Here is a 72,089-nt window from a genome sequence, read left to right on the forward strand (position 1 = left end):
CTCTCTCTCTCTCTCTCTCTCTCTCTGCCCCTCCTCTGCTCACTCACACACTCTCTCTCAAAAATAAGTAAACTTAAATATTAAAAGCATTAAAAATTTCATGAACCCAAGTCATAGGTCGGTAAGGCCATCAGCTTTCCACCTTTATGAGAAAAGACAGTAGGGGAGGGGTCCTTTCTTTCCATTTCTAAAGGGTGCAGGGTTCAGTATCAGAAAACCAGGACTCTTTTTTTTTTTTTAATGTTTATTTATTTTTGAGAGAGAGAGAGAGAGAGAGACAAAGTGGAGTTGGGGAGGTGCAGAGAGAGAGGGAGACACAGAATCCGAAGCAGGCTCCGGGCTGTCAGCACAGAGCCCGACACGGGGCTGGAACTCACAAACCGTGAGATCATGACCTGAGCTGAGATCTGACACCCAACTGACTGAGCCACCCAGGTGCCCCTGGAAAACCAGGACTCTTAAGCTCGAAGATGGTTTATGTTCCCCACAGACCTGAGGGCCTAGGACCACTCCAGCTATACAAGGTGCCCGGTGGCCACAGGCCCAGGGGTGCTGGCAGTCCTGAGAGTAGAGATATGGTTCTAGCTCCCCGGGGCTACAGCAACCACCACCGTGAGGCCAGAAAGCGTGGCTGAGGGGTGCTTGCGATTACCAGAACAGCGCCTTCTCTCAGCCTGATGTGTGGCCCAGCATGGCGACCATGGGACTTGCTCTTGACCATCCGTTTGACAAATACTGATTACTGAGGGTCTATTCCACGTCAAGCACTGTTCCGAGGGCTCAGGATAGGTGTGGCTGAGGTCAAAATGGAGTGGCGTGGGCCTCAGCAGCTACGGCTTATAGAGGACATCTTTTTTTTCTTTGTGCTTTTTTATATATCAAAGGGGTTTGCGTTGCCTTTAAAGTCAGGGGAAAGGCTATTAAAGTAAGTTATTAGAGATCATTTTTGAATAAATGTCCACAAGGAAAATAAACGTGCATAGGAAATACCAGGTAATTCCAGATCGGCAATAACAGTGGACTTTGGACTCCCAGGAGGCCTTAGGGGGTGTGGTCAGAAAACCAACACCAGAGGATTCTCGAGGGCTTGATTCTGAGCTGCTATTGTTGGAGAAACCCTGTCCTTGAGAATGTCCTTCCCCGGGGGAGGGGGGTGGCTATGTCTGCGGTCCCGAACAACGGAATGTTAAAGGTTCCGAAGATGGATCAGGCCAAAGGTGCAGAAGGGACCCCTGAGGAAGGCGAGCACTGTGTCCAACTGACCACCATCTTATCATGGCCTATAGCACCCAGGCTGTTACCACCTAGGAGGCACTCAACGCGTTACCTGAACACATAGCTGTTGGGCAAAGCTTCGTGGATATGGTGACCTGGTCGCTGGAGCCTTGAGAGAAGCCTCTGCTCATTGCATCTCTTCAGCTTGCCTTTGTTTCTCCCTCGGTGACGGCCGGAGCCAGTAGGTGCTCTCTGACCACTGCTAACTTTGCTCTCGTCATCTTCACCATGTGACCTTGGGTTTTCAGCCTTCCCACGGCGGTCCTTGGTTTAACTTTGTCCTCATGTCGTTTAAACCTGCTCTTTCTTCATCAACTTCTGCTTTAAAAGGCCATGTCCTCTTCTGTCCTCACAAAGATGCGAACGCAGTTTTCTAAAATTCTCTTCTGGTTCCCGCAGTACATTGTTTTCAGAAATACTAGGCCCTTCCTCGAGATTTCAGGATAACGGTGCGTCTCCTTTATATGAAGTATTCTAGAGCTTACCCGGCAACGAAGAGTGATCTGTCCGGGTCTACGGACTGCCAAAAGATGCAGTGTGGCTTTCTCTGGACACCCCTCACTGCCCATCTGGATGCTGGTGGAATCCATTCCTCGGGTCTTCAACTGAAAGAGAGTATAATGTGCACAGCTAGGTGCAATTTCTAATATCCAGAAAGTAGTTACTCCTTTAGTCCGGCTTCGTAAGGTCGAGTCAGAATGTTCTCCTGCATCTAGTATCTGGTCTGTCGACATTCTGAACATGTGAAATGTGCGCGCGTGCGCGCGCACACACACACACACACACCCATAGTCCCCAGAATGTACTGTTACCAGAACTCTTCCTGTATCCGTCATCCCCAAAGGTACCCCATGTGCTGGACTAAACTCTCCCAGGGCACAACTGCCATAAGACTATGCCCACCCACCCGCTGCCATCATGTATACATGTACACAACTTTCCACTTATTGTTTTCTGGGAATATATTTATTAAACTGGCACTTGCAGTGTCTAAATAAATGCAGAAAGCGAGAGCTTACTGTTAGTAAGCTTGGGAAGAAAAGAATGAGGTTCTGTCCTGAAGCAAAGAACCTGAGTAATTGAAGAATGGATTTTTGACGTTTTGGGCAAGCCAGACCTTAGGCCTCTAAGCCAAAGGACAAAAATCTAGAGAGAAATAAAATGTCCAGCTTCCTTCTTCGGCATTATAGGCCTACATCACTTGACGTCATGGAGTAGGTCCTGTGCCCAACTTTGAGTCTCAAGTCGGCCATATAAGACTTAGAATTACCCTAAATTTCCTCCAAATTCAGGCGGTGGATTTTCCAATTGTCTTCACTTATGGTGGGATTATGAACGCTTACTGTTTTGTGCATCCTGAATACGTACGTTAGTAGAAAGTTAAAAGGCTATATTAGGTATTGGTAAGCAAATTCCATTTCAAACGAGAAACTCTGAGGTATTTATGACATCTGCATTCATTCAACTAATATTTATTGTGTACAGATCATGTGCCTGGCACAATGGTAGACACTGAGAGTGAAAACCCAGCCCCTGCCCTCTTGAAGGTTAGAGTCTAGAAGGTGTTTCAGACTCCGAGGAATCGTAATACAATATGATCAATTCTTCACGATGAAATGCAAGGAGGTTCTTCTACCCTACCCTTCACTCTGGTCCATGAACCAGGCATCGTGGGAGAAAACCCTGCGATGAGGCGCTGGGGCTCAGTATTGAAGGGTCTTGAATGTTGTGTTAATAAGTTTGGATTTGGATGGGGAGTCACTGAGGAACGTGGTGCAAGGGAGTGAGTGGCCGGTTTGAAGCTGGGATTTAGGACGTCGCTCCAGTAGCCAAGGGGTTGACTGAGACGGGAGAGGAATGGAGCAGAAAGGCCACTCCAAGAAGCTGGCCCAGTCGTTCAGTGCAGAGGGCAGCGCTGAGCCCTTGAATTCAGTGTGAGAGCAGCGGAAACAGAGGGGAGCCAGACAAGTTCAAGAATCTGGTGATCAGCTGCACGTGGCAGTGAGGAGCGGCAGCACCGGGGATGACACAAAGGGACTAGGTCCCTGGAAGATGGGGGTGTCAGCGCCCAAGCAGGAAAGCCAGGAGCACAAGCAGGACTGGGAGGAGATGGATAGTGTGGCTTTGGACTTGAGAGGAAAGCACCCACCTCTCTACTCTTTCCTTCACACACTCATTCACTGTGTGAACTCCATTCTGAAGTTCCAACACATGAGGCGTTGAAAAGTTCTACAAAGAAAAGCCCAAATAAACCACTTGAAGAAGATATTGATGAGATAATTAACCAATGTAATCATGCTAACTCATCACTTAATTTCATATGCTCTGGGGTCAAATGCGGTTAAGCTGGTGCTTTTCATCGTGGAAATGTCTGTCGTTCACTCCAAATGAAGCAATGAACTTGCTTTGTGCTCCCAAAGGATATGTATTACTTGTGATTTTCTGTCTGGAGCCAGTCGGGGCAGAAATATAGGGACCTTTGCCCAAATCACGAACAGTGTCAAATGTCAAGGCAGAAACAAGGCTCCAGAAATCTGATCATTTCGATTTACACATGAAAAAACAGTTGCTAATTTAAAGGGGGAGGATAAGAATAAACTTGCCTCTGCTTTAGATTTATTATAATCTGGTTCTATTCTCCAGTATTTGGGTTTCTGGTAAAATTCCTCTCCGATTTGCCCATCCCTTAGGTCCGTGGGTATAATAAAAGAGAAGTCACAGACTAGTTCTGATTAATTTCCATCATGAGAATCAACTCTTGATTTTCAGGGAGAGAGTAGAGAAGGAATGACATGGGCAATTAAAATCCACAGATAGCACAAACATCCAATTTAACCAACAATTTCAAATCCTCCTCCACTGATTTTTTTTTTTTTTTTCCCACTAGAGATGCCAAGTAGCAAGGCTCAGCCCAACTTCTGGGGCGAGATCTAACAAAATGTGAACGAACTCATCAGAAGGCAAGTAGGTGGGCGCAAGAAGAACAATGAGAAGTTGGGGGTTGCTGGCCTTTCTGCAATGGAAAACCGGCCACTCTTTCTCACCCTGTTGGTTTTCTTTAGAAGAATCACAATATCGGCACTGTCGGTTTCACGTGGGGGATGCCAGGCTGAATTCTTAGAAAGGCCAGCTCGCTCTTTGCCCATCGCCGAAAGCAGCTCACAGGCAGAGCACGTAAGATGGGTTTTTAGTGAGTATAGGCAGAATGAAGGGACAGAGCGGGGGCTCGCCTCCCAGAGCGGAGGCCCTTGTCACTTGCCTCAAGCTTTAAACGCCACCAGTTTAAGCTTCTGCTATGACACAGACCCAACCCAGGCTGCAACTGCCAGCATTTTAGACTTCCTTAGTCCTGGCCCTTTCTGAACGCCTTCATCCGGCCTCTCATCTGCTTGCCATTCAAGGCTGCACATTCTCTAACTAGAATCAGACCTTACTTCTCACTACTCTCCAAATCACATACATCAACCTCTGCCCACATTTACACACTGGTGCTGGAGGGTGTCTGCACTTCTCACCACCTCGTCTTTTCTCATGTCATTCCTTGAACCCCCAAATGTAGGTATTTTTCAAGGTCTCGCCCTTCCGCGAAAGCTTCCCTGTTTCCCCAAGTTCAAAGCGATCAGCACTGTGTTGGTATGTCTTTTATGACACTTAACCACATTATGCTTTCATTATATCACACTAGCTTATGTGCCCTATGACTGTAATGTTCTCAGAAATGTGGATCATGACCCACTAGTGAGTTTTGAAATCACTGTGTTGGGTCATGACCTGAATTTTTAAAAATTAAGTAGAAAAAAAATGGAACATTTTAGAGTGCATTACACATAAACATATTTCTCACTTTGGTTTATGACCAAAAAGCTTGAAAGTCACTGCCTCACATAGTTAAGACATTTTCAGCTTCTATGGAACAGAAAGCCTTGAACCAACCAGTTTAAATAACAAAGGATTTATTATCTTATATAATGAGATGTCTAAAAGTGGAGGCAGCTCTGGGTTGGTTTATCATCGACTTAACAACAATCGAGGACTCAGATTTTCGCCACCTCTGTCATCCTTCCAGCTACCTCCCCTCACGTCTGCAGGATGGCTGCAGGAGTTCTGTGCATCATAACAACATCCAGAGGTCAAAAAAGGGAGCTACTTATTCTTTGGATCTTTTTTTATCAGGAAAGAAATCTTTCTCAGAACCACCTTCCCCCCCATCATGCGCAGCAGGACTCCTTTAATTCCTCGTTGAGATAAACTGAAATAAAATGAATGCAGTGTCTAGCCAGGAGTGGCAAGGAAAACCAAAATTAGTTTAGATGACGATAAGAACACCTTCCCCGAGCACCTGTCCGGTCAGGAAGAAGGGGGAGATTGATGGATCTGAGGTAGGCAAGGAAAAGTATCTTCCAGCTCCATACAGAGTGCATTGGGGTAGGACCAGAGTCTCTTTCCCTTCACAGTCCCTGCCACGTGTACCGCTTCGCAAATCGAGACTGTCACCTCAATTTCCAGTGACAAATTAAACCAATCACTTTGCCCCAACGTATAAATATTCATGGGATGCACAGATCAAATATCCAACCTGAGATACTGGGAGGCATTCTGCAGGCATGAGTTGCCGACATAGAACTCACCAGGGGCCAGGATTTTTTTCAGTTTTCATTTTTCTACTGCCTTTCTAAACATGAAGGGCTAGATTAGCAACACTGTACATTGTAATACCATTTAAATAATAAAATACATATTTGTCACAATGCAGATGGCGAGTGAAGAGCTCACAGATGGAAATGTGGCTCCTAAGAAGAGACGGTAAATGTGTGACGGTGGGTGTGGGGAGATGGCTGCATCGGGCTGGAGAGACATTACGTCATCCCAGATATGGGCTTTTTTTGGGAACCTGGCAGCATTACTGCTGAATCATTCAGCTAGGCAAATTATTGGCATGTTCGTTGGACAAAGGTCCCTGTAATTAAGCCCTTGTACCGCCACACTCTTTGGCATCTTTCTGCTGATGTTACCATTTAAGGGCAGCCTTGAAAACATGTATACGTGAAATAACCATATCTACAAGAGTCAGTGGCTTTAGAGTATGGAGCCAGCACTCTTTGCCCTCTCTTGCACGCACACCTATGTGCATGCATACACGACACACACACATGCACGCACCCCTCATCAGAGAAACCACGGGTTCAGAAAAATTTGAACTGCAGGGACGCCTTTTGCCTCTGAGATTCCGAGAATCCTTCTCTTTGCTGCTGTTACAAATGCCAAGATGCTCCCGTCTGCCCAGTAGGGAAGACTAGCCTTGTGAGTGTCTTGAAATTCCTTGAAAGACGGCCATGGTTGTGGAGTCACAGGGCAAAACTTGTCTCACCTGCTAGAACTTAGGAGGCTGGAGGTGAATCTGGTTGTTCTAAGGGGGAGGCAATACACTTGCCTCTGCTACTAACTTATTACCTACGTGTGAGGCTGTGCTGGGTCTGCAGGCCTCAGGCCAGGTCCCGGCTCGGCCAGAGCTTGCTGGAAGCTCCACGCTCAGTTTCAGGGGCCTGGCTTAAGAAGGTCCTTGGCTAACCAGATGGTGTGCCGCCAGCCAGAACATGGGGTGTCCAGAGACTACGGGGCAAGAACGCAGTAGCAATAACTACCTTCGTTGAGGGCTTTCACAGACAAGTTTCCATTTGGTTTATTTTCTCTGCCAACCTGAGGAATGTACACGCATTTGAAAGAGGTTCTAGAGACCGTAGACCAGAGAGATGGACGTTGGTGCCCGGGAACATTTTTTTTTTTTTTTTTTTTTTTTTTTTTAATTCCCCAGGAACATTCTTACGTGGGTGATTTAACAGATGGCTTGGAACCTTGGCAAAGGAAGTGGCAATTACAGAGGGCCACATGGCCTCACCCTCGTTTCCTTTCTGTCGCATGACCCATAACTGACAATAAGAGCTAAAACATATAGACTGCTTCCTGTGTGCCTGGCTCGATGCTGTGTTTCAATGCATTGAAGCTTCTCAAAAACCATGTAGCGGATGCTATTATTATCTCAATGTCCAGATGAGGAAACTAAGCCTTAGAGAGAGAAGAACCTTTTTTCTGTTGGTGGCTGTTCCTCATTTTCCCCCTAGCCCTCCAAAAGGCCGTCTCATTCCCACTCTTTGGGACTCACTCGGATGCTCTGAGCAAGGCTTTCCCTGCCCACTCGTCACTCAAAGTAGTCCACCCCAACTTCAGGTCCACTGTCACACTCCCCCCGTTCATTGCCGTCGGAGGACATATTAGAGACTTGTTTACTTACTGATGGGCTTTTTTCTTTTCAGTCTCTACCATTCCCTCAGATATAAGCTTGTGAGGCAGAGACCCCATCCCTCCCGATTGCCCTATGGTAAGGTCGAGCAGGGTGGCTGGAATATAATAGGTACTAAAAATTTGAATGAGTGGATGAGTAGCATGTATGAGTGAATGAGTATGATTCGTCAAGGGGATTTGAACATGAGTTTGTCTAACGCCAGGGACCAAGTTTTCAGCCCCTGCTCCTGTGTTTACTCACTCATCCCTTCAATAGCGTTCATTAAATTATCAACAGGTGCCAGGTACTGAGGTAGGTGCTGGAGAATCGAGAGAGTAAGACAAGTCTCTGTCCTTGAAAATCTCATGTAAGAAAGGTGATGGTGGTAGTTTGGAGGGGTGAGGAAGTGGGTTTATAAAAAAGCACAAATAAAAATGTAATTTGATATGGCTTATAATAGAGTTAAGTACAAAATGACACAGCAAGAAAGAGAGGAGACCACATAAATGCCCCTGCCAAACTTGGAAGACTTCTACAGAGCAGGTGACTTTGAACCTGAACTTGAAAGAGGACTCCGGGGGTGTCTGGATGGCTCAGACGGTTAAGCGTCTGACTCTTGGTTTTGGCTCAGGTCGTGATCGCACAGTTCGTGAGTTGGAGCCCCGTGTCGGGCTCTGCACTGACGGTGTGGAGCCTGCTTGGGATTCTCCGTCTCCCCCTCCTGCACTCCCTCTCAAAATAAATAAATAAACTTAAAAAAGAAAACAAAAAAGAAAGAGGATTTCGGACTATTGGGGAGAAAAGAGCACGTGCAGAGGCAAAAAGGAGAGAACTCATGGATCTATCTGGGGAGTGGAACAGAACTTGTCCCCTACCCTACACTGTCGAGTCATATTTTGCCCATGGTGCCCAGCTGTTGGGAGGGTCACTGACCAATTGACCCCTTGGTGAAGCCATCAAGGAGGACAAGTGCACCTGGGGTGGGGGTGGGGGAGTGGGAGGGCACCAGGAGGTGCATCTGAGTGGTCTCAAAGGTGCCCTCTGACTCTTAAGAGTAACACGACCCCAAGGCCTGTCTCTCAGAGGAAGGCACCAGAAGGCAGAGCCAGAAACAGCCACATTCCTGACCCTAATACGGGGATTTCCTAACAAAAGGGCTAACTATAACCACTGTGTAGTTTTCAAAACCTCTTCTCAAACATGATCTCATTTGATCCTCCAACAGCCTGCTAGATCTGTTCTGAAGTTCAGTAACACCATTTATTATTTATTGGATCAACATTTATGGAGCATCAGGGCCCAGCCTGACCGGGGCAATGCAAGTGGGAACCGCACAGCTTCTGGCTCCAAAGCGGCCACATGCAAAGAGACACGACAGCACAGAGTAAAAGGTGTGACCCCACCCAGCATGGAGGGAAGAGAGTTAGCCGAGGGCCCGCAAGAGCAGAGAATACTGAGTCAGCCAGTCCTGGGCCCAAATTCTCGCCCTGCACCCACTTGCTTGTAAGACCTTGGGCAATGAAATAAGATCATTAAAAAGAAATTAAATGAAATAATACATGTGTACCCGTCAGGTTATAGTCTAGCCACTAAAACAATGACTCTTACGTAAACAATCGCTTTAACAAGATGGAAATTGATTTCTCTTTCACATCAACATCCAGCCAGAGACTGTGGCTCTGCTCCAGGAAGTCACCTGTCCCAGGCTCTTTCCACCTGGTTACTCTGCCAGTTGTAGGGGTTGACCTCACGCACCTGGTCCAATACGGCTCCTCATCACAAGTGATGCTGTGTTTCGATGCAGTTTGATACGAAGCTAAAACGGGGTCGCCAAGACCTGGTCCTTTCGGTGTGGCTTCTCCCCTCTCCTCTAGATGAGGGCTGTGCTCTCCTATCCGGGTGGTAGGGGGTTTGTGTGGCTCCAGACTTCATGGGCTGAGAGCTTTATGTCCACTGTGCCCCTTCTAGGAGCTGAATGTAAGTCTTGGACCTGACTCTCAGCAACCCGCACCAATCCTATTGGCCAAGGGTGTGGGAGAAGTTGGTGAGCCAAGGCGAATTAGGGCCCCCTCACAACGGCGTGGCTGAGAATGGGGGAGAGATGAGCCCACACACAAAACTCACCTTACCGCTTTACCAGGAGAAAGATGGATGGATGCAAGGTGGTGGGGAAAAAAAAATCCCTCACTCCTTCCTTCAACCAGTTATATGTACTTCTAGGGTATATAATCCATAGCAGTGGTCTTTGAACTCTACCCCAAAGGCCACAGTTTTGATTATGCCCCTAACAGGTGCATTTATTTTTTGTAAGTATACACCCGTGCGGGTGGCACCCCACTGTCCATGCTTCCTTCGATAGCATTCCCCGATAGGCACGTTTAGCATTCCCTAATAGATGACGTTTCGTAGGATCCTTTGCAGCTCGCAAAGTCATGTGACAAAATGCTAGGTAAATGCTAAATGCGGACAGTACAGTTTCCAGGAAGTGTCCTCACGGGAGGCACATGTGATTCTTCCTTTCTTTCTCCTTGCCACCTAGAACGTGAACAGGACGGCTTGGCCATGAGCAACAGCCTTGGATAGTGAAGTGGCAGCTGCCTGTTGAGAATGTTGGAGCAACCAGGAAAGACAGCTCACCAGCCGAGCGGCCTGCCTCCGGGGTCCATTTACCTGAGGGGCAAATCAACTTGTCTCCTGCTGAAGCTCCTGTCGTTTGGCTATGCTCTTCTTTCTTAATCTCAGCCCAAACTGATCCTACTGGACACAATTATGTACGTTATGATACATGTACCAAAGCAGATTCAAAAACAAAAAAAGTTCTGCATTTTGTACCCCATTGGATAGAGTCTCACACCCCTTTGGGCTGCATCCCTGCCCCCTTACTTTTGGTCTCCTCGGTCTTTGCCCTGCGGTGCTCCGTAAGGTTAGTGACGTGCGGGAAGCTGTCTGCTTCTTCTCCCGGAATACACTTTGCTCTTTGAGGCAGGGGTCCCGAAGCGAGTCCTCGGAACCAACCTAGCACAGTTGGGCCAGCATCCCTCCCAGGCCTTGCCTTTCGCTGCCTGCTGACTCTTCCGGGTCCGTTTCCATCATCTAGACTTTGTTTTTGCCTCGGGGAAAGAAAGCACGCCAGCCAGTCTGGTGGAATTGACAAGATGCGGTGTAACCTGAACCTAAAGAAGTAGGCAACTGTGACCGTCAGGGAAAGAAAGACGTGCGCTCGCAGCCCGTGCTGTTGCTAAGGTGCACCCACTCACTGACCAACTTCTCAGAGCACGGGCTCGCGCTAACTTGCTAACGTGGACTGGTTCTGTGGGGAAGGAGGGGGTGGGGGCAGGAGGCAGAGAGCTTTGTTTTTGGAGAGCTTCCTCCAGGCCCCAGACCTCCTCTGCCCCGGAAGGCAATGGCCAGGCGCCAGGACTGCCCTGCCACGGCAGAGACTGGCGGAATATACCCACTTCCATGACTCCAAGTCTGAGGCTCTGCGGACCCCCTTCACGGCCGTGGCTGGGAAAGCAGACCCTGCCTGGTGTGTGTACGATCCGGGTGAGTCCATGCTCCCTGCCACCACCCCCTGGAGGCATCGGTGTCCTGATTGTATCACGGCTTCGAAATTCCCTGACTCATGCCATCCTCAGATTTTTTTAAAAAGAGCTTATTCAAGGGGTGTAGGCTGCATGCTCCACCCGTTCCCACTCAACACAGCTATTTAATTACAGCACCCGTGTGTGTGTGTGTGTGTGTGTGTGTGTGTGTGTGTGTGTGAGTGAGGAGTCAGGGAAAGGAGGCGTTGGGGAGGGGCAGAGGGGCTCCTGGGCCAGAAAGAGAAGCTCTTGAAGGAGGCTTGAGCTGATCCCATTATGAAAGGGAAATACTGCTGCTCAAAGAAAGGCTGGCCCTTCACCCCAGAGCTGGGCAGGTCAGAAATGAGGCAGACTTCTGGGGCCGTGCGGGTGGGCTAAGAAAAAGCCACCGATGTGGGGGAGGGATGCTTCCCCCCCCCCCCCACTCGTCGGCTCCCACTGTTCTCCTATACCGCTAGGTAGCCAGGCTGCCATGTGACTTGCTAGTAACCATGGCAACGAACCCGGTTCCTCCGTGGAGCGTGTGGAGAGAAATCCCACAGAAAGATGACGGGGGTGCGGGACGTCGTGTGGTACCCAAGGGCAGGGGAAGCCAGCTCCGTCGCGGCCGGGGCAATTGTTGCCGTGGTTGTCGTGGAGGGAATAGCAGGGGCTTGTTCTCTTCTGAGCTCGAGACGCTGGCCGTTTTCTCCTTCTGACACTTGCCTCCCTGATCTTGGAACGCGGTTTCTGGAGATGAAAGACAAAAATAGCTCTCTCTGAAGGAGAGGATGCTAATGCACGCCGTGCTTTCAGACATGAGCTTCTCGCTGTCAGGCGTCCACCTCCAGTACGCGGAGCCTTGGGCCAGGTTCCTCTCGCTGTCCCTGACCACAGCGACAGCCCCGGGGAAGCCGACACGCTGCCGGCAGCCAGAAGCCCCGAGAGGCGGTCTGGGTCCTGGAAGACCGCAGGGCGGTGCGCGGAGGACAGGCCAACCCGACCGCGGGCCCTCGCCACTCCCCTGCTCGCAGGCACAGCTGCAGGAAGTGGCTCACATATTCCTTGTTGCCAACAAGGACATAATGACAGTTTGGGGAAACACATATTGTTAAGCGATCCGGCCTCCCACAGCCAACGTGGGAGCGCAGGGCGGCCCCTTCTGGGGGGCGAAGACCTGCCTCCGCGGAGGCCGGCTGGCAGGTGCTGCCTCTTTAGTGGGATGCCCCTGACTCAGCCAGTTACTGCCTGTGTGACCTTGAACAAGTCACTTAGTCTCCTTGGGTGCTAGTTGCTCTCTCCGTCTTTAAAAGAGGCACGGTAATATTTGCGTGGCCATGCCCACTGGGTTTGTGTAACAGTCATGCTTGAAAATTCCCTACCAGATATCATCATCCTTTTCCTTAGTTGTAGAAGTATTCATTCTTAAAGGGTTCTGAAAGTTGGAATGAGTCAGCAATTAGGTCGAAAGTTACGGTAGTGCAAAGCTACAGAAATGACCGTGATGGGGTTTGTAGATAACATTTAATGAGTGCAAAGCAAATTGCCTGTTGCATTTAAATCCTAACAACACCCCTACTAGTATGACGGTTTCCGTTTCACAAATGAGGCCCAAATTCACATAGCTGGTGGTAGAGTCAGGATTCAAGTCCTGGGGAGTCTGATTCCCAAGCCAGGATCTTAACTGCCGCAGGGGCCTGTGCTGGGGTGGGTCCACTGATGCATTCTCCATGCTCCTGGAGTTGAGTTACCAGGTGGTTTCCTGGGGGTTCACAGAACAGCATGGGGGCGGTGTGTGTATGTATGTGGGTGTGTTCACAAAGCAGCCTGGGTGTGTGTGTGCATGTGTATATTCATAGAATAGCATGGGGTGTGTGTGTGTGTGTGTGTGTATGTGTGTGTGTGTGTGTGTGTGTGTGTGTGTGTGTGTGCGTGTTCACAGAGCAGTATGGGGTGTGTGTGTGTGTGTGTGTGGTATGTGTATGTGTTTATAAAGACTGGACTGCCTTCCTTCCTCATCTGGGAGTTCCCCATTTGTCCCATGCTGACATGACTACCTCTTAGGGTCCTCGTGGAAGCTTCCAGAACAGCCCAGAGTGCTGCCGTCTGCCCTAGTCTCAATGGAAGCACAATTAGCGGGCATGGGAGGCCAGACAAATGGAGTCACATGCCGCTGTCTCAGAGACAGAGGAGCAGAGTGGGCAGGTTAAAAGCTAGACTGCAGGGGTTGCCTCACCTAGTGCTGGCTAGCCTAGTTACAATGGTCACTCCTGACTCTTCTCAAACTACCTGTGGCCTGGAAAGCCCACCCCTCCGACCGGCCGGGGTGCATTTGGCACCGGGGATCACCCCCCACCCCCTGCCACACCCTGCAGGCAGAAGCAGAGGCCAGGGTATTTATGGTCCTGGCTCCCTCCCTCCTGGGATGCTGTGGGTTGGCTGCTCCTCTTATTTTGGGGGGTGATAAGGACTCTGCCACCGCCAGCCCTGGGGTACTTACCCTATTCCCTGCCGACTCCTTAAACCCTGCTCACCCTTTTACAAAATTCCTTTCATTAAACTCTTCTCAGTTCCCCAGCTTGAGAACACTAACCTGTCCCTTCTGGGAGCCTGCCTGATACAGCGGGAGGAGGGTACCTCCCACCCACAACTGTTAGGGGTATTAAAAGGGCCAGTACGCGTCAGTGAGCCAGCATGTGCTCCAAGCCAGTCAGCAGGTGAAGGGGTGTCAGTGCCCCTCCCCAGGGCATTTGCAGTCACCCTGCCCAGGGCTACAGCGTGGCTCGCAAAAGCCCGGACTGTGGCGCGGGCCTGGGTGGGGTGACTCTTCTTCCCCAAGCCTTGGCTGGTTTGCAACAGGAAACCGTGCCCACTAAAGAAATTGAAGATGGTGAGGTTTTTTTGTTTTTTTTAAATGGGAAAAGGAAACAAAACGTTAAGTTCATTGAAGGCACAAATTCAGGGTCAGATAAGCACAGATGATTACTCATTTATCCTAAAAATATTGATTGAGCACCTGCCACCTGCAAAAGATTTAGCAATTAATAATATAGGCCTGGCCTCATTTTCTCATACAGCTTACACTCCAGTAGAGAAAACTTGGACTCTGCACTGTTAAGCAGAGGGCACTAAGCATTCTTTTCTCTTCTACTGGTGAGGGAAAAGGGGCTTTTGGCGGTGAGGAAAGTGACTTTTAATTGAGTACTTACCACGTGCCAGGCACCATGCAAGGCGTTCCATTTATATCATCTCACTTAATCGCACAACACGGGAGAGGTCGACCTATCTCCTTTTTGCAGTGAGGAAGCTGAAACCCCGAAGATGTTACATGATTTACCAAAGTCAGTGACCATTCAAAAAAAAAAAACAAACCCACCATTTACTAAGCACCTACTGTATGCCTTGTCTCATCCCTGCTTTTCAAGAATGTGTAGATAGTAGGAGAGATAGGCACCTGAACAGATACTCCTCAAACAGTGGGTTGTGTGTGGTGATCATAGAGATATGCTCAGGGCATTATGGACGCACTCAGGAGGGATCCTCAACCCCTCACAAAATGTCAGGAAAGGCTTAGGGAGGGCAGCCTTGAGGACGTGAAGCCTCATTCGATTTTTAAAGATAAACTGGTAACGGCCAGGTTAGGGTACGGTGGTAGGGGGAGAAGAAAGCCACGCAGGAAGAGGGAGTGCCAGAAGCAAAAACAGACAGACAGACAAACAGACAAAAACCAGGTTGCAGCGAAGGGGTTGTGGGTAGGGGCCAGGTCCCCGCAGAATTTTATTTGGTAACAAGAAATGTGGGCTGCCAGTCCCATAGCTCACCCTCTAGGTTAAGGAGCTCAAACAGGGGAGTCACTTGGCTAGCTCTGGATTTAGATAGATCACTCTGGCTATCACGTGGAGGACAAACTTGAGGTGGACAAGAGAGGGAGCAGAGACTTTTTAGGAGGCCACCAGTAGTCATCAAGCCAAGAGATCATAAGACTCCAAAGGAGGTCAGAGGTCCAAGGGATGGAGAAGGCCACTGGTTGGAGAAGTACTTTAAAAATCTCAGAATGTAATGACTGACTGGTGTTGAGATACCTGAGTTGGGGGAAGGGGGAGAGAGGGAGAGAGGGAGGGAGAGACAGAGAGAGATAGAGAGAGAGACTCCCTTCTGGTCCAGAAGAAAAACAAACTTGGAAGGCTTGGTGGCTGCTGTCTTGTCTGAGACCTTTTGCATCTCTCATTCCACTTTATTTTGATTACAGACCCCAAGCAGTGGGGCCATGATCTGAGCTGGGTGTGTCAAATTTGCTCCCGGGAACTTGAATCTGGGCAGTGGCCTTGTTCAGGCTACCAGACGCCAGGCTGTCCAGTGATTCCCTTGATTCTAGGAACCATCTTGCAATCCTTCCAATTAGTCTCTTCCGTGCACCGGCAAGTCAGGGTCAGTCCCTGTTGCTTGCAGCCAAAGAGCCCTGATGGGGAGATGAATTCAGCCCTGGACCTGGCGGATCTCAGGCCCACGCGACACCCATGTGAGGACCAGCACCTCCAGGAAATAGAAGTCAGAGGGGAAACGTCTGGGCTGGAGTTATCAGCATGTAGGTCATGGAAATCATGGCTGACACTAAGAAAGAATCAGTGCCGAGAGGGTGTGGGGGAGAGAACACCGGTGGGCAGAGGGCGACGTCCTGGACAACAAGCAAAGGCTGCGAGGAGGAAGAAACAAGAACTTGAATGTTCAGAGAGAGACCAGAAGAACTAGGAGAGGCTTGATTTCATAGAAACCAAGGGAAGAAAAGTTTGAAGAATGAACAATTGAAGATTTCACGTACAGCCAAGGGGCCAAGGGCACTGGCCTTTGAACTTGACAAGAAGTTTGTTGATGACCCATGGGGTAGGATCCCTAGAGGGAGAGATGGGAGGAATAAGCCAGGCTGCCTGCGGAGAAGTGAGGAAGAGGAGGTCAATGGCTCTGGGAGTCTTATGGGAGGTTAGTTATGAGAAAGGAGAGGGTGGTGGGTGAGGGCAAGGTCAGAGCAGGGTTTATGTCAGTGGCTCCGGTGCTCCTTTGAGTCAAAACCTGCTCCCCTGTGCCTGAGAGAATGGGGCTTTGGCTGGCGGAAGTGATCCCAGCAGAGCATTCTTTGCAGGGGTGGTTTTGCCTGAGGATCTGTGCATCCCTAGGGCAGAAGAGCATTTGGAAAACTGACAAGGTCCATAGCTGGTAGGTACCTTGTGCCGACTTCCTGCCTGCCTTTGTTCTGAGACAGCCAAAACAGCAACTAAAGGAAGAAAGAGAGGCAAAAAAAGAGGAAACTCTCTGTTGGCTCTTTTGGATTCCATCTAAAAATCTCCCTGCCCACCGCCCCCAAATTTAGGGGGTGAGGAGAATGCTCAAACCATGTCTGAGAAATTAGTATTAGAATGACACTAACTACCCTCGTGTTAGTTGATGAGTGTGTTCCTACAAGGAAGGCCTGGCTTGGCAGGTGCACTGTGCTAATGCTTCACATAGACTTTTTCTTTAGATATTTACTGGTAAAGGATGGCAATAGAATTGAGCCGATGACAAGATCATTTTTTTCAAAAATCATTTAAAAGAATTCTTGAAATTATAAAATTTGTATATGGTCATCGAAGAAGGTCTGGAAAATCTGCAAAGACCTACAATAGCCAGGAGTCCCACCATAGTAATATTTTCTTCTAGTCTTTTATTTCTAGTAGCGGTCCAATATTGATAGCTGTTATGATGGCCGAGCCACTAATGTCCGTTGCAACGCTGATCTCAGGAGCGACTGTAGGACAGACAGCAGGACCCTATCTATAGTGTGTGAGGGGACGAGGGAAAGATGAAAAATGCAGGGGGAAACAACCCATGGGCTGGTCAGATGTCTGTCATAGCACAGGTGTGCCTTGTGGTAAGAAACCTAATGCCCTACTGTGAATTTCCATGTCGGGGTATCACTCTTATTTTAGTTGTGATGGCAGATTGGGTTATTGGTCCCTAGTCTTTGTTCCTCCCATCATGTGACCCTTCCAGCACCAGAAGAGTTGACTGATAGTTCCGTGCCCCATTGTCTTTGGACTTAGCCACATGACTTGCTTTGGCTAATAGAAATTAGTGGAAGTGATGTGAGCAGGGGTTTTAAATATGCCTTCATGGCTTGGCTTAGTCTCTTGCATTTCTGCCACCTGTCACAAGATGAAGTTGCCTGGACAGCCTCTCGGAATGAGGAGACACTTGGAACAGACCTGAATACAACTGGCAGCTTGGAGCCACACTTCGCTAGTTTCAGGCACCCAAGAGAGTCATAGCCCCCTGCACGCCCATAAGCAATAAGTAAATGCCTATCGTTGTAATGCACTGAGAGTATGGCATTGTTTGTTACACAGCATTTTAGTAGCAGACATCTGAAGGAAGCAACTACTATAATTGCTCGGATGTGAAGCTTCAGTAATATCTGACATCTGCATTTCCTTTATCCCCATAGTTATTTCTTGTCAAGTCCTCTTTAGCTCCTTTGAATTCTCTTCCATATCTGTTCCCTGACTCCCTTTCCACTGCCATCATCCTTTAACACTTCCTACCTGTGTTCCTGCAATGGCTTCCTTAATGAACTTATTTCTTCCCCATCCAGGAGTGCAAGACTCCACTGCCTTACAAAACCCCTGCACCACAGGAAACCTCTGCTCAAAAGGCTGAGAAGGCTTCTCTTTATTTCAAAGTAGAAGCAGCCAGGCAACTCAGAGCTAAGTTTTAATAACCAGCCTCAACCTGGCGTTCTGATACAATTCTCTCCTCTGCTTTCCATAGCTCTCTTTTACAGCTGACCCTTGAACAATGGGGGGTCAGGTGTGCTGATCGCCCTGTGCAGTCAAAAATCCGCGTATAACTTTTGATTCCCTAAAAACGTAGCTACTAATAGCCTATTGTTGGCCAGAAGCCTTACCTGTGATAGAAACCGTCGACTAGCACCTATTTTCTATGTCACATGTATTGTAAACCGTATTCTTACAATAAAGTAACCTTGAGAAAGGAAAATGTTATTAAGAAAATCATAAGGAAGAGAAAGCACATTTACAGTACTGCCCTGTATTTATTGAAAAAAATCCACATGCAAGGGGACCTGTGTAGTTCAAACCCCTGTTGTTCCAGGTCAACTGTGATTTAGCTTCCTCATCCATTTTTTAATGCAAAATAACAATAATAATAACGCTTACCCAACAGTTGTTGAATTGCTTACTATGATATCACTTAAGTGTTTTTCCTGTTGTACAGGTTAAGATTAGATTCAACCAAGAGTAATCAAGGTCCCCCAAAATAGTGGCTTACCTAAGATAGTTGTTTCTCTCTCCTGTGAAAGTACAGAAGTAGGTGGCCAACGACTGGTCTAGTGGCTCTGTTCATGATCTCTTCAGGGACACAGGCTCCATCCAGCTCACAGCTCCATTATCCTTAAGAGTATTGGCCTCAGGGGTGCCTGGGGGGGGCTCAGTCAGTCGAACGTTCGACTCTTGACTTCAGCTCAGGTCTTGCTCTCATGGCTCGTGAGTTTGAGCCCCGTGTCAGGCTCTGTGCTCACAGCGCAGAGCCTGCTTGGGATTCTCTCTCTCTCTTCGCTCTCTCTACCCCTCCCCCACTGACACTCTCTCAAAATAAATAACTAAACTTAAAAAAAAAAAAAAGACTCTTGGCCTCATTCTCGACACGGCAGGCAGAATGCTAGACATCACATCCACCATTCCAGGCAGCAGATTGGGAGAAGGACAAAAAAGAAAAAGGGCGTAAAGAGTAGATACCAGCTGGCCTCTCCAGGTAGTGGCCACGTAACATCTGCTTATATCTCATTGGCCATACTTATAAGGCCAGATAGAGCTGCCAAGGAGGCTGGAAAGTATAGTCTTTATTCTGGGAGGCCACATGCCTAGCTCAAAATTGGGAGTCATTACTATGGAAAAAGAAGAAAGAGGGGTATGCGGGGGCAACAGCCTCTGTCTCAGATATATTCCCTTGCCGAGTCCTCATGACAATCCTATGAGATGGATACTATTCTTATGCTCATTTTACAGAGGGGAAAACTGAGGCACAGAAAGGGTGACTACCTTGGCCAAGGCCACACAGCAAGGGTGAACTCAGGCGCCCTGCTTTCAGAACCTGTGCTCTTCACCCCCATGCCACCCAACTTCCCTGGGAGTGAATCTGCCCACCTGACTCATGTGCTCCCTCAGCTAAGCTCCCTTCTGTCCCCTGCACCTCCCTCCAGGGCCCAGGTTCAGGCTCTGCCTGCTCCTGTTCTTCCCGATCTCCTCCTGGAAACCCTCCCCCTGTGGCATCATCGTCCTGGCTGACAATGCCCAAGAGGGAAAAACAGCCAATACAGCATCAGAATACATACTCCATCTAGGCAGTTCAGTATAGTAATTAAGAGCTTGGATTCTGGAATCCAGCAGAGTGAGGTTCGAATCCTATGTGACCTTGCTCAAGTCACTTGACCTTTCTGGTCCCTCTTCTTTAAAAAGGGAGGTAGATAGAACCTGACACATAGGACGATCATGAGGGACAAATGAGATCATGCACCTAAGTCCCCAGGCCACCGCTTGGCACAAAGCAGGTGCTCAGTACAACGAAGCTGCTACGATTGCGCCGACGTTATGCATGTCCTTGCCTTCCAGACAGGAATGCCTTAGACAGAGAGGGGAAGAAGGACCTTCGCTGGAGGCCCTTGCCAACTGTCTGCCTCTCCTCTCTTGGGGATCTGCAGGGGTTGCTTGCGTACTTCCATCTAGGGCTCCGACCCTTTAGACATGGCCCTGACCAACCGTTAGGAGTGACAAGCTCTGATTTCCTTGATTTGGAATACAACCTGGCCACCCTAGGGAATCTGGTTAGTGGGGGAAATGCTACTACTGAACAGATGCAAAATATCCCTCGTGAACAGAACACAGGGCATCAAGGTATCTGCCAAAGGGAATGATTTTTATTGTTACACAAACATGTCCTATCAGAGCCCATATAAATCCAGAGAACAGGTGCATTTCCAGAACAGATTACCTACCTCTGGTGACCGAGGAAGGGGCAGGGGAAAACAGGCCACGTTATTTTAACATTCAGTAATGCTCTTACTGAACGTAAACAGAAATGAAAATCGGGACGGATGGAGAAAAAACACTTGCTCATGAACAAAACGCCTTCTCAGGAACAGAGCTTCTTGTGATGCTCTTTGTTTTACCCAGAAAGAACCGGGTTCTATTCGTCGGGCTTGGGAAGATGCAGCAAAACCCGTGCCCGACCACGGCAAAGGCAGAGCTTTCTGGAGGCCCCCTCCCCCCCATTCTGAACCCCTCAGGAGGCCAGGCTCTGGTGCCCTCCAGCTCTGCCCTTCCCTGCCCCCAGCTGCCTGCCGGGAGGCACACATGTGGACGACCAAGCTGTTTTTCTCTCTTACTTCGTTCCTTCCAGTCCACTCTTTCTGCTCCCACCCGAATTTCCTCACGTCCGGGCTAGTATTGTCGTCTTCTGAACAGTTTCTAGGCTGCGAGTCTCCCGTACCTCTCCTCTCCGCCCCACCTCCAATCACACAGCCACCAGTCAGAAAGGCTGACCTTTTGTACCTCCTCCCTTTGAGTGTAAATTCTTCTTACCATTTTTCTTGACTGTTTTTTCAGAGGTGAAGGATTCTAGCTCCCCAGACAGTGCATTTCTTCTTTAAGTTTTCACTTCTTTTCTACTAAATCCAAATCTATGTCCCCGATTGCTTCCGGTCAGCTGAGAATTTGATCCACCAGCTCTCTCTTTCACAGTTTTTCTCCTCACATGGAATCCTTCTCTTTCTCCCTGTGGCAGACTGTTAATTGCCTTCCCCGAATCTGTTTTCTCCTTCAAAAGTAATAGTTTTGGCTGGGCATGGGGCTACCCCGTGAAAGACTACATTTCCCAGACTCCTTTTCCACTGGGGGTGGTCATGGGACTATGCACCGGCCAACACGACATGGATACAAGCAACATGAGCAACTTCCCAGTTATATCCTTAAAACGACTGAGTGGTTCATCTTGGCCTCTATCTCCCTGCCTTCTGGCTGGCAACGGGGAGGACTGGAGCGGTCACTTTGAACACACAAGTGGAAACCTCATATTGAGGACAGAGCAGAGAGACTTGGATCACCTACCTTGACTGTTGAGGGAGAAATGAACTACCAGTGTAGTAAAGCCTCTGTCTGGTGGACCTCTTTGGTACAGCGGCTTAGCCTGCACTTAATATCCTCGTCCTCACTGACGACAGTCCTACTCATTCTGTAAGTCTTCATCCAGGCAGACACGTGCCTTTCCACCCTCTGACTCTCAAAGCCCTTTGACCTACCCCCATTCTACCTTGGACTACAATGGTCTGTGGAGGAGTCCTCCTTGCTCTTTGCAGCTCAAAGAGGACAGGGGCCAAATCTTCATCATTGTTTTATATTACACGAAGCCTAACACCCAGGCTCATGTGTGATGACTGAGTTAATAAATACGAGTAATTAAAATGAAGTAAATAAAATGAGTACTAAAATATAATAAATCACTAATAAATGAGTTGAATGAATGTATAGGTTATTCTTCATTGTCTCTATACACAATGACTTATAATAAAATGAGCAACTAGTCATATGTGTTTAAACAACCATATCCCGAAACTGCTAGATAAGAGGTCATTCATTGTCAAGCTAGAGAATGAGGTGCCATACTCGTCTTTCTCCTGTTCAACATTACTATCAGTCACTTCAGTGGAACGGTCAGTATACCCATTGTACCTGTGGCTAACATAATGGGAAACCAATAAACTAGATAAGAGAATCAAGAACAACAACAACAAAACATTTGTAAAGACAAGTACAATGGACGAAAATTAAACTAACAGATGAAGTTCTGAGTATCAGTTCAAAGGGTGGGCAAAAGGAAAGGACAAAAGAAGACTCAATTAAAGATTAGATTTTTTAAAAGCTTAAGGATTTTATTTGACCAGAAGCCCAGTAGGAATCAAGGATATGATATGATGGCCAAAAAATGTTAGTGCAATTTTTGGGCTGAATAAATTCGTTCGAGAACTGCTTATTCAGTGCCTATTCCATGCCTGGTGTTGTGCAAGAGACAAGGGTGAAGAAGGTGTGGCCCCTGCCGGCAAGCTTACGGCACAAGGCAGATGGCGCTCGGTGCTATAAGAGCAAAGAGGTGGGGGGCGCCTGGGTGGCTCAGTCGGTTAAGCGTCCGACTTCGGCTCAGGTCACGATCTCACGGTCCGTGAGTTCGAGCCCCGCGTCGGGCTCTGGGCTGACTGCTCAGAGCCTGGAGCCTGTTTCAGATTCTGTGTCTCCCTCTCTCTCTGACCCTCCCCCGTTCATGCTCTGTCTCTGTCTCAAAAATAAATAAACGTTAAAAAAAAAAAAATTAAAAAAAAAAAAAAGAGCAAAGAGGTGGGAAGCTTGGCACGAGTGTGACCAAAAGCAAGTAGCTGAGTTTGGCTTGAGTGTGGGGAACAATGAGGCAAGGGGGGTGGTTCGGCACCAACCTGTAGGGCGTCCATAATGCCAGGCTATGGAGATTGGCATTTATGTGAAAAGAGGGACAACTGAAGGATATTACGGGGGGAAAAAATCAGTGTTTTAGGAAGATTTCTTTGGAAGCAGTCTGGTGGGCAGATCAGAGGGGGGAGACCTAACAGCTGAGAACCAGAGGCATCTCTTTAGAGACTGTCTTGTTCAATATCTTCATTTTGTAAGTGAAGAAACTGGGGCCGAAGGTATAAATCATGTACCGAAAGCCACAGGGCTGGCAGAGGCACAGCAGAACTGGAATCCAGGACAGGCAGCTCCTCTGTCCACGGAGTGAGGACAGCAGCCATCAGACCTCATGAAGCTGTCGGAGTTTAGGAAAGCATTTCTGGAGAGATGTGGGGCAAGGAAGCTAGTTAAAGGACTATGTCCAGAGTCAAGGTAAAAAAAAAAATGCTGAGTCATGGGAATAGAAAGAGGGTGAGCTGGGACAGAAAGTGCTTCGGTGCCGAGAGCTGGAAGGGGAGGAGGAGAAGCAAAGGCGACAGAATTTGGGGGGCTGGGAGACAAGGCGGACAGCGGTGGAACTGATGGACACTGGGAATGCAAGGATGACGAACAAGTTGGAGGAGTCCCACTTTGGGGAGGTCCCATTTACATAAAAGAGGCACCGACCAGGGGACTGTGTCACTGGAAAGCGTCCCGGAGAGGGTACTGAGGAAGCACCTGCAGGAAGAAGTGATGGAACAGCTCGGTCTGGAGAAACCTACACTGATGGCAAACAGTGGAGCTGAGACCCAGGGAGGGATACGATAGCTGGCTTCCCATGCCTGGAAGGCTTTCCCGGCCGTCTGTGACATTGCCTCCTAATTAGCAGGACACCAGCGCAAGGCAGCTGAGCAGGAAAAGGCGTGGAGAGGGCCTGGACCCAATCATCAGGAGTGAGGCAGAAGGAGCAAAGGTTTTGGAGCCACACAGACCCGGGAGCTCGGCTCACCTATGAGCTGTGTGATGTTGGGCAAATGGCTGGACCTCTCTGTGCCTCAGTTGCCCCGTGCCCAAAATAAAGAGGCTGCACTGGAAGACTTCAAAGATCTGGTCTAGATACAAAATTTCTTGGTGCTAAAAAGGTGGCTTACGTGCATGGAATAAACAGGCGGAAATTTTAGGGTTGTCTGGTTTGGATTGGGCTCCTGACGCTGTACCAACATCGGTGATGGAGGATGAACAGCCAGCCTGCTTCTGGAGCCCTCCGTGGTGGCGTGTAATGACAGAGCGGAGCTGACACGTTCACAAAAGCACTTTCCTCTGTGGGTAGGAGTGGGAAAGAGTCCCACTTAGCTGATATCACTAATTTTTAAAGAAAACCATATGAGCTAACAAGAACTACAAATGGATGTGGGAGCCATGAGTCAACCACTGAGTTTCAAATGCATTAATTTCACATTATAAATGACACGGGTTTAAAGTTTCTTCGATTTTATAAAACTTGTGATTTTTCTTTAGAAACAAAAAAAAACTTATCCAGACACACATCAATATGTGTTAAAAAATACTAAACATTTACTTCCATCCGGAAGCATCCTTAAAACAATGACTGGACTCTTAGCTATGTTCATGAGAAAATCTGTTTTCGGACAGTCTTGTAAACTGATTATTTTCTGGGCAAACTACCTTCTTCCTACAAAAAAAAAACCCAGTTCTTGTTACCTTCATAGAATTTTTAAAATTCCCTTTCAGGCTGCTTTGTAAGGGATAATGCTGCTTACACAACACCCGGCATTTCTCCTAGAAATGAAATATTCCGAAGGCTTCTGGATAAGCAGTATTTATATGTAATCCTTACCTCTTAAATATCGAATTCTTAAACAGCAGAAGTGAGAGAGACTGTTTTCCTTTACTGTGGTAGATTCAGAGTGACTTTACAAATTGTCAGGTAGAGAACAAAAATATAAGAGCTGGAGATTACATAAGAAAGATCTGCGCTCGCCGTCCACACCTCCAGGCAAAACAAGACCCAGAGGCAGAAAAGAATTTTCAAAGCCTGCCTTAGAGGACGGTGGAAAATAATCCCATCAAATCAAAGTTTAGGGCAGTGTTGGACTGTGGCAGGAAGAAAAGAACATTGTTAAAAATAGATACTCATTCTCTTTTGGCCACGGACAGTTCTTGAACATCTTACATTAGCAACACAGATCGGAGCCAGTTTTAGCTCATCCTGTCACTTAACCATTCCTAGCTCGGTTTTTTTCCTCACCAAAGTGGGGGTGATATTACTTATTTACTACCAGGGTGAGCCTGAGGCCGGCGCGAGACCACACACACGTGAGACGCCGTGTAAACCACAAGGCACTTCAAATACCGGGCTTCGCTGTCATCGGTGGAGACGGCCTGCCCCTGGGTGATGCTCACACCGGGGAAGGACTAGTGGCTGTCGTCTAATAACACGCGCTGTCGGTTTCCAAACCGCAAGTGGCATTCAGGGTGACATAGCATTATTAACGGGGAAAAAAATCTGCTCGGCGCAGACCTCCCACTTACACTAATTAAAGCTCCACACAGGTAGAAGAATGCTTGGCTTGAGATCCACCCTGCGGGCCTAAAGGACAGAATCGTCTCCAGCATTTTTTTGGTTTTGTGTTTGTGATAGCAGCATTCTCTTTGTTTCAAGAAGAAGAGTGGGGGAGGGAACATATGTGGGTTTGCTCAAATGCTCGAGAAAACTGTGCTACGCGGCTGGAGGGATAAAAGGCAGGGGGGAAGCACTAAGGAAAGAACGTGCTAAATCTAAAGGTGTAAGTGAAGCACTCGGGAACTGACTGAAAATGCTCTAGTGCCAGGTGAGACATGGAATGACGAGAAAGCGGACTGTTTGCGTGTTGCAGAGGTGCGTGTGGAAAACGGGTTTCTCCTTGTAATGAGCTTTGTGGCTGGGAGAATCTTCCTCCAGTTTCTGACCATTAGTTCCGGCCCAGAATCTCGTCTGTGGTTCTTGGGATGAGCTAATGAGGCTGTGGGCTGGCTCTGATTGGGGGCGGCTCAGTAGCTCTGCTCTCCTTCACAGCCACCTTACACCTCACACCCTGGGGCCCAGGTCCCCAGGAGGGCAGCCCTCAAGGTCGCAGAGGGGTGTTCCCTGTAGAGCAAAGCCAGGGAGAGCACAAGCCTTTTTGATGGTCACTTGAGTACTTTAAGCCAGATGTCACTCTTTGGATGAGGTGAGGATGCCTCCCTCCCTGAGCCACCCCCCCGCCCCTTCTTAAATGTTATATTTTCCAGGAATATGCTAGAGAGACTACTTGTGCTCCAATGTCTGTTCTCTTCCTCTCTTAATAGAATATCAGTTTTTACTGGTTGCCCCAAATAAAGACATTTCCCAGCCTTCCTTGTGGCTTGTGTGTGTGTGTGTGTGTGTGTGTGTGTGTGTGTGTGTGTAACGGGAGATTCTTTGAGAAGCAAACATCTCCAAAATGCAGTCTTCTGCTAAGTCTGCAGAATATGCTTGGAGCCCGTGTGGTTTGTTAGGAGATGAACTTGTGCAGAGAGTGTGGATACACACTGCGTGACAGCAGGCTGGGCCTCGGACATCCGCAAGGGAGTGAAATCAGGGCAGCTCTTGCTAAGACGGTTCTCTATTATCTGCGTAAGAACTAAGAACGGAGTGCAAGTGAGTCACCAAAGTTAAAGGCGAGAAACAACAGCTGAGATTGGACCAAGAGACCAATAAGCCACAGTCTGTTACATATTATTGCACAGTGTTACGGGGGGGGGGGGGGGGGGAAGGGGGAGGTTTTAGACGGGTTTAATGTGGAAGAATATGAGTTGGGCTATTCCAACCCTGTCCCCAAATATATGTGTTTGTGTGTGGGTATGTGTGGCCAAGATACATAACTATATTTTGTACAGGTACCTATATGGTGCTCTCTTTTAACCATATTTGTTTCATTCTTTCTAATTCTGAGAATATATACGTGTATCTTCCTCGGTTAGAGTATAACATCACTTGGACAAAATCCCTTCCATTAAATTCACTTTCATAATAAGAAGGTTCACAACTATAGCTTTCAAAGAATCTTAGTATTAGAAACAGGACTAGAGGGGCGCCTGGGTGGCTCAGTCGGTTGGGCGGCCGACTTCAGCTCAGGTCATGATCTCGCGGTCCGTGAGTTCGAGCCCCACGTCGGGCTCTGTGCTGACGGCTCAGAGCCTGGAGCCTGTTTCAGATTCTGTGTCTCCCTCTCTCTCTGACCTTCCCCCATTCATGCTCTGTCTCTCTCTGTCTCAAAAATAAATAAACGTTAAAAAAAAAAGAAAGAAAGAAACAGGACTAGAGGTCCCTTTGGATGTGTTCAAGCAGGCTGTAAATTCACATAAACTGAGTAATAACTCGGTCCATGTCTCTCCCCCATGGCATGTGAGGTTATTTTGTGCGATCTGGTCAGATGTGGGGACAACCTCCGTCGCCAGCACTCCCTGACCTACCCAAACAGGAACGGTCTGCTCTTCCTTACTGATTCTTTAAAGTCACACAACTTTTTAATTAAGCATGCTATAACGTTTCCAGGAAACAGATGCGGACTTACTGGCTTGTACTGTCCATGAATCACCTTTGGGACAATTGGGCTGATGTTTCTGTGACTCCTGTCTTTTGACGTTCTCATTTCCCATGCCCTGTAAGAACCCATGGCTACTCAGTTTTATCTGCAAATCTTTTCAGCGCCCTGAAAGCAAGTTTTTGGGGCCAAGAGACACAAATCTATTTTGTGCAGCACCTCTATAGATAGAGTGTTCTCTTTTAACCAGATTTGTTTCATCCTTTCTAATTCAGAGAGGTATCTTTGATGGAGAGGAACCGGAAAGGAGTTATTTGTTGACTTAAAGGTATCACGAAGAATAGAGTCCTTCTAACGTTTAAACAGGGACGGTTCTCCACCCTGGCTGTACATCAGAACCACTTTGAAAGATAAAGGCAAAACAAAACAGAAAAAAAAAAAAAAAAAAAAAAGCCTGGAACCCACCCCAGACATCCTGACTTAATTGATCTGGGCTGGGGGCCTGGACATCTGTATTTTTCTAACGTGTAGAATTGAAAATCACTGCAAATCGAACCATTAGAAAAGTTATGACTTTTTTTAAGGCTCTATTCCATAGGAAATCTTGTCTGTTGTCGCTTCAGCTGCAGCGAAGCTGTGGCAGATAAAAAGAGACCTTCAGGCTGTAAGCCCACATACCCGTGGGGGCCCTGAGCATCAGGGGTGGGGGCAGACTACTTAGCTTGGTGATTCTGAAACTCTATTTTTGGATAGAATCATCTGAGGACCATGTCTGAAATACAGATTCCTGGGGGGTGGAGCTCCATTCTGAAGTGGTTGAGGACAGAAAGAAGGCGGGGGTGGTCAGGAATCTGCATTTATTACCTGCAGGCCAAGCGATGTTGACGCTCCCGTCCACAGCCTTAGCCAGTGGCACATGCGTGGGACACCGTTCAGTATATTCACAGCAGAACTTCTCAGTGTTAGTCGTGACCCTGATGGACTGGGGACGGCTTAGAGTTCAGCAGATCCAAAGGGAAAAGCCTGATCCTGGACCACAGAAACAGATGCTGACAAAGCCATGTTTTCTGGAAGGTCCCCATCATTTCCGGGTTGATTCTTTACCAATCCCTCCCCAGCCGTGTCCTGCAATTTTTGGTCAGCTGTTGTCTTTACACCATGCCCCTCCTTTCTTAACCTTTGCCCTCTAAACACAATTTCTTTTTTTTTTTTTAATATAATTTATTGTCAAATTGGTTTCCATACATCTAAACACAATTTCTAAGTGCTGACTAGCCCCAGTTGGAAAAGCCTCAGCTTCAGGAGCCCTCCGGGTACCTCCCACCCAGGAGAGCGCTCTGTCACTGTCCCGGGGCCTCTGAGGTACCCGAGTGCCTTCTTTCATGTGACCAAACTGCCTTTCTGAGGGCTCTCTCTCTCTTATACCATGGCCCCTTTTCCTTTCTGGCCATGAAGTCCTACCCAGGGTCTCTAAACTTACCACAGTGTGCACCCCATCCAAGCGAAGCCTCCTACACCCCAGAGCTGAGCCCCATCCTGCCCTAGAGCCACGCTCTCTGCTTACCCAGGCTCTCCCTACTAGAATCTGGGCACGGTGTTTGCTCTTTTTCCCACACCCCTTTTCCACTGTTAGTCTCAATACCTTTTCTATATGAAACTGTGAACTTGCAACCATACAGGTTTCCTTTTAGGAGAAAAGTCTATCTAAATAGGCTGTCATTTTTCATTCTTCATCTCAGCGATGAAATCATCAACACGTCACAAGTTTGCCAAACGCGTGCTTTTAGTAGACCATTGTGGTAAAGGATCAGAGAACTGAACTACATGCTTAACTCCATCTTGCCTCTTTCTCGAATCAGGATTCGGAGACCATGGCCTACAGATGCTGGATCCCGTGGTCCCCAAGTTTTGTAATAACCCCCACGGCGAAATCACTTGTCACTTCACTTCTAATTTGGGGACACACACTGACCCTGTCACCCCTTATATCAGGCCTTCCATATCCCAGTCCTCACCCTGCTTCTCGGGTACCTGGGGATTCCAGGTGTTAACATCGCAAGTTCCCTTTGCCTAATACAATCTCCTAACTTGAAACCCAATATAAGAGTCCTTACCCTTTCCCATCGTTCCATGAAAATTAACAGATTCTCCAACTGCTCTGTCTCAGCCACACACACTTTCTTATGAATACCAACATTTACAGTTTCACCTGAGCTCTTTTCTCACCCTTTCAAATGTCAGCGTAAAGGCCTTTTGGTGAAATTATGGAATTTCTGGCAAGCACATTTTTCCAGATCTTCCCAGGTGGACTTTGGCTCTCACCAGAAATCCATCGTTCTGGCGTGACAGTTGCTCTCCAGGTCAACTGCTTGCCAGAAACCATCAAGAATTTGGAAAACCCTCACAAAAGGAATGACAACAGAGGACTTTTGGCTCACGACCTTTTGCGCTGTGAATAGCCGGCTGCTTGTCTGCCCTACACCTGGCAAATCTTGACTGGCAGCGTGCGGTGCGGCTGGATCTCAGGAGACCTTGTTACTTGTCGAGTGTCCGCCTTCATGTTCCCAAGGCCCGCGTGCCAACCTGGCCCTTCCTCTAGTTGCTGCTGTTGCCTGCTGAGGAAGGGGAATGCTTCTCTCTCCTGCTGCCACAGGTCTTTATCGAAGCCGTCAGAGGCTGGCCTTGCCGAAGTCCTCAGCACTCTCAGGAGCTTCCGGTTCGTCACCTCACACCTAGGTTAGAGACATCTGACTGATGCCACTCGGGACCACCTCCAAGGACTCCTACCTGCTAACACTCACCCCAACCGTCCTGATCCAGTGGGAGTGCGTGTGGACCCAGCCGTCTCTACCCAGTGGCTTCGGGCAGGTTTTGTTCTGTTTTGTTTGAGGATCTAATCGGCAAAGTGGGACAAAGACTATTAGTCCCGATGTTCTTTTTACAACTTGTCCCATTTTATTTCAAGATTTTATTTTTAAGTAATCTCTGCACCCAATACGGGGCTCGAACCTACCACCCCAAGATCAAGAGTCGGGTGCTGACTGCGCCAGCCAGGCGCCCCGAACATACTCCATTTTTAGAACACACACATATTTAAGATTCTCTGAGACTCCACAGACTCTCCTCCTCCAGTGATTAGCCCTTCCCTCAGTTTCACAAGAGAACTCTTGAGATGGGCGCTCTACCCCTGCTCTTTCCACCTTCCCAACTCCCGTTCCTTCGTTAACCCATTTATTTTTGGCTTCCCTTGTCACCACTCCAAAATGATCTTGTTAAGATCACCAATACGCCCACCTGCCGCCAAGACTTTGCTAGCTTCCTCTTCCTGGCTCTCCTCTCTGAGACACTTACCAGGGAGTGAGTGCTCCCTCCCTGAGGCACCCTCCTCTCTGAGCCGCTCGACTTGTTCCTCCCCTGGTTCTGCTCTCCTTTCTTGACTCCTCTTCCTCTACTTCATCTGACTGCTGGCTTCTGCTCAGGGCTCCTCCCCTCGAAGTGACCTTACCCAGTCCCATAGCTTTAAATACCTTCTGCATGGGGGCGCCTGAGTGGCTCAGTCGGTTGAGCGTCCGACTTCGGCTCAGGTCATGATCTCACAGTCCGTGAGTTCGAGCCCCACGTCGGGCTCTGTGCTGACAGCTCGGAGCCTGGAGCCTGCTTCCGATTCTGTGTCTCCCTCTCTCTCTGACCCTCCCCCATTCATGCTCTGTCTCTGTCTCAAAAATAAATAAACGTTAAAAAAAAAAATTTTTTTTTTTTAAATAAATACCTTCTGCATGTTTGACCACTCTGTAATTTCTATGTTCAGCCAATCCCTCCCTGAGAATCACATACGCACCTGGACCCACGTGCTTCAAGTACGACGTACTTGACATTGCCGCTGGGCTAATGGCCATCGCAAACCTGTCCAGAGGTGAGTTCTTAAATTCCTGACGTGCTGTTCCCAAAACTCTCCCCTCACCCATCTTCCCCATTAGGTCAGTTTATGGCGTCACCACCTGCCCAGCTGACCAAGCCAGAAGCCTGGCAGTGGGCTCTGATTCCTCCTTTTCTCTCATTCATAGAGAAGCCATCGGCAAGTCTTGTTGGTTCTACCTCTAAAATCTTTTCGGTCAGCCCATTCGTCTCCTGCCACCACCCAGGACCAAGTCTCCACCGCCATCTGCCAGGATTGTTGGTAGTCTCCTAATTGTCTCCCACTCCCACGCTCGCCACGTTCCAGATGATCCTCCACATGGCAGGAAGGGTGCTCCCGACAAAATACCAATCGAGTCACATCCCTCTCCTTCTCAGAACATCTTCCATTCTTCCCGCTGCATTTGAAATAAAGTCCAAAAGCATCACCACAGGTGACAAAGCGTTGCCTCATCTGGTTCCTGCCCACCTCCAAACCTCATCCCATGCCACACCATCCCGAATGTTCCCTTCACTCCAGCACACGGGGCCCTTCCAGTCCTGGAACAGGCTAGGCTCTTTCTTGCCTCTGGGCTCTGTACTTGCTGTTTCCTCAGCCTGCAAGGCCGAGGTTACCTGGCCTCCTGAGAGGAATCTGATGGCCACCTATCTAGAGAAGGGCACGCCTGTGGTACTTTGACAATACCTGTCTTCCCCGCGGACTACAAACTGCATGAAGGCAAGGACCTGTCTATCAAGCCTAGGGTTGCACCCCCAGGCCCTGATACGTGGCTGATTGGTACTGAATGATGATCCAGAGGTGGGTCTTTTGTCTACAGATTCCTAAGGACCGACCTTCATAGGCCACAGCTCCCCATAAAGGTATGCGGTTGTAGGATCTCTGGCACCCGTGAAAGTGTGCTGCTCAAATTTCCTAGGCCATGGGAACCCAGCTGACAGCCCCAGTTGTGGCCCTGTTGGATCCAGCGGTCTTCCTTCTGGGGCCACCCTCCACCCCTGCCCACCCGGCCCCCAACCACTGCCCAGCCCTCCCCTGCACAGGAGGCCTCTCTCAGGCGACTTCTGCTTAGGAACACCCCATCGGCCTGGCAGAAAGCTTTCTCAGGACTGCGTGGCAGTCTGACGCTTCTCCCCAGTTCTTCCTTTCGTATCAGTTCTCCCTTCACAGGCGTGAGAACTGCCTGGTAGTCTGGAGGCTTTCCAGGAATATTCCTACCCTCTCCCTCGGTCCTTCACAGGCATGTCCCCTACCCTGTTGCATTTCCAGTCCTGTTTTGGCATCAGTTTCCCAGGTGCCCCTTTAGAGCCTTGAAATATTGATACTATAAACCGCAGTCCAGAAAAACAAACTCTTACCTGATACTGTGTGTAAAACCATCTGCTCCCTTCCCACACCTCCTCTAGGCAAGACCTTCAACTAGAAGAGATAAAAAAAACACCACCTGTGCCCCGGAACTTCTGGTTTACCACCTAGGGTTCCAGATCACTCGAGATACATTCCAGATGTCACTTAACCTTTGTCCCCACAGGAGCTAGCAGAATAGGTAACCACTGGCTGACCCGGTCAGTTCTGGCACAACTGAGGCCCGTGCTCCAGACAGGCAGCGTTAAGTTCACACGCAGGCATCTATAAACCCCTCAGTAAATGAAGTCACCAACTACTGGCCCTTGTTTGGTTCTACTGACGTTGTCTCTGTAGCTCCTAGAAGGCTTCACTCGTGTTGTGGAGAATAAAACCTACTCTCTTGTGAGGGAGAAGCACATTTGGCTCTATAACTTGTATACGTGGCATTTCTTCACCTTCTCTGGCTGAAAAATCAATCCTTTTTGCCCTACTTCTGTGTAAGCGCCATGAACACCAATGGTCTGTTTTGTCCATCATCATGTCCCATAAAGGCCCTCGGCAATTGCTGAGCAAACTGTCCCATAGGTGCTTTCCCATTTTCTGAAACTCAGAGTAATCAAGTGACTTTCCCATTCAAGTGGCTTATCTGCCAGGGTCAGAAAAGTAGACTGCTTATTGTGTATGGTTAACATTTACTGAACACTCGCTCTAAGCATCCAGTGCTTACATCCCATTTAAGAGGTAACTAACTCTCATCATCGTCCCTACTTTGCCGATGACTACATAGGTCTGGCCAGGTTAGGTGACTTACCTAAAGTCACAAAGGGAAAAGGCAAGGCTGAAACTCAAACACAGGTGAGGTCAGAGCCCACGTTCTAAATTCTCACACCATACTGCTTCATCCCAAATGACAAGAAACGATCATTCCCCTCAACACGATCAGAACTGAAAAGAATAGACTGTTAGATCTTTGGGAGGCTAATGAAAGGTCAATAAAACATCTGGTAGCAGCAGTAAGCCACAGGGCAGAATTACATTTTGCCTTTCCTTAGAAGAAAAATAAGCGGATCTCAGTGTTAGAACAGTAGCTCAGTAAGATCAACACTGCCAGCGATCCCGTCATTGACAGAACAGCTGACACTGACACTGACTGACTCGAGGTACCCACGTCAAGACCCAATGATACATGGACCAAACAAAATGGGGCAGTGTCCTCTCAGGCTGCAATAAGAGAAGATTTGAGTAGATGGAAAAGGGAGAAGGAATAGAGGACAATACAGAAGAATTACGAGAGTTAAGCAAGCGTGTGGTTTTCCCCTGAGATTTGCCATTCCCAGTTTTGCATTTGACCATTTAACGCATACATCACATTCCTCTGTTCGGTCTTAAGGGAAAAACTGCCAAATGCTGGTTGTGGATTAATCGCTGCAGTGCCATTCAGCTCTTGTTGACACAGGGACGAACATTCGAAATACGGTATTAACAACTGGTGGGGCGCGGGCTGGTCAGTCAGGTCCTGGGCCACAGTGCTGCCGCAGGGTCTGCCAGGCCCCTATTCTGTCATCCCTTTTGTTGGTAGGGCAGAAGGAGGTTACGGAAAGCAGAGGGACAGCGTGGCTGAGGAGTGGGCATCATTTGGGATAATCGGTTAAGTTATTCCCTACTGGGTAGAAGCATCTTAATATGGTAAGTGGCAGGGCTGGTCAGACTGGTACAGCCACTAATCAGCTTTGGATACAGGTTAATTGGATCCTAATTTCAAACCTCTTGGGTGAAAACGTTTGACCCTGAACTTTTTATTTCACGTTAGATCAAGTTATGTTAATGAAGAACTAGCTTAGAATATGAAAGGCAAACCTCTGTATTTCGACATAAGCGTCACTCCGTGGTCTTGGTACGTTAAAACCATTTCCTTTGAAACTCCAAGTTTTCCTTGTAATCTATCTTCCCCCAGGGATCTGCCGGTAGTCACATCAATCCCACAACAGGAAGATTAATTCTTTTAGGCCTGTAGTTAGACTTTCGAGAACAAAACAACAAAATACCAGTAAACCTCAAGTTCTTTGCTCATGCAACCAAACACCCTTATGGAAGTGGATGTGGAGGCAAGGCCTCCCTCACGTAGGGCGTGTCCAGCCGGCTGTGGCATTTCCCTCAAGTGGCCGGCCCTTCAATTAGAGCCTTTCACAACGCGGGCCGATTAAAATCCGGTTTTATATTGAGTTGGTGAGTTTTGTAGTTAGAGCTTTCAAGGTGTTTTAAATCACAGCTGAGCAGGGTGACTCTGGTCATGAGAATTTTCCCCTTTACACAGTGCAAACAAACCATTAAAAAATAGTGGCACTTTGAATTTGGAAGCCGAAACCCAAACCAATCAAACCAAACCAACCAACAAACAAAACCAGTTTCACAGTATGGATGGAAAAGTAAGGGGCTTCTATTTCCATCTGTCTGTACGGATTGAATAATTTACCACAAAGCACGAGTTACTCTTATTATCTACAAACTAATTACCACCACCCAGACTGTAAAGAACAAGGGAAGGGAAGAAAAGCTCCAAATTAAGACAGGTATTTCCCACCGCCTATCCATTCAAAACACAAAACAGCATCAAATATTTTGAATATCTGCACCTACCCAGACCGGATGCCCTGGGCCAAAATGTATCTGCACAACCTCCTTTTCCAGGGAGTGCTGCTACCTGTCAGATGGCCAAGGGCCATGTTTGAGGGTTTTCCTTTCTACCATGTAATAGCTAGTGGTTATCCTCATTTCAGAGACGAGAACAGTGGGATTCAGAGATGTGCAGTTAGTTTACTGCTCAGAGTCACTCAGGTTCTCAATGGCAGGGATAGATTCAAATCTAAGTTCGCCCGACTGACACAGACCTAGGCGATTTCCCCCGCATCTGTGACTCTTAACTATCTTCTTCCTGCTATGATGCACATGCGATTTCACACTCGCATCTGTGACAACCAGGCATACCTAGAGTTTGTATGTGTGGTTCTCTACCTGCTGCATGTAATTCGAGCTCTTTCTCTCCCTCTGAAGAAAGCATGCTGAAATGCTACTTAAGTGGTGTTCTTGCAGGGGACAGACAGTCTTGAAACCATTCCAATTCATAAAAGAGTCTACAAGCTTTGGTACTTTACAGCAATCACTAGTTAACAGCTTGCTTTTCATAGCGTGAAAGCACACACCAGCACATCGCACACGGTCTTGGAGAACCACTGCACTACACCTCAAAGGGCTCGAAACTTTACAAAAACACTTTAACATAGATTTTAAAAATATCCTCCTTGCACCGCTAACAAGAGCTTCCGAATGGCTCCTCTGCCATTTGTCCACGCAAAACACGTTGGGACGCATGGCCTCCTTACCCACGTCAAAGGACAGCCAGGGTGGAAGCTTGTGTAGAGACCTTTAACTCCGAAATTGCACTTCTGGGAGTTTTTTTGAGAAAGTAACCACTATTACATTTGAGTTAAAAGACTAAAATAAGTCTCATAGTTTAAACTGGCCAGGAAGGATATCATAATGTCAATATATTCCTAAATAAATGAATCAATAACTTGGTATCCTCTATTTTCATGCTACCTAGAATGACTAGTATATTTTATGTCACCGAGGACTAAAACACTGAAAACGTCGGTTAAGATGCTATATTTGAATATGGCATATTTGTTTCTAAGTATTTTATGCCAACACTTTAAATATAAATTAAGCTAGTTGTGCCTAAAAAATAGACAACGCCAAGTACATTTTAAGCTCGAGCACTGGTGCCTAACTACAATCAGGTTTCCCTGGCCATCAGGGCTCCGGGCCTCTCTGAAGGAAGCCTTGACTTAGGTATGGACATTTACCATAGGACACTTCCTGGGCTTCTCAAGTCAGTGGTCTACATCTGCTTCCTTGCTACCCAGTTTCTAACCCGTCTATTTTCCCGAAACCGCATTTCCTTGACCTCAGAGCAGCACTTGGGATGACGACTGCTGCAGTTCAGAAATGCATCTAATCCACACCCTGGCACGAAGCAGGCATTCACTGAATGATGGCAGTTCACGCCTCTGACTGCCCGGCCTTTGCTCACTCTTCTCACAGGACTCCCGGAGCCCGTAGTATCCTGGTACGTTCAATGTGTCCCTGTCACCTGCTCTTTTAGTCACTGTTCCTGGCTCCTTCTCTACCCATCTTCCAAATGGCAAGGCTTTCCAAAGTTTTACACACAGCTTTTTCTTTTTACTATATACTGCCTTAGAAATAAACACCATTTCTAGGGTTTCAAAGATCACCATTATGCACATTAAGGAAAATCTCTCTCTTCAGTCTTAAGTCACAGTGTCACATTCCAAACTAAATGGGCTAACTACTCAAGAAGTGCTGCCATGTACCTTCTACCAGTCTACTTTTTCAAAGGTAGACTGAGTCTTATACTTTTTGCAGGCTTTGCGTGTTTTATATGCAGCGTGGACCCTTTATACATTTCACTTGCTTTTACTCTTTTATGGATCCATATGCATCCTTAAGTTGCTAGAAGCTCTTCAGCTTAAAAACAAATGGGAAACCAAGGTCCCAAGTTCTATGCCAAAGAACAATGGTTTCCAAAGTGAGGTGTGTGTGCATCCCCAAAGGCAAGGGAATTAAAAGCAAAAATGAACTACTGGGACCTGATGAAGATAAAAAGCTTCTGCACAGCAAAGGAAACAACCAACAAAACTAAAAGGCAACCAATGGAATGAGAAAAGATATTTGCAAATGACATATTGGACAAAGGGCTAGTATCCAAAACCTATAAAGAGCTCACCAAACTCCACACCCGAAAAACAAATAACCCAGTGACGAAATGGGCAGAAGACATGAATAGACACTACTCTAAAGAAGACATCCAGATGGCCAACAGGCACATGAAAAGATGCTCAACGTCGCTCCTCATCAGGGAAATACAAATCAAAACCACTCTCAGATATCACCTCATGCCAGTCAGAGTGACATGAACAAATGAAATGAACAAATCAGGAAACTATAGATGCTGGAGAGTATGTGGAGAAATGGGAACCCTCTTGCACTGTTGGTGGGAATGCAAATTGGTGCAGCCACTCTGTGGAGGTTCCTCAGAAAATTAAAAATAGAGCTACCCTATGACCCAGCAATAGCACTGCTAGGAATTTACCCAAGGGCTACAGGAGTACTGATGCATAGGGGCACTTGTACCCCAATGTTTATAGCAGCACTCTCAACAACAGCCAAATTATGGAAAGAGCCTAAATGTCCATCAACTGATGAATGGATAAACAAAAATTGTGGTTTATAGACACAATGGAGTACTACGTGGCAACAAGAATGAAATATGGCCCTTTGTAGCAACATGGATGGAACTGGAGAGTGTTATGCTAAGTGAAATAAGCCATACAGAGAAAGACAGATACCATATGGCTTCACTCTTATGTGGATCCTGAGAAACTTAACAGAAACCCATGGGGGAGGGGAAGGAAAAAAAAAAAAAAAGAGGTTTGAGTGGGAGAGAGCCAAAGCATAAGAGACTCTTAAAAACTGAGAACTGAGGGTTGATGGGGGGTGGGAGGGAGGGGAGGGTGGGTGATGGGTATTGAGGAGGGCACCTTTTGGGATGAGCACTGGGTGTTGTATGGAAACCAATTTGACAATAAACTTCATATATTGAAAAAAAAAAAAGTGAGGTGTGTGTGTTCCAGCTACTAATACGATTCAGTGGGATGTTGGAAAAAAATTATTAAAATGTTCTTTCTAAAACCACAGCGAGATACCACCTCACACCAGTCAGAATGGCTAAAATAAACAACTCAGGCAACAACAGATGTTGGTGAGGATGCGGAGTAAGAGGATCTCTTTTGCATTGTTGGTGGGAATGCAAGCTGGTGCAGCCACTCTGGGAAACAGTATGGAGGTTCCTTGAAAAATTAAAAACAGAACTAACCTACGACCCAGCAATTGCACTACTATGTATTTCTCCAAGGGATACAGGTTTCGAAGGGGCACACATACCCCAATGTTTATAGCAGCACTACCAACAATAGCCAAAGTATGGAAAGAGCCCAATTGTCCACCAACGGATGAATGGATAAAGGTGTGGTATATATATACAATGGAGTATTACTCGGCAATCAAAAAGAATGAAATCTTGCCATTTGCAACTACGTGGATGGAACTAGAGGGTATTAAGCTAAGCGAAATTAGCCAGTCTGAGAAAGACAAGTATCGTTATGACTTCACTCATATGAGGACTTTAACATACCAAGCAGATGAACACAAGGGAAGGGAAGCAAAAATAATATAAAAGCAAGGAGGGGGACAAAACATAAGAGACTCTTAAGTACAGAGAACAAACTGAGGGTTGCGGGAGGGGTTGTGGATGAGGGGATGAGCTTAAATGGGTAAGGGGCATTAGGGAGGATACTTGTTGGGATGAGCACTGGGTATTATATGTAGGGGATGAATCACTGGAATCTACTCCTGAAATCATTTTAGCACTACATGCTAACTTGGATATAAATTAAAAAATAAGTAAATTTAAAAAATGATTAAGATTGTAAATTTTATGTCATGTGTCTTTTACCACAATTAAAAAACAGAAAAGAAAAAGAATTTTTTCATCTCATCCTAATTTAAGGTCTATTTTTGTGTTGCGTTATAATTATAATGAACACACATGTATATAATTGATAAATACATTAGTAGTGTATATTCAAGAATTTTTAAAAATATTTATGTACTTTTTGGGAGAGCACAAGCAGGGGAGTGGTAGAGACGGGGGCAGAGGATCTGAAGCAGACTCTATGCTGACAGGCTGACAGCAGAGAGCCTGACGTGAGGCTCGAACTCACAAACTGTGAGATCATGACCTGAGCTGAAGTTGGATGCTCAAGTGACTGAGCCACCCAGGTGCCCCAGTCAAGAATTTTTTTACTCACATAATTTTATAATTGAAATTTGGAGTCCACAGACATGAAGAATAGTCCTGACTTAAACTATATATATATTATTATATACCATTCACCAGGTGACAAAAATAAGCATTTTTTTTAAAAAGTTTACTTATTTTGAGAGAGTGAGTGAGTGGGGAAAGGAAGGAGAGAGAGGGAGAGAAAGAATCCCAAGCAGGCTCCACATCTTCAGTGCGGAGCCCGATGTGGGGCTTGAACTCATGAACCATGAGATCATGACCTGAGCCAAATTCAAGAGCTGGACACTTAACCTACCCAGGTGCCCCCGAAAGAAGCACTTCTAAACTAAGTTTGAGATCTAAGAGCCTATTAAAATACTGAACACAAATATACCCTATAGTTGGATGTACATGTCAAGCCCAAATGTGATAAAGACATACGGACACCTATCCTGACTCAACATTCTCCCCATGTAAAGCTTATAAACATCTGAGAAAGATGAGAACAAATTAAAGATCAAGTGGTTTTTATGTTAAAATACGTCAATGTAAGAGTAGTTCTTCCCACTACTTTTTCTATTTCTCTCTTGACAAAACTTGCTCAAAGTACAGAACTACCTACATAGCTCCTGCACTGTGCATGCCCTGGTATCATAGGATTATTGAATGAGAAGGGATCTTGGAATTGACTTACTTTACCTCCCTCCACGTGCTAGAAAGCCCTGCTGCGCTGTCCCAGACATGATCAGACAGACAGCTGCCTTGCTAAGAACTTGAGGGAAGGGAAGCTCAGTCCATAACCAGTCATTCTGCTCCTGGGCCAGATCCAGCATTGTGACGACGCTTCTTACAGTCAGGTAATGACTTCCATGATCTTCCAGACCAGCCCCTAGAACAATCAACAACTTTCCAAGTGTCTCCCTTGCAAACATAGCTTCAAGTCTACTCAACATACTAAACCTCTTCTCCCACCGAATGGAATTTAGCCAAGCACTGTTCCATTTGAAAACAACGAAAACAAAGACACCAAGAATCAAACACCAATTTCACATGAAAACTGGCTATTAATGAATGAAGAACACTGTGTGTAATTATGTGTATTTTCCTAAAGTAAGGCTGCATTCCCACCTTTTAAAGCAAGGAAATCCTATTTGAATCAAAATATGACTCAAAATGTGCCTATAACAAACACATTGGCCCTCACATCAAAAAAAAAAAAAAAAAAAAAAAAAAAAAAAAAGAGAAAGAAAATAAAAGACAGATTTCTGTCCATATTTTAGGCTCATACAATACGATTTTTATTAATCCTAATTGGACTTAACGTTTATTCCATTTAAACTAATTCTTGTTGGTGTCACTTTAGTGTTTCAGCCTAAAATCTTGCCGAACTGTAATTCTCTACTGGCTTCCCTCCATATTTTGTGGTACCTGCAAACTGCTACTACACACACACACACACACACACACACACTTTAAACTGAACAAGACAGAGGTTTATGGAAGTTGATAGTTTGACAACATCTATTAAACGTATCAGTACAGAAGTCCAAAATTAGCTTGAGTCCACTTATATTACATTCTCTGCCCTGCTGAAATTAAGATGTATTATCAAGCTGTCCCTTGACTTCATGTTTTGTGTGCATTTCAAAAAAGAAAAACTACTTTGAAAACCATGAAGTATTCCACCTGTATGGCACTGCCTGTAACAAGCATTCGGTATGACTTTAGGAATCTAAAAAAAGGAAATCCAAAAAATTTTAAAAGTAATCCACAAAAGCAACAAGAACGACTTCTTACAATTCAGGGAATATTCCACTTAAAGGTAATGGACAGTTGCATACTCCATCATAAACATTCAAGTAGGCACATAACGAGACAATTCCTGGTTCCTAAGAATCCTAAATAGGGACAGTATACATCAAGCTGGAAAAATAAAAGACTATTCCAAGTGGCTGAGAGCTAGAAAGAGTGATCCTAGGAGACTGGAGAGCTAGAAAGAGTGATCCTAGGCGTCAGGAAAAGTTAGAGTTAGGACTTGAAAGAATGGAAGAGAAAGATGGCACACTAGTTAAGAGGCAGAAAAATCATGTGGACGCAGGGAAAGGGTAGTGAGAGTTACTCAAGGAACAGCATGGGATCAGACAGGGCAGCAGAAGGGGCTGGCAGGAAGTGCACAGTGACCAGACTGCAGACGACTGGTCAGTCCCACAGCACGGGGGTATATTCATGTGGTGGGAACACCCGACAGCTTCAGAGGCGGGGATGTGGCTTGAACTGTGCTTCCAGAGAGGTTCTTATTGCAGGGAAAGTAAATGTAGTTGGGGGAAGAGATTAGAAAGCTACACACAAAAACCAGTGCAGGTGAGGAAAAGGGGATCCACAATTAAAAGCTAATGCACGCAATTAATTACCTAGAGACTATGAGAAAATTTAAAATCCTGTCCTTTCTTTGATATCCTCTTTTGTGCTTTATGAAAATCAAGACGGATTACCTATCTATATTTTTTAGAATAGCTTCTCATTGGTATTACTTTCCTAGAATGACAGTGCTTCAGGGGCGCCTGGGTGGCTCAGTCGGTTAAGCGTCTGACTTTGGTTCAGGTCATGTTCTCACAGTCTGCGAATTCGAGCCCCCCATCGGGCTCTGTGTGGACAGCTCAGAGCCTAGAGCCTGCTTCAGATTCTGTGTCTCCCTCTCTCTGCCCCTCCCGGCTCATACTCTGTGTCTCACTCTGTCTCTCAAAAAATGAATAAATGTTAAAAAAAAAAAAAAAAATTAAGAATGACAGTGCTTCAGACTTACTGACAAACTGCAAATTCCTACAGCCTTCTGAGTTGTGATTGACCAGGGCCAAGTGAAGACCCAGGGAAATCCTGTTCCCCTTCAGGGCTCCATCATATTGGGTTTGTTTCCCTTTTACAAAATACATAGCAAGTAAATAGACATTGCTGAGGTAGTGCTCTCCAACACCCACTCCTTTTTACTGCTTTTCAGAAACCTAGAAACTTTTCAGAAAAATATCAGCAGTTGACTTGAACCCTGAAGAATGGGTTGCATTTCCACAGGAAGAGACTGGAGTTAGAGGGAAAAAAAGCTATTTCAGTAAGAAAAAACACAAGCAGAAATGGGAAAAAATAAGAAGGGCGTGTGTGAGACATATTACGTACTAACTTTTAGCAGAAGAAAGATAGTGGGAAGAGAGCTAAGTTCTTGAGCACCAACTGACTGCGTAAGAACTTGTATGTCATTTCCTCTTTAAATTAGAACCATCCTTTGAGGTAGAGATTGGGTTCTGTGTTTCCTAATGTGACAAGATATGGTAGCTCGGAAGGGTGAAGTAACCTGTCCACATTCACTCAGCTGGGAAAAAGCAGAGGCGAATTTGAACCTTAATGCTGCCATTTTTCTTACTGGTCATTCAACTACCACCTTAAATGTTTTACAACCTCCTATCCTAGTTGAGAAACCGTTCCTATTAGAAATATTCCTGGCTATTCAAAACAAGACTTAAATACAATCTCTTTTGTTACTATGAAAATCCATATACATATACAGAAATATGAAATAACAGAACTTAACAAAATGCAGATCAGAAATAAGCTCTAGAAACATGAAAGGTTGTTTTCTTACTGCAACTTCCTGAATTGACCTAATGTACAAACTTACTGGAATCTAAAAACATAAGAAAAAACACCGACTATAGCAAATCTACTGCATGGATCATTAAACAGCCACAAAAATGGCTTATACAAACTTTGTAACATGAAAAGACCCCACCTGTTATAATATTAAGTGACATGGAAAACATAATGTACAAAAAGCAACTACAAAAAACCCAACTTTACTATATTCTTCCAATTTCTGTACGCACTGAAGATGTTATTTTTGTAATGAGCAGAACACAAAAAGGATCATGTAGAGATACACTGTAGTCTGGGACCATTTAGGGCCAAGCAAACATCTCAAAATACAGCTCTTTGGGCCCAGCTGTATCATTGCATTATAGCAGAACAAAATTTTTGCCTGTAAATCTGCATACATAATGAACCTGAATAATCAAGAGTGAAACCACAGAGAGTATACTGTTAAAAAAAAAAAGTCCAAAAAGTTGTAAAAAGATCTCTATTAAAAATAAAAAGCACCAACAGAATATTTGGTAAATATGACTCTTCCTACCATCATGTCACCCTCCTGCCCCCAAACCCTGAAAGTGTCCTGACAGCGTTGGGAGTAATTTGAACTATTTATTATGATGTGCACACATTGCAGTCTGGCCCCATTCTAATGACTGCTCCCTACTCCCACCCATGGGCTCAAAGGCTCTCATTCTCAAGCCTTATGCTCTGGCTGGCCTACTCACTTTCTTTCAAAGAAACTTTATGTACTTAAACTGAGCTTTTGCTCACTCAGCCACCCTCATTTGGACTCCCCCCATTTACTCCCACTCCTCCCCAGCTGACTCCCCGCCTTCCAGGCACAAATCAACCTCTCTAACCCACAAGTCTTCTCCCTTGTATATATTCCTGTAGAAGTTATTATTTATAAAACCCACCACTTAACCCCATAGCCTAAAATTATGTAAAATGCATTTTAATTTCTAAAGATAAAGGACCTTTGTTTTTTTTTTTTTTGATCTTTGCTTATTTCTTTCATGATAATGAATTACTTCTATATTATGCTTTACAGTTTATAAAGCAATTTCACATGTATTATTCTCAATGAATATCCTGGTGACTTAAAACAACCTCCTATCTAGTGGCCACATCTTGGTCTTTATTTATTTTTAAAGTTTATTTCTTTATTTTGAGAGAGTGCGAGCAGGCTCAGTGCAGAGCCTGATGCCGGGATTGATCCCACTGTTAGATCATGACCTGGGCTGAAATCAAAGTTGGACACTTTATCAACTGAGCCACTCAGGTGCCCCCAGATCTCGGTTTTTAAACACCATTCTCTAATAAAAGGACTCAGGACTCTGGAGAAATGGCTCATTTGAGGACCAGGGCAGAGAAAATACAAGATGAGCATGCAATTCTTATAGTAAAAAGTAAGGAAATGATCAAAAAAAGAGGGGGCATATGAAAGGGATACAGGTGCCAATCTGAAAGAGCTCTCACTGGCCAAAGCTGAACTAATTTGAATAACAAAATAAACAATATCAAGAGTGCATATGGATAAATAACAGGAAAAACAAATCTTCCATATAGAAGAATTCCAAATAATACACATAGATACTCCCTTCCAGGAGGTGGAGCCAAATCCCCACTCACCTTAAGTTAAGGGCTGGACTTTGAAAAAAGGGGGAATAAAAAAAAATGTTACTTTCCAGTGGAGAAACCTAGCAGACAGCACCTTCACCAAACCATGAAGGCTAACATCACCCATGATGTCATGTGGGGGTCATCTTCCCCCAGGATGCAACGAGAAGGGCACTTTATCTGTGGTCTTCCTCACTAAAACCTGGTACCCTAATGCAATCGTGAGAAAAACAAATCCAAACCGGGAACATTATACAACATGCTGCCACACACCTCAAGTGTCAAGGTCATGAAAAACAAAGAGAAGACTGAGAATCCATTGTAGACCACAAGAGACCAAGGAGGAATGCCAACTAAGTGCAATGTGGTATTCTGGACTGGATCTTTTAAGAAAAAAAAAAAAAAAAAAAAAAAAAAAATTAATAGACAAACTGGTAATGGTAATATAAATGGTAAAATACTGATGCTGGTTTCTTAGTTGTGATAAACACACCACAGTAATGTTTAAGATTGTTAACAGTAGGATAAACTGATACTGGGCACGGGGATATGAGAATGCCTTTATACTACACCTTTAAAACTTCCTGTATCAAAAATCACAAGCTTTGCCTCAAGTGTTCACTGCTATTATTAGCCCAGGGGACACCTAACCTGCAGCCAGGACTGCAGGTCTCCCTTCCCTCCTCAGTAAAAATGTTCTGTACTAAGCGGCAGTACCTCTAATCCCAACTGGACAGTTTCCCTAAGTCCTTTGGGTGAAAAGATGATCAGAAAATAAGTCTGTGGGGCGCCTGGGTGGCCCAGTCGGTTAAGTGTCCGACTTCGGCTCAGGTCGTGATCTCGCGGTTCATGGATTCAAGCCCTGCGTCGGGCTCTGGGCTGACAGTGCAGAACCTGGAGCCTGTTTCGGATTCTGTGTCTCCCTCTCTCTCTGCCCCTCCCTTGCTCGTGCTGTGTCTCTCTCTCAAAAAGAAACACTAAAAAAAAATAAAGAAAGTCTGAACAACTCAGCACAAACAATATTAAGTTCATATGAATGCTTGTGAATAAAGGCATTTCAAGGTTTTGGAATCTAGTTCATTTGACCAGATATTTAAGTCTCAGTAGGATTTAAAAAACCAACCAACCAACAACCAACAAACTTAAATAAAAATAGATGGAAAGACTTTAAAAGACAAAACCTAAGCAGTATGGGTGCCATAAGGTTTTTAAAAAAATGTACATTAAAAAAACCTTTTTTTTGATGTTTATTTATGCTTGAGAGACAGAGTGCGAGCGGGGGAGGGGCAGAGAGAGAAGAAGACACAGAATCCAAAGCAGGCTCCAGGCTCCAAGCTGTCAGCACAGAGCCTGATGCAGGGCTCGAACTCATGGACCGCAAGATCATGACCTGAGCCAAAGTCGGACACTCGACCGAGGTACCCCAAAAATGTACATTTTTAAAAAAAAAGACCTTGGTTGTTTGACAAGTGACCAATGAACTGCTCAACATGTGTAAGTAAAAGGAGGTAATATTAAGATTTATAATGAAGAACCTTAATATCTAGTTTAAATTTGATATTTAGTACTAAATCAATATTTAAACCAAGACTATCTTTGGCAAACCAGGATGCATGGTCACCCTAACTGTAAATCTAATTTTGAGAAACACCGTTATATTCTTGTAGAGGAAATATTATGATGGCCTACTTACTAATTAAAATTTTAATAATACGGAATCCAAAAAGCAAGTCACACTTAGAATTTTATAAGACTGAAGACAGTGACAAAGTAAGGTACTTATCTGGTCTACAAAAACCTAAGCTTACTAATGATATCACCTATAAAAACAATGATGGTGTATACATAAAAAATGATGAGAAAGTAATAGGATTTTAACATAATTACTTCACATTGCAGATATGCCCATATGGACACAAATGATTAAAGTCTGGCTCCATACATGCAGATTTTAAATTTGGAGCCCTACTATGTACAAAAAATTGGAGAATGCCTATTCAAAACCAAAAATTAAAAAATCCAAAAAGATGGTAACTCAGTAAAAAGCTTACCCAAAGAACATTTAAAATAGAAGACATTTCAGTTCAATATGGTAATCTGCAACTAATGACAGGTTGAACTTTCATTAATAAAACATCAATTTTCTCAATAAAGTATATAGATGTTTTATTAAATCTATACATAGGAAGGGCTAAGGTTTTTCTGAAACATTTACAACAGATAAAATTAGGGAAGCCTGAAAGATTCCAGTAAACACAACCCCTAGTGTTAATCTTCATTTCTATACACTCAAAAAAGTATATGTCTGACTAAAATCAAACCAAACCAAAAACTCCCCAAAATGAAAATTCTAGCACAAATAAATTATTCAGATTAAATTTAAATATGGTATTTTAGTTATAGTTTGGGCTGTGGCTATCACTGTATTTTAGAAAAAGGCTTTGATATTAACTGCATTTTAAAACAGAGCATATTCCACATACTAATAAAAATGAAACACAAGAATTCTTTTCGCCAAAATATTAACATTGGAAATTCTATTTTATTCATGCTACATATAGCTCAAGTTTGCATTATGATGTGATTAACTAGCTATGCAGTAGCCTTAATATAAAACCAAAGTGTTATCTCAAATTGGAGTCTGTGTCCTAAAGGACTTACCCATTCAATTTATTGACCTAAACATTTTTCACTTGAGTATTATTTTTATATTAATAGCCAATTACTTCTCCCTTCCAACAACTTACACTTAACTCTATACAGGAAGGCTTCAGAATGACAACCTTTTCCTTTTCCCTTGTTAAGTATTCTGTACACCTAAAATAGACCGAACTTCAGGAAAAACAATGAGAAATGAAAGAAATCTCTTGCTGCCTTTGGAATGACTGAGCTCTACACTTAAGAGGCAACTCTGAGTTGAGAAATTAAAAAAAAAAAAAAAAAATGGGAAGAGGCAATATAAAAATCTCCTAGAATGTAGAAGAAATTAGACTAGTTTAGTTTTCTTTAATATCTTCTTTAATAAGACATTACAGCACACAACTGAGCCCCCAGTGTGTCAGTTAAACATGGGGATGTAGATCCATATGAAGTAGAATGAAACAAATTTAACCTTAACCCCATTCCTTTTGGCAATTAGTGGAAATACAGAATACAAACGGACCAATTCTCTCTCAGTGTCTCAGATTTTATAAAGTCTTTGAAGACACCATAAGTTTTATAATGAACTTTGCTGTGGTCTGTTATAGAATCTTCAAATTAAATAATGAGGATGCTTAAGAATTTTAATTTTCCCCTTAGAGCAAATTTAACTCAAACATAATAAAGAAGGGATAATCCTAATAATCCTTACATGAAGTATGAGAATCAATGTCTTATGCAAGACCAATGCAGCTATTTTCCTTCACTGAGATATAAAGTTAAATATGGTGTCTTCAGCTGCTTATAAAAAAGGGTTAAAGACAAGAACAAAAAGCTTTTATTCTGAATTACAGCCAGTAAAACAAATGAAAAAAAAAATAAAACCAAAACTTGTGAATGGTTTTTAAATGATTTGTTACTAAATGTAAACATACATATGGTCAAAGCACTTTTAAAAACCTTTAAATTGTAATTTAACCAGAACTTCTGTAATACCCACCACAAGCAATCAGGCAAATTCTAATGTTCTGGTAACCAACATATTAGGAAATAACAGATATTAAATCTGAACTTAGGAAATTACACGGAAAAAAAAGACTATTTTAAAGTAAGAACGTAACAGAAGTTGCTAAGAAACTATCACCACTGAAGCTTTTCCTCGTAAATATCTTATTTTAAACTTACAGTGAAGTCAAACAAGGTGGGCAGAATACGCACAGCTATGAAACAAATGCAGTGATGAATTACAGCAGAAAGAGGGAACGCGCTTTGTGACCCACAGGATCAGATTCGTGGCTCTAAGCAATTACCAGTAAATAGTTGAGTGTTCTTCCTATTATATTAACTTCAAATTTTAAACCGAGTTAAAGCAGTTTCACTAGTAAAGCTGATAGCTGACAAAAGCAAATTAGGAGGACCCTAAAATTAGTCTTCCTTAACTGGATGGGATATACCTCATCCATCGGAACCAACCCACTTCCCCATCCTTAGAGCCAACAGAATGTGGACATTGGCCCATTTTAATACTTTTCTAGTTCAGACAAATCATACTGTACAGTCTTTGATTTCAGGAACCAGTACAAAGTAAACTTCTAAAACCAACCATTCACTTACAAACGAAAGGAGGGAGAAGGTTCTGGGAATTAACCCAGCAGCAAGTCATTCCAATCTTCCTATTAAGGAAAACCACTCATAAAATTGGCCAAATTACTAATAAATTCCATCAAATGTGGAGTTGTAATCTCAAATTAATGAACTTGAAGAACTGTGAAAGAATCCATAGGTGTAACTTATATAAGACAGATCTTTACCAGTTCACACGTGATCCATCAGGTTTGCATTAAACGAAAGCTGGATTATTTCGCTACGGCATATACTTCAGAACCTATTCTTTCAGAAGGGCTCACTGAAAATCCAACCACATTAGGAATTTGTCAGTTATCTAGAGGGTATACCTGGCTGGCAGCTACAGCCAGGTCACACAGCAGGCTAAAATATTCCAACCTCAAACACAGGAAATGATCAGAGGGGGAAATGACACATGGTGGTAATATACTAAGGCAGCAGGTAAGTCATTCTTCACCTAGACCAGCAGCTGCCAGTAAAACTATGAATGAGTCTGCTCCAATGTAACTAGCGAACCTGCCACTGAGCTGAGAAAGGGAGATAGGAACTGCGCTTGCAATTCTAGCTGACGAATTCATTAGATTTTTATAAGGCAAATAATGTGGAAGGTTAGAACAGAATTTCTAGAACCATTTATCCTGTGATGTTGTAAAATCAAAGTACTACTTTATTAAATGAGTTATTTTACACAATATGAACATCAATATAATTACAATTGTAAAAAAATTTTTTATAACAAGGATGGACTGATTTTCAGATTTCCAAATCAGAGTCAACTGTACATTTACACAGAATTGTCTTTGCATGAAGCCCAAAAGGGAACAGCATAAAAATGAGTGTTTCTGTAGCCCCTTTATTTTTGCTGATCAACAGTTTGTTAGAAAAGCAGCTGCAGGTTTGTTACCTAAGGTCTGAGACAGTAGAAGAGCCAAAGGTGTCGTGAATTCACCTATAAAACATAAACGGAATTTTCAGTGAATGCAAGCATTGCACAAATACCACTTATATGCATTTCAAATGTCTAAGAAAAATGCACCACATGCATAAGCTACCAAGTCATTCTGATGGATCTGTCAATGATTTTATACACAAATCTTTGATAAATTTACTTTAAAAAGGAAGTTATCTCACACCATCACCACCACTTAGGGAAAACAAAAACCACACAAAAAATGTAAACTGATTATTTTCAAGCAACTATAAAGTTTATACAGTGTAAGCCCACATTTTGCTACATATTTCAATGCATTCAGAAGCTCTGTTAAACACTCTAAAATACCTGCAACAAGGCACTCAGGAACATTGTTCTGCATCATTTCTGGGAGCAAGACCCTCAAATGCCTTTATAATAGTTACTTTCTTTAGGCTGGTAAGTCTCTTCCATTCTTGGACCAGAGCTGGCCAGCATCACCTCAGCCCCCCATTTTGGGCTACAGTAGTAAAAACTTGGGTGTTTCAAAGGCATTGAGAAGATCTGGTTTGGGAAAATGGGTTTTTAACAGTTGTGAAGGTAAACACTAACTTAAAAAAGGGGAAGCAATAAAATCTCAGCTAGAAAAAAGGTAGACATTAATTTCAGTAACAGAAGATAATTTGGCTCTCGTATACAACCTTGACATTAACAAATGAAAAGACAAAAGGTCAACTACCTGTAAACAACTTTATGCCTGAACATCAGCCAATTCTGGAGGAAGTGGAGTCTTAGGATGCTTGCTTTCAAAGTGCTGCTTGAAGGTCTTAGGGTCTGGCATTTGTGTCTAATTTTAAAAAATGTGCAAAAAAAGAGTTAGACCTTATTCATGAAATAAAAATGTGTTAACTTTTCAAATCCTGAGCCGGCTCACGATAGACAATCATCTCAAAATACTTTTAAGTTCCTGCAACTAGTGGCTGGCATATGAAAAAGGACCTTGTAACAAAGAAATTCCTAACGTGTGACTGTATTTCACATATGGAGAATAGGTGGGTTACATAAAGGATTCCGCTTGTTTAACAGGAAACAAGAGATAACATTTACTTAACACATTATGTTAAGCAGGTTACCTGAATTCTCATAGGACCTTCCCACTAACCTTAAATTAGTTCCTACTATTATTCCTCATTTCACGTAAGAAACTAAAACCTAGGGTGTAATTTGTCCAAGACCTGTTTCAACCTCATACTGTACTTCAGTTCTCAAATGTTACACTACACCAACTTCCCTAGGCAAGGACCTTCAGTAATTGATCCTCTTGCTCAGGCAGTTAAACAAAACATGAAATACAAGTTTTGGCTATTTTTGGGAGTTTAAAGAGGTGAACTACTCTAGGTCTTTTATTATTTTTTAAAACTTGATTTACTTATTTAGTGTGTGTGTGTGTGTGTGTGTGTGTGTGTGTATGTATGTATGGGGGGGGGGGGAGGGAGGGAGGGGTGCATGCAATCAGGGTAGGGGCAGAGAGAGAATTCCAAGCAGGCTCTGTGCTGTCAGCAGAGAGCCCACTGCAGGGCTCAATCCCACTCAGGAGCGGAGATCAAGAGTCAGATGTTTGAGCCACACAGGCACCCCTACTCTAGTACTTTCAAATCGAAGCATTTACTCATCAGTAATTTAATGAAATTTACTTTTACCCTGTCTCTTTCCAAAGAGAATTTAAAGTTGCTCAATTGCATTATTTTGAGTGTCTCAAAGCTCAGTATGAACAAGATACTTAATGTAATAGGTTTCCTCTCTTAACAAGAACTTTCATGTAGTTAGAAACTTCAATTTCATCAGTAATGCCTTCAGATGATAAACTTTAGTTTTGGAATCGTGTCTTACCAAGATCCCTTCCCACAACCCTACCAAGGTGTGGGGCTTTGGAAAAAAATACATATACATATGTATACATGCATATGTACTGGACCACCGTCACTATGTATTTTTCCTTTGGCACTTCTATTCACGAACTTCAAAGGTGCTGAGCTTACAAAAAAGCAAGAAAGAAACTGGCTTGGAACTGAAGAAAAACTTCTTTGAAAGGAAGTGTGGTATGGTGGCCTGGAGGGTGGGCTCAGGAACTAGACTGCCCAGCTTCAGATCCCAGCTCTTCTCTGTACTAGCTGGGTGACCCTGCACAAGTTATTTAATCCCCATGGCTCAGTTTACTTTTCTGTAAAATGAGAATAAAAGTCCTTTATCTCATAGGGTGATTGTGGGGATTAATGGGCTCATACGTGTAGAACACCAGATATGCACTCAATAGTAGTTGTTATGACTACTCTTCAAATCTAATAAAACATATTAATTCTAGGAAAGGCCCTAACGTAAAAATACTCCGTAGAGTTTTGCAGACCTCCTAAGAATTTAGTGAAGAAAAAAAGACAATTATATAACCAGGGGTATACTTGTGTCTCGTACAGCTCTAAACTAAGAATGTAGATCTGACTTCTTACAAAGTTCAAAGTGTAGTATCTGCCCTGAAGAAGACATCTTTATTCTTCACGAGGAAAAGGACTTTGCTTTGTTCACTCCCTTCCCCCAACACCTAGAGAACTGTGCCTGGCCACAGGAGCCATTCAAGAAAATATTTATGGAAGAGACAACTGAAGATGGAAACCTAAAATAAGCAGCTCTCCGATCTATTTATTTTGCCATGGCTGCAAAACTTTAACCTCGATACAGCAACATCTAAGCAAAGAACTGTCCAGAGGAGGGTTATGCCATCCCACTCCCCTTACCCTACAGACAGTGCAGGTATATATTAAGGCAGCTTTGGCAGCAGCCTTTTGGTCATGTCCTTGTTTCTTCTTTTGTCCAGCTTGCTTTTTGGCATTTTTCTGCTGCGACTGAATCTTCTGCTGTCCACGAGCCATATCTAAAAACAGAAGTTGAGGCATTAGAGTGATTAATACCGAGTAATCGAAGTATGGTAATGCTCTCAAGAGTTGAAGACTTAAGTTCTATAGAGCTGTCAGTCAAAATGTATGGGTTTTCAAATTCTCACATACAATGCTACTAGAGAATAAATTAGTACAACCACTGTCGAAAACTGTTTTGGTGTACTCTATAAACCTAATAATTCCACTCCCGATATAAATGCAAATGTACATATACACCCAACAGAAATGTTGCATTTCCCAACAGAAATGCAAATGTACATATCCACCCAAAGGCAATACGAGAATGTCCAGAGTACTTGTTTCCAAAACTGGAAACAATGCAAATTCCAGTTAATAATAAAATGGATAATTTGTGGTATACTTATCAATGGAATACTACCTGCATTCAAAAAGAAAAAAACTATGGTTACAAGTAACAACAGGGTTGTATCCAGTGTTAAAGGAAAGAAGCCAGACACAACACACGGGTTGTATACAGTTCAAAACAGGCAAAGCTAATCTAGGAGGTGGTGACTGGGAAAAAAGGGCATGGGGGGCAGTTGATGTGTTCTATCTCTTGATCAGGGTAATGGTTATATAGGTGTGTTCACTTGTAAAAACTCACTGAGCTGTACATCTAAGATCTGTACACTTTGCCATACGTAACCTTCAAAACTTTACCAAAAAAGTTTAGCACTCTTCCCCAAGCAATTGCTTGATCACTTTGCAAAGGTACTTTCCCTTTCTAGTATTAACTGTCATGAATTAAGATTCTTACAATTTAAGAGAAATTTAGAGCTGTCATCTAAAGGTTCTGAAGGAGATCCTAAGAGCAATGGGAACTGTTCTCCTAAATACTCAGGTTACATAAAACCACTATGCTGTTCTAAATCTTTCTAAACAACTGATCTTTGCAGGATTGCTGGAGAAATTACTAAATAAGATTAAATTAGCTCCCAATTGAGAGAATAAACCTTGTAAAAAGGGTAAAGGTACCTTTACAAAAATGAAAGGTACCACTTTTTACTACTGATAGTCTGAAATGAAGCTAAATGGGTTAAAAATAAATGTCACTGAAAAAGTTACTTTTACTTTTTCATTAAATTTAAGTCTTCGTGGAGCACCTGGGTGGCTGTTGGTTGATTCTTGATTTCAGCTCAGGTCATAATCTCACGGTTATTGAGTTCAAGCCCCACACTGTCAGTACAGAGCCTGCTTGGGATTCTCTCTCTCCCTCCCCTGCTCTTGCTCGCTCTTCAAATAAACTTATAAAACAAAAACAAAAAACAAAAAAAAAAAAAAGGAAGAACTGCAGAAACTTAAAAAAAAAATTAAAGGCTTCTCAAACCAAGAAACAGACTCTTAACTATAAAGACCTGATGGTTATCAGAGGTGGGTAGGGGGATGGGTGAAATAGGTGATGGGGATTAAGAAATACACTCATCATGATGAGCATTGAGTAATGTATAGAATTATTGAATCACTAATATTGTACACCTGAAATTAATGTAACACTACATGTTAACTCTACTGGAATTAAAATAAAAACTTAATAAAAAACATTAAAGTCTTCTATTGGACAACACATGTTAAACGTGCTCATAAAGGGCCTACGAGCCCCAGCTACCTTTTAAATATATTGAAATTGGGTCCTAAGTAGAATTCCTATGTATAGCTTTGACTAGCACTGCAATTAAGTTTTAAACTTCTAAATCACTGCAGGGCGTGAACATAACATGGACCTATATCACCTTTAACCAGAAAACAGTACTGGCTTTTTTCTGACTGGGATCCTAATTAGTTAATGGATATAAAATCAAAGCATTTCATAGAAGCACATGAGGTTCTCCCTAAAAAAGGAAAAAGGGAAACAATACATAAATACACTGCTTGGACAAGTTCCCACTAGTATTTAACACTGAACTGAAAGTCAAGTAAAATATAGAAGAGACCCAACGCTCTTCTAAAAAGCCAGCTATTTTAACAAACTACAAAAATTTTTAGTATGCTAGCCGAATGTAAGAACCCCGTTCCCATATAATGGTAAATATTACCAGATGTGTTAGTCCTTGAACACCAAACTTCCATTTTCGCTTGTCAAAAGCCAAATATTTATCATTTCCAAGCCAAACGGAATGATTTTAAGTATATTTAAGTACAAATGTTATGGCAGCATATCAAACCTGTTCCCACAGAAACAGTTTTAGATACTTGAGTATGTATGATGTGGATGGTAATAGGTACCCAATCTTTATGTATTCCAGTCTATTATAACATCTTGTATCAGTACCTTATGTTACAATACTTCAGTCCTCTCAGGCTTCTGAACTCTTCTACACAATGTCTGCCACGCATGCTAACACTGATTTTGCGGGTAACCTCAATTGTTTTAATGCCACTAATTCCAGAAATTTCTTTGATAATTACAAGATATTAGCTATTCTGATACCACTTTCAGGCAGCGCTCTGTACAATGTCATGAGATGAATATTATTTTTAACTTTTCCACCTAGGACTTCTCCTAAAATATAACATTACACAATAGATTTAACCTATTTTCCACTGTCATCTAAAGTAGTAAATAAAACCATAAAAGCTTTGATAAGTAAAGACTGTTGTAGCTTGTTTTTATTTTTAAAACAGAAAACTGAACACCCCGTAAAGGAAATCGAATCAACAGTCTAAATGCGTGGGGTAGGCCCCTAACTTCCAACAACTCACTGCATTAATTTCCTTTCTGAAAGCAGAAATGCAAACGAACAAGCCACCTGCTTTTGGACAGCTCAACTTAAGAAATGCTCTCAAGCCAAATCGAATTTTCTACAAAATCTTAAGCACAACTTCTTAATTACATACGACAAACTCAGGGGCAACAAGTCACTTACAAACACCTTAAACGCAGATTTTTAATGTTACTCTTATTTACTGTAATTTTCCGAGAGGGCTGCAAAGAGGGAAGTAGAACGAATAAAGAGTTGTTCTAAAATGAAGAGCTTTTACAGGAGGCGACAAGTAAGGAGTGCCCCCTAAGATCCTCTTAAAACCCAAACAACTAAGAAAAGATTTTTCGATCCAGGAAGTAGGATCATTCTCCATAACCATCTGAAACGAAGAGGCCCAGGCAGTGATCAACATCCTGACCCCCACGTTTTAACTACATCCGTTCACCGAGGGTAGAGAAAAGCACCAGGAGTAAGGTCTATCTCACCCAACACTTGACCGACCCCAGCTGCAGCCCGGCCCACCTTCCTTCCCAACCGGCCTCTCCCGCCTCGGGGAGCTCCTTCCCCGGTCCGGCCACACAGCCCCCACCTACCCGCCACTCCGCACAGATTCCGGCCCGAGACGCGCCTCCCCGAGGCTTTGGCCGCCCCAAACCCGGCCCCTTCGGCCACGGGGAGCCCGGGCCTCGAGAAACCGACCAGCTGCTGTCGCCAAGGGGTAAGGTTACCGCTCCGCTCCGCGGCCTGCAACCCGGCCACCTGCAGGGCCTGGCAGGCGCCCGAGCTCTCCCTCCTGCCCGCGGCCCGCGCTGGGACAGGACGGGCCGCCGCCTGGGAGACGGGGAGGCCGGCGGCCCCTCGCGACCCGCGGCGACCCCGCCGCCGGGCCCCCACCCCGGCTCCCGGACGTCCTGCGGCGTCAGCGCCGCCCCCACTGCCGCTCACCCGGGCCGGGACAGTCTTGCGTCGGAGAGACCGCGCAGCGCGAGAGGGCCGGGGGAGGTGGCCGGAGGGAGAGCAAGGGGGAGCGCGCCCAGCACCGCTTCGGCCTCCTCCACCCGCCAAGGAAGGGAAAGAGGAGAGCGGAGAGCACAACAGCCCGCGCCTCGAACCCGCCGCCGCGCGCGCCCGCCGCCGCCTCAGCCTCGGGGGAGGCCACTACGCTCGTGCCCGCGCACGCCGCGCAGCTCTCCCAGTCGCCCCAGCGCCCGCCCGCTTTTCGCCGCCCACTCGCCTTCCTGCTGCGGCCACCTCCCCCGCCCCTCCTCTGCTCGCACGCCTGCGCCCTTTCCGGTCGCGCAGGCCAATGGCAGCGCGCCCCTATTACATAAGCGCCAGGGGGCGGGGCCTGGCGGCGCCGGCGACCCCTGCGAGACGGGAACTGCAGGGGACGTCGCCCTCTGTCCCCGGCGCCCCTCCTCTCCCGCGTGCGCTATCTAGGCGGCTTCAGCCGGCGCCGCGCCGCGTGTTCGCTGTCCTGCTGGGTGACGGCCCGCGGCGTGTTTCACAAGTCGCTCGCTAGCACACTCACTCGGGCGGCGGCCAGCCTCGGCCCCCGCGGCCCTTCGCACTCGCCTCCCGCCTCGCCGGCGCCCTGCTATGCTGTGGCTCCGGGGACTGGCCGGGAGAGGTGCGCCAGCGCCGCGGCGGCGTGGGACACCGGGCAGCCCGCCACCCGGACGCACCGCCGCCCTCGCCCCCAGTGCGGCCCGTGGGCCCGGCAGCCCCTAATAGGGACGCGGCCTTTGTTCTCTCATCGGCCTCCCTTTACCGCGTTCCCACGGAAACCCCGGTTATTTATTTATTTTACCAATCTGGGGTTTTTAGGGAGTTCAGGATTCCAGCCTCAGTGTTGCTGGCTAGGGCTCCCTGATCGGATTAGCGGACTACTAACTATACAGAGTTGCTAACATTTGGGGAAATGGCTAAGTTGGGTTGGTTTGGTTTCTCTTGATTTATAGGCCACAACAGCCAACTTCCAGTATCTGATTAAGAGCGATTGCGATTGTAACGATTATTGTATCTGCTGATTATCTGGAAAGGGCATTTTAGACATTGGCTTTATTCTCTCGTGCACCCCCCCCCCCCCTTGTTGGTTTCTAATTTGATTTATTCGTAACAAGGAAAAGGGAGGCTTTTGCATTTGACCCAGTCACCTTGCCCATAGCCTCCACTCTCCCAAATTTGCCTGTAAGTGCGCAGGAGTTGCTAGTTTAATATAACTACATCCCAGGTTAGCTGGACTGGGATACAGATATTACAGCTGAACTGTTTAACCAGGAAAGGGGCGCCTGGGTGGCTCAGTCGCTTAAGCCTCCGACTTGAGCTGAGGTCATGATCCCACAGTTTGTAAGTTCCAGCCTTCATCAGGCTTTGTGCTGACAGCTCAGAGGTTGTAGCCTGCTTGGTATTCTGTGTCTCCTCCTCTCTCTGCCCCTCCCATGCTCTTGCTCTGTCTCTCTCTGTCTCTCAATAATAAATGTTTAAAAAAAATTTTTTTTAATATCTTTAGTTTTCAGTTGTAAGCTAATTTTCATCACCACATGCCCAAATAGATACTGACCCAAAGGAACTGGAGGTGTCTAGAGAAACCAAAACCTGGCATATCATGAAGCTCTAGCTTAATCAATATTCACCATAACCATGATAACTGTATTAACCTGTCTACTAGAAGGGGATTGTGGTATTTGGAGAACCTAGAGACAGGAAATCCAAAGAGTTGTGTTTGGCCATGAATCAGAGTGGGCAGTGGAAAGGGACAGCGAAATTTGGCCAGCTAAGATAAGTCGTCTTAACTAGAGAGGTGATTTTTGCTGTGAAATAGTATTAATATGCCACTTGTTACCAAGGCCTAGGTGAAACATCCATTTAAGCCAGTGTTCCTTAAAATTCTGCGTTATACCACCTTTGAGAATTTGGTAAAAGCTAAGGAGAGTGCTCCCGGAAAGTTCATATACCTAAAAACTCAGCCCCATTGGTACAGTTTCTCAACCTTGGCACTACTGACGCTTTGGGCTAGATAATTCATTGTTATGAGGGGCTGCCCTGGGGATTGTAAGATGTGAGGCAACATCCCTGTCCTGTACCCTTTTGAAGTCAGTAGCACCCTATCTCCAGTTCTGACAAAAGAAAAATGTCTCCATACCTTTCCACATGTCTTCTGGGGGTCAAAAAACTCCCTCGGTTGAGAACTACTGCATAGAGGGTGTGGTATTATAGTAACTATATGTTGGTTAGGGCATTTGAAATCTGAAGGGAAAAAGGGAAAAAAGGGATGGATAAGATTCAGCATCTGAGAAGTGACAAACAGTAAAGGAAAGGCGGATGAATTAGCATTACTACCAGCTGGTGTCCTACTTATTCTATAGAAATGTGGCAGCAAATGGGATACGAACGCCTTGGAAGGATTTTTATACACATTTCTGCTTTTAATTGTGAATGCTGCAGTATTTCTACCGACTGGTTTTCTTCTTCTACCTTTCGAAAATTACTCTAGGTCAGTATGCAATAAGCATGTGCCTATTTTCAATCCAAAATCACAATCAGATTAAAATGCTTCTCTGGAGACTTGAAAAGACTGATTTATTTGTATTCATGTCTGATTTTCAGGGCTGAGAGAGCTGATGGTTAATCAATATATTATTTCTCAAATGAACGGATTATTCTGAATCACTTTTCCCAATTTATCTGTGATATGTAGGTTAATAGCTAAATATAGGAAAGTGCTTAGCTTAGAGAGGTTCGTTCGAGTATAAAAGAGGCAAGGTCCTGGCCCCATAGGTCCTTCCACTTAGTGATGCATAATAATAGCAATAATGACAACAATAACTCAAAACAAAAATGTTCCCTTTTCTAGATCTTATTCTTCTAATCGACTTCTTATTGTGATTTCTCAGGGCAGGAACCTCTGTTTTCCCAAAAAATCTCATTCATTGCTGTGGCTTTAAATTAATGAACTTCGGGGGTGCCTGAGTGGCTCAGTCAGTTGAGCATCTGACTTCAGCTCAGGTCATGATCTCATGGTTTGTGAGTTTGAGCCCTGTGTCAGGTTTTGTGCTGACAGCTCAGAGCCTGGCGCCTGCTTTGGATTCTGTGTCTCCTCTCTCTGCCCCTCCCCTGCTTGTGCTCTCTTTCTCTCTCAAAAATAAATAAGCATTAAAAAAATTTTTTTTAATAATAAAATAATGAACTTCAGATGACCCTACATCTATCTTCTAGTTCAACTCTCTTCTGATTTCTAAATCGATATATCCAAATGCCTATTTTCCATTTCCACTTTAATGTTTTATAGACATTTCACATTTAATACCATATGGTCTTGAAGCAAAGAAGCTATTGATGGTAAATCACATGTATCTCCACCAAGATTAAAAAAAAAATTACTGCCACTTGTACTATGGCATAATGCTAAGATACCCTTGATTGTACAGTATATCTCAATTTCAGAGATGTTAGAATTGGTTTTTAAAATACCGCAATTTATTAGAATAGCATCAAAAAGAATAAAATACTTAGGAATAACTTTACAAAGAAATGCAAAACTTATATTCTAAATGCTACAAAACATTGTTGAAAGAACTTAAAGAAAACCTAAATAAATGGAAAGGCATTCCATGTACATGGATCAAAAAATGTAATATTATAAAACTAGCAATATTCCCCAAATTTATCTGCAGATTCAGTGCTTCCCCTATCAAAATCTCAGCTGTCATTTTTGCATAAATCAACAAGCTTATTTTGAGATTCACCTGGAAATTCCAAGGAACTCAGTTAGGGTAAAATAAGAAATAGATTTGGTCTTCAACCCCATTCCCAGCACAAAGCTCCTAAACCCTTGGAATTTCCTGAGTGATAGGAGTGTCTTTTGTCATTGATAAGGAGCTCCTTTTGAGCTTACCTGAATTTATGCTAATGCGTGGCTTAGGGTGGGGCTCCTAGATGGTCTCCAGATAGGACTGGTGAACATATCAAACAAGGGAGTGAGGATTAAAACTGTCTTTTTTTTTTTTTTAATGTTTATTTCTTTTTGAGGGAGGGGTGGGAGGGGGAGAGAGAGAGGGAGACAAAGAATCTGAAGCAGGCTCCAGGCTTTGAGCTTAATCAACTGAGCCACCCAGGAGCCCCAAGGATTAAAACTTTCATCAACAATAGCCAGACTATTGAAAAGAGCCCAAGTGTCCATCAATAGATGAATGCATAAAGAAGATGTGGTATATAGGGGCACCTGGGTGGCTCAGTGGGTTAAGCCTCAGACTTCAGCTCAGGTCTTGATCTTGATCTTGTGGTTTGTGAGTTGGAGCCCAGTGTTGGGCTCTGTGCTAAAAGCTCAGAGCCTGGAGCCTGCTTTGGATTCTATGTCTCCCTCTCTCTCCTCCTTCCCCTGCTCACACTCTCTTTCTCAAAAACAAACATTAAAAAAAGAAGATATTTTATATAAATATATATATATATATATATATATACACACACAGATATATATTCCATTATATATATTATATATGTATTCCATTATATATATTATATATTCCATTACATTCCATTATATATGTAATGGAATATTACTCAGTCATCAAAAAGAATGAAATCTTGCCATTTGCAATGATGTGGATGGACCTAGAGTGTATTATGCTAAGTGAAATAAGTCAGAGAATGGCAAATGCCATTTGATTTCACTCATCTGTGGAATTTAGAAATTAAAACAGATGAACATATGGGAAGAAAAAAAGGGGAAAGGGAAGCAAACCATAAGAGACTCTTGACAATAGAGAACAAACTGAGGGTTGATGGAGGTAGGGAAGTGGGGGATGGGCTAAATGGGTGATGGGTATTAAGGAGGGCACATGTTACGACGAGCACTGGGGGCTATATGTAAGTAATGAATCACTAAATTCTCCTGAAACCAATGTTAACACTATATCTTAACTAGAATTTAAATAAAAATTTGGAAGAAAAAAAAAAAAACCTTTCAGCCCTAACCACCAAGCTCTAGGAAGGCAAAGGGAGGGGGCTGGAGATGAAGTTCTATAAAAACTATTGAGCAAGATTAGATGAGCTTCCAGGTTGGCAAACTCATCCACATGCTGGGAAGGTGGCACACCCCAGTTCCATGGGGACAGAAGCCTCTGCACCCGGGACCCTTCTGAACTTTGCCCTATGTACCTCTTTATCAGGCTGCACATCTGTATCCTTTATAATGTCTTTTATAATAACAGTTTAAACATAAGTAAATGTTTCTCTGAGTTTTGTGAGCTGTTCTAGCAAATTAATCAAACCTAAGGAGGTGATCATGGGGACCTCTAATTTATAGCAGGTTAGAAGGGCGGGGGTGGTGGCAGAGGGCACTGTCTTGTAGGACTGAGCTGTTAACCTGTGAGACCTGATGATATCCCCGGGTAGATAGTGTCAGAATTGAGTTAAACTGTAGGACACCCAGCTGATGTTGCAAAATTGTTTGATGTTTGGAAAACCTACATGTCTGGTGTCAGAAGTGAAGTAGTGTTGTTCTGAAGTATTGGGAGTAGAGGAGACACGGGGAGGAGGAGTCTTCTCTCTCTTTACATCAGAATAGCCAAAACAACGTTGAAAAGAGGACCCAAGTTGGACGACTTACCCTTCCCAATTTCAAAAGCTTGGCTGTAAAGCTACAGTAATTAAGACTATGGTACTTGGAGAAGAACAGACATTTGGGGGGCACCTGGGTGGCTCAGTCAGTTAAGCATCTGCCTTCGGCTCAGGTCATGATCTCGCTGTTCATGATTTCAAGCCCCACATCAGGCTCCCTACTGTCCACGCGGAGCCTGCTTCAGATCCTCTGTCCCCCTCTCTTTCTCCCCCTCTCCTGCTTGCACACACACTCTCTCACAAAAATAAATAAATAAAAACTTAAAAAAAATTTTTTTAAAAACCCAGGCATTTGGTCAATCAGATAGACTTGAGAACCCAGAAATATTCACACTGATTTCAACACAGATGCCAAGAAAATTCAACAGGGAAAGAATAGTCCTATCAACAAATGGTGGGGGAACACTTGGATATCCACATGCAAAAGAATGAAATTGAATCCTTATCTTATGCCGTACACAAAAATTAATCAAAATGGATCACAGACCTAGGTGTAAATGCTAAAGTATAAAATTCTTAGGAAGAAAATATAGGAATAAATCTGCATGACTTTCAGTTAAGCAAAGCTTTCTTAGATACGACACCAAAAGCATTCATGACAAAAGAAGTAACCTATTTAAATAATGGGTAACAAATCTGAGTAGATATTTCTTTAAAGAAGATATACAAATGGCCAATGTATACAAGAAAAGGTGCTCACTGTTATTAGCCATCATGGAAATACAAATCAAAATACTGAGATAGTATTTCACACCTACTAAAATGGTGGATGTAATAAAAAAAGACAGGAATTACGCGTTGGAGTGGATGTGGAAAAAATGGGACCCCCATGCTTGCAATGTAAAATGGTGCAGCCTCTTTGGAAAATATTCTGGCAGTTCCCCAAAAGGTTAAATATAGGGCTGCCATACGATTCAGGAATTCCTATTCTAGATCTATATCTGAGAGAAAGGAAAACATACATCTACTCAATAGCTTGTACATGAATGCTCAAAATAGCATTTTGGCTATTTGTAATAGGCAAAAAGTAGAAACAACCCAAATTTTCATCAACTGATGAGTTGATAAAGTGGTAGATACATATATACACACACACACACACACACACACACACACACACACACACACCATATATATATACACACACACCATATATATACACATTATATATATAATAATTATATATATTATAATATTTTTATATTATATAATTTATGTAATATAATAATATTTATATATATAATATGGAATATATATAATATCCATTTAAGGAATATATATATTTAAAAAAAAAAAATCCCTAAATGGAATATTATACACCCATAAAAATGCATGAAGCACTGAGACATATTACAACATGGCCAAATATTGAAAACACTATGCTAAGTGAAAGAAACCAGTCACAGAAGATCATATATTGTGTGATTTAATTTATCTGAAATGTCAAAAATAGGCAAGTCTTTAAAGATGAAGTAGATTAGTGGTTGCCTAAGGCTGGGAGAATTGGAAGGAGATGGGAAGTATATGGTAATGGGTACAGACTTTCTTTTGGAATGATGAAAATGTTTTAAAATTGACTGTGGTGATGATTGCACCACTCTGAATATACTGCAAACTACTGAATTGTGTACTTTAAATGAGTGATTTGTATCTTATGTGAATTATATCCCAATGAAAACTGTTATATTAAAAAAATTTTTTTAATGCTTATTTATTTTTCAGAGACAGAGACAGAGTGTGAGTCGGGGAGAGACAGAGAGAGGGAGACACAGAATCCAAAGCAGGCTCCAGGCTTCGAGTTGTCAGCACAGAACCCCACGTGGGGCTTGAATTCACAAACCGCGAGATCATGACCTGAGCCGAAGTCGGATGCTTAACTGACCGAGCCACCCCCCTACCATGGGGCCTTGCTATATGCCCTCCTCTCTCTTGTATGCCCTGCCCTCCCTTCCAGTATGTCTACTTTATATTCCTTCTTCAAATTCCAGCTAAAATATCACATTCTCAGAAAAGCCTTCCTTCCTTGAGCCCCCATCTAAATGAGGATTCCTCTGTGTGGAGAAAAAGGAACTCTCGTACACTGTTGGTGGGAATGTAAACTGGACAGCCATTGTGGAAAACAGTGTGGAGGTTCCTCAAAAAATTAAAAATAGAGATACCATATGATCGAATAATTCCACTATTCGGTACTTACCCAAAGAAAACAAAAACACTAATTCAAAAAGACATATGCATTCCTATGTTTATTGCAGCATTATTTACAATAGCGAAGATGTGTAAGCAACCTAAGTGTCCACTGATAGATGAGTGGATAAGGGAGATGTGGTACACACACACGCACACACGAGTGTGCACGCACATTGGAATATCACACAGTCATGAAAATGGACGCGATCGTGCCTTTTGAGACAACATGGATGGACCCAGAGGGTATTATGCTACGTGAAATAAGTCAGAGTGAGAGAGACAGATACCACATGATTTCACTCATATGTGGAATCTAAAACAAAAATAAATAATCGAAAAGCAAAATCAGACCTATACATACAGATAACAAGCTGATGGTTGCCAGAGGGAAATGGTGAGATGAGCAAAATGGGCGAAGGAAAGAGGGAGATACAGACTTCCAGTTATGGAGTAAATACGTCATAAGAATAAGACGCACAGCAGAGGGAATATAGTCAATAATATTGTAACAGCAATATACGGTGACTACACGTGTGGTGAATATAGCATAACGTGTAAACCTGTCAAATCACTATGTTGCACATCTGAAACTGATGTAACATTGTCAATTATACTCAAATAAGAAAATTTAAAAAAAGAGAGAAACACAAATACAAAAGGCAATTCTAAGAAAGGGAAGCATTTTATACTGTCGACTATGCTCATGAAAGTAAAAATATTGAATAGCAAAGAACAGAAAAGCTATGATGGAGTGGGGTGTGGAACAGTATTTGAGTGGATGGCGTCAAGGTTATTGATTCCTTTAAGGGTGGCTAATGAATGCAGGAAAACCTTCAGGTACTTACTTTTACAAAGAGCTCCGTTGGGGCACCTGGGTGGCTCAGTCGGTTAAAGCGTCCCACTCCAGCTCCAGCCACGATCTCAGGGTTCATGAGTGCAAGCCCCACACTCAGATCACGGAGCCCACTTGGGATTCTCGCTCTCTCCTCTCTCTCTGCCCCTCTCTTCCTCATGCTTTCTCTCTTGGTCCCTCAAAATAAATAAACAAACTTAAAAAAATAATAAAAAGAGCTTTGCTGAGGTGTAACTGACACACAATAAACTGAATATACTTAAAGTGTTAACAAATAAACAGACAAACAAGGATCCGTCTGGTTTAGCACTCTGTACTTTTCATTCTTAGTAATTTATTATAAATATAGACATCATATTCACATATACATAAACACGTATGTATATACATATACAACCATATATAATCATATATGTAAGTTCGTGGAATATATGTAAATTTTTCCTTTCCATTTGACTCCTAAAACAATAATATGTAACATTTCTGTGTTGCCTACTCTCTACCAGGTACTATTACTCATACTTGATAGTACTTCACACATTTTCATTCATGTAATTGTGTCAACAATACTTAGGTAACTGAGGTATAAAATGGTTAAGTAAGTTACCCAAGATTACATGACTAGAAAGTGGAAAAGATTTTTTTTTAAGTTTATTTATTTATTTTTGAGAGAGATCGCGTGAGAGAGCGGGAGTGGAGGTAGGGCAGAGAGAGAGAGAGAGAGAGAGAGAATCCCACCAGCGCAGAGCCCAATGCAGGCCCGATGTGGGACCCAAACCCACCAACGAAGAGATCGTGATCCCAGTGGAAGTCGGACACTTACCCAACTGAGCCACCCAGGCACGCCGAAGGTGGAAAATATTTGACCCCGGCAGTCTGGTTCCAGAGCCTGGGCTGACTGTTCTACACCACAACGGAAGGCCCATAGCTCCTTGGTTACCCCTATGTAACCAGCATTGAGCACAGTGCTTGGCAGGGTGTAAGCATCAATAAACACTTGTCAAATGAAGATACACCTGAATGATCCCTCCATACTAGGTGAGAAGTCCTCCTCTGAGTATCACAGAGCATGCTGTAATAGCATTTACACAGCGGTAATAATGTAGATATGGATCTAACCACAATTATAACTACAAATATAACTTAATTGGGAGGATGCAGGGGTGCGAAGTCGAGGCAGGATGGGGCCAAGGAGGTGGGAAGAGCACTGAAAGCGAGCTAAATTCTTACTTGCCACAGTGGGAAGTCCTTGGATGATGCGTAACACTGAGAAAAACTTGCAGGAAATGGTAGTATAAGAATGTTTTGCAGAAGTGTAGAGGTAAATACCAAAAGAATTGACGGACAGGATTGTACACAGCTGTGGCTGAAAAGAGAGAAAACGGCAGGCAGGAAACTGAAACTGTTTTTCCCAACTAGCCTGCTAGGACTAGTAGGGTGTTTTAACTGTGCGCGTGCGTTACTGTGACAAAACAAAAACTAACTGAGCAAACTAGTCTGCGTTTCTAATCATTTTCTAACCGTATCTGTTTCCAGGCAGTATGTATGTCTTCATAGTGCTCGGTGCTTCAGAAAGACGGATGAACAATTCCGGGTATTATAATGAGTCCAGGTTTTATTAGCACCTTGGCATCTCCCTGCAGTTAGTCTCTGCTTCTCATTCCAGGTAAGGACATGCCTTGGCTTCCCCTGTTCCATTTTTCTAGTTCTCGGCATACCGTCTTTATCTTTAGACTCAGGCAGCTGAATGAGCTAGGGGGAAAAGTATCCAAAATGTAATGTGCCTGTCCTTGCTGCCTTTACATTATTAGTCTTAAACAGGTGGAAACACCAAGACAAAACAGAAAAGTCAAGAATGGAGTGTTTCATTCTTCCCCAGACAGCAATTCATACAGATGTCTACTGGGTGAGGGCCTTTGCCGTGATCTTAACCAGAGAGCTGTCTTGGTCTAGCTGATGGCTTTGATTTTGTCCAAAGTCCACTGATTGCATTGGTGGTGGCAGGCTGATTCCATACGGAGAAATCTGTCCTGAAAATGACTCCTGTGGTTTCGCCTGACTTCTGCTGATCTGCAGAGACATTTTTCTAACGTCTCCACTTTGAACCATTACTTTGGAGGAGAGAAGACAAGAAAAAAGCATTTAGTTGCACTCTGAAATGTAACTACTTTTTGGCTGAGTATGGTTATTAATGTTTCTAATTACATGCTTAATTATATTCTGTGTTTGATTTTAATAGTAGTTAAGCCATTGAGACTCCGGAGAATGTTTAATGGTTGATTCCCCAGATACAAAATGAAAGAGGGGGTTTGAGTGACTTCCCAGACCCCTCTAGTCCTTGAACTTCTATGACTTGATGACTCAACATGAACTTCATGGTCTTTTAAAAGAACTCTATCTATGAAAGGCAGAATTAAAACCACTCCAAACTCCATCCAGCTGCATTTTTTTTTTTTTTTTTTTAAGGTATGCTTCACACCCAGTGCAGAGCCCAATGCAGGGCTTGAACTCATAACCCTGAGATCAAGACCTGGATGCTTAACCAACTGAGCCACACAGGTGCCCCCCCCAGGTACAGATTTGAAACCAAGGGTGCTCACTATTTACATAGAAGATGACAATGTAGTTTCTGCATACTATAGGAGAACTCTAAGTGTTTGAGGGATGGGTAGAAAAATAGTGTGAAGAAGGAAACACTTGTTTGAAACTAATGTCACTGTGTTCATCATGTTTTTTGTTTCCCGTGTCTTATGGAGTTTTAATATTTGGGAGGCCTTCCAGCCCCAGGGAGAGACTGCCCCTCCCGGTGCTAGCTACTTCCTGGGGATAATGGCAACCTGCCTAGAACTATGCCTTCTGTATGCACGTATAGTCTCGTGTGTATCCCCTCAACACTATCCCTGACTCTCCGACAGCACACCGGTGTTAACCCCGACCTAAGTCATCCCAGGGCCAGGTACCAGTCAATCAGAGATCATCCCTATAGCCCCAAACTGGCCTGAATTATTCAAACTGGCTAATTCTAAAATGTTTGCTCTGCCCAGCCTTGACTTTCCCACACAAACCCCGATAAAGGCGCTGGCCTAGGCTTTCCACTGGCTTCTGCTTCTGTGTCCTAACTACAACCTGGTACCCCCCCATGACCCTGTGTGGTGTGGTGGGCCCCTCTTTTTTCAATGGCATTGACCTCGCCATATCGTCATTCCATTACTTCCATAAATTAAAATCCCATGGGTACAGATGAGACAATGATCTACATTCAGTGTTTGTTGAGTGTGGAAACTGGGAGAATTCCCTGGCCTCCATGTTCTTTGTAGGTATGGTTGGCTCACCTGCTTAGGACACCTTACAAATGATAATCCAGACTTCTAACTCAGTCCCCACGCAGGCCATGTCGCTTTATAGCATTTCACGATCACGCATCCAACCCCGAGACTGGGTCAAATTCTCAAAATAAATGTTTTATCTTAAAGTATAATGTGACAGGCATGTGGGGATAGAGGTGGAGAATGACAGATAATCACTTCAGCTTGTTATTTTGGAACCATTAGTCATAGGACATGCCCTACTGAAGCTAGGTCCCTAGTATTGTTCTTCCCATATAAAACTGAATTCTTAAAGAAGACATCCAGATGGCTAGCAGACACATGAAAAAATGCTCAACATCACTCATCATCAGGGAAATACAAATCAAAAGCACAATGAGATACCACCTTACACCTGTCAGAATGGCTAACATTAACAACTCAGGCAGCAACAGACGTTGGCGAGGATGCGGAGAAAGAGGATCTCTTTTGCGCTGCTGGTGGGAATGCAAACTGGTGCAGCCACTCTGGAAAACAGTATGGAGAGTCCTCAAAAAATTAAAAATAGAACTACCCTACGACCCAGAAACTGCACTGCTAGGTATTCATCCAAGGGATACAGGTGTGCTCTTTCGAAGGGACACATGCACCCCCATGTTTACAGCAGCACTATCAACAATAGCCAAAGTATGGAAAGAGCCCAAGTGTCCATCGACGGATGAATGGATAAAGATGTGGTATATATATACAGTGGAGTATTACTCGGCAATCAAAAAGAATGAAATCTTGCCATCTGCTACAACGTGGAGGGAATTAGAGGGTATTGTGCTAAGCGAAATTAGCCAGAGAAAGACACATATCATATGACTTCCCTCATATATGGAATTTAAGATACAAAACAGATGATCATAAGGGAAGGGAAGCAAAAATAATGTAAAAACAGGGAGTGGGACAAAACGTAAGAGACTCTTAAATACAGAGAACAAACTGAGGGTTGCTGGAGGGGTTGTGGGTGGGGGGATGGGCTAAATGGGTCAGAGGCATTAAGGAAGACACTTGTTGGGATGAGCACTGGGTATTATACAAAGGGGATGAATCACTGGAATCTACTCCTGAAATCATTATTGCATTGTATGCTAACTAACTTGCATGGAAACTAAACACTAAAAAATAAATAAGAAACTGAATTCACAATTACATCAAGCCTCTTATTGATGATAATAGCTATAATTTGGCCACCTACTGTGTGTCTCTAATCCTCACATCAGACCTTCACAGTTAGGTCTGATTATCCCCAATTTTTTGATGAAAAAACTGAGGCTCCAAGAGGTTACTTTTGTCACTGTCACACAGCTACAGGGTGGGGAGCTAGTAAGTAAAAGAGCCAGAACTGAGAATGGAAAGCTGATTCTAAACCCTGCCTTCTTTCCCCCACACCACACTGCCTCAGGAATGCATTCCAGCATGGAGAATTTCTGTGCCTGTGAACTGCTGATGCCCTGCATCAGACTTAAATAGTGGTTAACATGGGCAGCAAGCTTCTCTCTGTTGCCACGACTATGCCCTGCTGCTCTTTTGGGTGCCACAGGGATATCTCTTATCATGTCTGGCTCTTGTTTCTTAATCTGAAAAAACAAGGGATTCGGAGTAGACAGCTGTCTTTTATGATAACAACTTGGATTCTTTTTTTTTTTTTTTAACGTTTATTTATTTTTGAGACAGAGAGAGACAGAGCATGAACGGGGGAGGGTCAGAGAGAGGGAGACACAGAATCCGAAACAGGCTCCAGGCTCTGAGCTGTCAGCACAGAGCCCGACGCGGGGCTCGAACCCACAAACCGCGAGATCATGGCCTGAGCCGAAGTCGGACGCTTAACCGACTGAGCCACCCAGGCGCCCCACAACTTGGATTCTTAAAATACGCTGGTAACTTTGCTACATCTGATGTATGAGAAATTTATATTTCATAGCCTTCTTATTTCCAAAGTAGGTTTGGAGTACCCAAATACCCAAGTGTTCACTTTATTTAGCTGACATTTTAACTTTTTTTTTTTCTTTCTTATAATTTCAGAAAGTCAACAAAGAACATGAATTGGTTAACCTTAAAGAGAGCTATCTTTAGTGGCCTGGAATTTAAAGGACAAATAAGAGAAGGATGTCTTTAATAAACAAGTGATGTGTCATTTGGGACAAATGCAGCGTGACATGTGGGTTCCTCCAACATAGTCATCAGAATACTTCAGCATACCTGGCATAGTTCACATTTGCAAGGTGTATGTGTGTGTATGCGTCAACCTTAGTGTTTAATTTCACTACTCGTCCGTCTCAGCAGGGCTTGTGCTTCCGGCGGTCTTTCTGCCCATGAGGACAGGTATATACACAGATTCTTCTTGTGCCTGACCTATGTTTTGACATGTGGCTTACACAGGTCAGACGTTTGGCTCACCAGAATCTGTGACCAGGATAGTATATTATTATCTGGCCCACCAGGGGATTGGACCCAAAGCGTAGCCAACTATTCTCACCAATCGGTTCAGGAAATGTGACATTTTCACATCAGCTGGGCCATGCATGCTACTTCTTTGTGTCTCCGTTTCTACATTTTTCCCCCCAGAGATAATAACACCTCCGTGACACTTAATGGAAGCCAATATTTTGCCCGATACAATATGTTGACTGCAGGCTGTTAACTGGCTTATAAGATAATCCAATTAACTGGAGAGAAAGACAGACAATGTTAAAAACAGTTGCATTGATTAAAACCTAATTATAACTAAGTTGAACACTGGCTTTTTTTTAAAAGAACTTTTTCAGTTTGGAGGAAATTCAATATGGGGAAAAGAAAAGGAAAGAAATTGAAAGAAATAGGAAGAGAATTTTTCCTGTTTTTGAGTCAAAACTTTTTGAGGAAACATATCTATTCCAACCCCTGTTTTTCTTACTCATCAATAAAATGCAGCATCCCATAAAATTTGCTATAATATGATGCTCCAGAGTTCTTTAATTATCAGATAAAGTCTCTTTTGCTGTTACATTATTATTGTAATTAGAGTGTACTTTTCAGCTGGCCCAGCATTTTTTTTTTTTCATAATATAAATGCTTAGTCTGATTTGTGATCAAAAAAGCGGCAGAGTTAAAAATTCAGGTCATAAACATGTATTGAAATGGGAATGAAAGTAGCAGGTCCAAACTATTGGAAATGCGGCTGAATAAGCATTTACAGCAGGGCGTGATCCTGAATAATGCCAATATATCTGGTTGCTGCCTCGTTGGGAAATGGATGAGTCAACTCGCTAGACAAGTCCAACCGAGACTAACATGAGGTTCTGAAACTAGGGGACAGCTCTCACCTTCTGCTCCCATAGGATGATGTTTGTCAGCTTAAAAAAAATTGCCAAGCACTGTGTTTTTCAATAAGACAAAACGGGCCATAGGGTTCTAATGTCAGAGCAGGGCTTTGGTATTATCAGTGGAGTTCGTTTCTGAGAGCAGCTGACTGATGTTCTGCATTTTCCAGCTGAATACTTCACATGCCATGTCACTGACTCCCTCACACCAAAACCTCAAGTGTCCCTGTACCATGATGCACCTGCAGAATTACTAATGGACAGTCATTTTCCACCCTCTAAACATATGATCAATCTATTTGCTAAAAGGAATTCTGGCTCCACAAAT

At 44.2% G+C, this 72,089-nt stretch overlaps 1 protein-coding gene and 2 long non-coding RNA genes across 11 annotated transcripts; all 3 read right to left on the reverse strand.

Annotated features, from left to right (window-relative positions):
* Window positions 1–8,754: 8,754 nt before the first annotated feature.
* On the reverse strand, window positions 8,755–12,038 carry LOC122211204. Its single transcript, XR_006198556.1, has 3 exons — window positions 11,643–12,038; window positions 10,439–10,728; window positions 8,755–10,309 (listed from the first exon to the last, which is right to left on the reverse strand). It is a non-coding gene; the product is annotated as an uncharacterized LOC122211204 (long non-coding RNA).
* Window positions 12,039–26,926: 14,888 nt separating this feature from the next.
* Window positions 26,927–37,109, reverse strand: LOC122210829. Of its 7 annotated transcripts, XR_006198296.1 has the most exons (5): window positions 33,256–37,109; window positions 32,456–32,516; window positions 31,280–31,497; window positions 28,049–30,077; window positions 26,927–27,302 (listed from the first exon to the last, which is right to left on the reverse strand). It is a non-coding gene; the product is annotated as an uncharacterized LOC122210829 (long non-coding RNA). The 7 variants fall into 7 exon arrangements; XR_006198293.1 differs by having other exon boundaries at window positions 31,280–33,389; window positions 34,302–37,109; XR_006198294.1 differs by having other exon boundaries at window positions 31,280–32,516.
* A 12,417-nt stretch (window positions 37,110–49,526) lies between these two features.
* On the reverse strand, window positions 49,527–57,155 carry ZNF706 (zinc finger protein 706). Of its 3 annotated transcripts, none has more exons than XM_042923763.1 (4): window positions 56,980–57,155; window positions 52,585–52,721; window positions 50,535–50,642; window positions 49,527–49,834 (listed from the first exon to the last, which is right to left on the reverse strand). In XM_042923763.1, the coding sequence occupies exons 2-3, from the start codon at window positions 52,717–52,719 to the stop codon at window positions 50,547–50,549; spliced, it is 231 nt and encodes a 76-aa protein (XP_042779697.1). In that variant the 5' UTR covers window positions 52,720–52,721; window positions 56,980–57,155; the 3' UTR covers window positions 49,527–49,834; window positions 50,535–50,546. The 3 variants fall into 3 exon arrangements, with proteins under 3 accessions (XP_042779697.1, XP_042779699.1, XP_042779698.1); XM_042923765.1 differs by lacking the exon at window positions 56,980–57,155 and adding an exon at window positions 56,394–56,655; XM_042923764.1 differs by lacking the exon at window positions 56,980–57,155 and adding an exon at window positions 56,042–56,348.
* Window positions 57,156–72,089: the final 14,934 nt, after the last annotated feature.

This window comes from Panthera leo, chromosome F2 (assembly GCF_018350215.1).
Source record: "Panthera leo isolate Ple1 chromosome F2, P.leo_Ple1_pat1.1, whole genome shotgun sequence".
In the NCBI taxonomy this organism is placed as follows: Eukaryota; Metazoa; Chordata; class Mammalia; order Carnivora; family Felidae; genus Panthera; species Panthera leo.

What these genes read in the sequence shown, in the direction of transcription:
- ZNF706 (XM_042923763.1), bottom strand. Translation starts at nt 52,719, where the DNA reads ATGGCTCGTGGACAGCAGAAGATTCAGTCGCAGCAGAAAAATGCCAAA. An exon ending in ATACCTGCACTGTCTGTAGG is followed by an intron (nt 50,643 to 52,584) that starts GTAAGGGGAGTG and finishes TTTTAAAATTAG; the next exon opens with ACACAAATGCCAGACCCTAA.